Source organism: Pinus tabuliformis, chromosome 3_2 (assembly GCF_031772625.1).
Source record: "Pinus tabuliformis cultivar Carrire ecotype Pingquan chromosome 3_2, CPIR1, whole genome shotgun sequence".
Classification (NCBI taxonomy): Eukaryota; Viridiplantae; Streptophyta; class Pinopsida; order Pinales; family Pinaceae; genus Pinus; species Pinus tabuliformis.
Window position 1 is genome coordinate 277465984 of NC_142302.1, and position 72089 is coordinate 277538072.

Consider the following 72089-nt stretch of genomic DNA (forward strand, 5'->3'; position numbering starts at 1 on the left):
CACCCGAACAACATCATGTTGATTCTATGGTGGACCTCTCCCCTTCTTCGCCTGTTTCTACGTCCTCATCTTCTACTTCGACTGGTGAAAGCCTGGATTCAAGTAACCAGGTGGCTAAGAAGAAGAAGAAGAAGTTTCATCAGCGAGAGGCTAAAAGTGCAGTGACTGCTCCAAATCCAACTCAAGTCGAGCCACCTTCTGCTCCTCGGCGGAAGGTCAAATTTCCTTGTAGATTGTGCAAGGATGACCACCTTCTTCGTGATTGTCCTGGCATTCCCAAGATCCTTGAAGTATGGTCTCGCGATCCGGCTCGTCCCTAATCGTCCTCAGAAGTTCATGGCGATTCCACCCTATCAAGTAACAACATTCAGAAGAAAGGGAAGATTCGAATCCCCTGTAGACTATGTGAGGGCAATCATCCCCTTCACCTTTGTCCGCTCATGGATAAAGCTTCTGCTGTTTTGGAAAGCCTTACAACTTCTTCACCCCAACTTCCTGTTGGCTATCAACGTCTCTCTACAGCCGCAGATCGTTCCCCTACTGACAAAGAGATCGACCAAGATTCCTCTCTTGTCCAGGCTCCTCTTCCCGAACCAGGCTGTGCCAAGCCTGTTCCAGACCAACCATTGGTCGAAAAGAGTGTCGATTCGAGCTCACCACCCGCCGATCACTCTGTTTCGGAAGAGCATCATGCCCATGTTCTTCTCGTCTCCTCAGATTCCCCTGAGTCCATAAATGACTCTCCTATCCCAGCTGCTCCCGAATGTCTTTCTTCGGTTCCTATAGAGCATGGGGGCAATCATACAATTCCCCCACCAAGTAGTTTGGCCATCTCCTTCGATTGGAGTCACCTGACTGCTTTCCGCCTTCCATCCCATATGCCTTTCCAGATTACAGTACTTGCCTATGATAAGGCAATACCTGGCACTGTTTTGGATGAAGGTGCATCTGCCAGTCTTATGTCGTCCACTACTTGGCAAGCTTTAGGTTCCCCGCAGCTTGGGCCAGTCGCACAGAATCTGTTAGCATTTTACGGGGGGACCAGTCAACCTCTAGGGGTCCTCCCAAAATTTCCTATTACTTTGGGAGGCAAAACCGTCTATATGGACGTGCTGGTTGTCCAAGGTGCCTTAGATTTCAGTCTTCTCCTTGGTCGTGACTATGTTTATGTCATGGGGGCCCTTGTCTCTTCACTTTTCCGCGTGGTTTGCTTTCCACACGACGGAAGAATCGTGACTACAGATCAATTATCCTTCTTTAGTCCCCCGGTGCCTCCTGCACAGCTGCCACCCCCTCTTGGTTTTTACCCACCGGTTGTATCTGCCCCACCGCAGGTCAACTACGTGGCTACTTATCCCGTGCCTATATCCAGTGATGATGCCATCGTGCATAATGTCCTGGGGGCATTGGGTCCTGACTTCCAAGATGTTGTCCTTCCACCGGGAGTGCCATTCTTGGAAGTGACGACTTCCTGCTCATTATGATGAAGTTCGTTCAGTGCATAGTTCCTGTTCCTATGTCAAGCTCCTTAAACAATGAAATTGGGTCTGGTCCGAGGATAGTTTGTTCCTGTGTCAACCTCGTTAAAAAATGAAACACGGATCTCGAGCATAGTTCCTGATCTTGTGTCAAGCTCGTTAAAAAATGAAACAAGGGTTATGAGGATAGTTCTTTCACTGTGTCAACCTCATTAAAAAATGAAACAACTCCCTTTCCCGATCGAGTCTTTTGATTAAGATCTTGTAAAATCCAAGTCGAGTCTTCCCAAGATCTCGAAAGTGAACCTTCACTCCATCCACTTTTCTGAATGCAATGAAGCTTGGGGGGCATGTACCTCACTTTGCGTCATTATGTTGGGGGCATGCAAACTTATAACAAGCATAGTTTTTCATTTCAAGCTTGTGTAAACATGAAACTGAATCCAAGCAAAGTTCTCCATGGTTCAAGCTTGTGTAAAAATGAACCCATACCCGATTTACATCTCGTGATTGCCATTTTTATCTGTTGAATTCTGCTAGATGAGCCTTGGTTGTTTTCATTCCATCGCCACCATCTCTTTGGCCGATCATATGCTTTCACTTGGTTGTTTTACCTTTCCTGAGGGACCGCAGTTATGAGTGGTTTTGTTAGCCAGCCTCTTGACCATTACATGTTTTGAGCAGTTCCACCATTGCCGGAACCAATTGCTACCCTTTATACCACTCGTTCCTCTAGGATGAGTCACCTTTAAGCTCTTTTCTGACTCGTAAAATATGAAAAGATTACCGAGTATTTTCCCATTTTGACTCATTAAAGAGAATAAAAATGGAGGTCTGCTTTTATCTCTTTTCTGGCCGTCTAAATATGAAAAGCTTGCTGAGTTATTCCTCTTGACTCGTTAAACGTAAATAAGAGGCGGTCATCTTTAAACCCTTTTCCGACCGTGTAAAAATGAAAAGATCGTCGAACCCTTGTCGTTTCTGGTTCGTTAACGGTTACGAAGCGACGTGGCTTCGATCACTTTTTTTACTTTTTCAGATCGAAATCACTACTCATGAAAAGTACTCCTCGATCGTAATGATCGGGCGGTTCTTTTGGGCATTGCTTTATACTTTTTCGGGTCCGAGAGACACAACTTTACGAAAAAGGACCCCCCCTGGAGTTCACTTTTCTGCTGTCTTTTCAGACTCTCTAAACAGGAAAAGACACCGAGTTCTTCCTTTTCAGACTCGTTAAAACTTAATGACATCGGATTCTGTCAAAATGACACCTTCCAAGCATATGCTATCTCCGTCAAGCTTGTCATCAAAAAATAATCGGGGTACTCGCCAAAAATGGTGAGGAAAATGGAATAATAATCATTGTCGTGTCGGCAGTATGTCGCTCTTGAACATGGCACTTGTCTACATTCGGTTCTAGGTGGGAACATCTCATCTTGTTTTACACTAGCCTCCGTGGGTTTGGGTTATCCTGTTTGACTTTTCATCTGCTCATTGACTTGTCACCATGACCCTTGATCATTTGAATATCAATACTACCAAGTCCACTGTCGTGCCGCCGATATGTTCAAGAGAAGTTGACCTCTGCAAGAATTACAACCTCCCTCTGATACCTCACATAATTCTGATTCACCAGAACATTCTTCCTCTGTCTCGTGTCAATGATGTGGGAAACATTATGGCCCACCTTTGATGAAGGTCGCTTCCTGTCGACTTCAGCTCATTATCCAGGAAGCTGATCTAGAGACTCCCTTCAGGTGCCTTGGAGCCTGCATGCCTCAATGGCAGGTTCTTCATGTTCGACGAGAGGTTTTCATCATTGGCCTCCGATCGAATGATTCTACGGGTGTTCGACGCCAGCTCACTGATTCGCACGCCGCAGTTTGTACCTATAGTACCTTGAGGACCATTGTCATTATTGGTGGTACCTCTCGCGTCTGTTAATAGTTTTCATCATTGACTGGTAATCAGACGATGTTCTTGCATGTTCGACTTCAACTCCTATATTCACATGCTTGAACTTGTACTTTGTTCAGGTCGAGATGGAGCGCAAGACCCTGGGTTTTGTCTATTGAAATCCAGGTTACGATTTTGTGGATTATTATGATAATTACATGACTCATTGATGGATGGTTGTGCCCATACCTGAGTCTTCATGGATGGCTGCGACCATACCTTTACTATCATCACGGTCTCATTAGCTGGGTGTCTGCATCCATACCACAAACTGCTTTCATATGTATTTTGGATGGCTGCGCCCATGCCTAGACTACATGTAATTGATTATCAGAGATATCAGTGGTACATACGTGCAGGTTCTTCCTGGTGGTGTTCCAGTTCAGCCAGTTTCGTAAAGCATTTCACCTCTCCCACTCTCTCGGGCTTCATGCTTTAGGGGGCATCTGTTACACAGTAATTTTTCACTGTCCTCCTATCAGTCTTCCTACTGTGTCATGAGACCAAATTATTCATGTTCATGCTCTCTAATGTTGCCAAATGACCCACTTTGCCAAAGTTTTACTATCATCGCAACTGTTGTCAAAATAAACGCGCTGATGGGCGCTCCATAACAGACGAATGCGCTGTCAGCGCGGAAGTACACGTGATTCCCGCGTTGGTCGAATTTCATGAGACAGCGCATCTGTTATCCATATCTTATCGCGCTGACATGACCTTCTCTGTTATTCAGCAGCGATGTCAGCGCCCCAGTGCAGTTCTGAACCCGCGCTGATCCAGTTTGGGCGAGTTTGTTCTAACAATCGGCCTTCTAGATGACTCCAGACCTAGTTGTTGGCCTTGTGAATGTCGCCCTCCCTTCTCTGGCATGTCTGTTTCATCATTTGAGCCACCTTCCTTGGAGATAAGCTCATCCTCCCACCATTCATGGAGACTCCTTCTCCTATTTAAGCCTCTACTATTGCCATGAGCAGCTATTTTGGAGTTGATAGTGCTTGGAGTGTTGTTGCTAGTGTGTGAGCTTGATAGGTAGTTGGTGTGACAAGTGTGGGATTGCTAGAGAGCTTGAGGAAGGTTGTGAAGTGTTTCTTTCTTGTGTAAACTTGTGTGAGAGAGAGCTTTTGTCTTGGGAGATCTACCTTCAAGGGTGAATGCTTGAGAGACTTGCTGGCTGGACCCTCTTGAGAAGAATTTGACGTCAGAAATATGGTTGTATTCTTCTTTGTTTATTAATAATAGACGACTATCATTATGGTTCCACTCTTATTGTCTTTATGATGGTATTTGAGTTATATCCTTTCTTACTGATATATAGTTACATCTACTGGATTTTATGCTTGTGTTTGTATCATTCTTTGCATGTGCAGGTGTCCGTGCATGAGGATCATGAGGATTGTGACCAGCCAGGGCAAAGGAACGGGAGCATCAACTCTTCTACAAGTATTAGCGTTGGAATCTAGGTAGGCCTTCATCATTGGTCTTTTATTTGTAATTAGGAACCTGTGTGTTAGCGTTGTTTGATTGTTGCTAGACCTTGTTTGGACTAGTAGGGATCGCCTCTGTCCGCAGAGGGGATTTACCTCCACAACAAGCACAATGAACCAAGATACATTTTAGAAGAAGAAGATGAGGTAAATTTTGTCAAGAAGCTTCAACGAGGTTCCAGAAGATTCGGAGGTAAGCTACCATTCAAATGCTTTGCTTGTGGTAGAGTCAGCCATTATGCTACCAAATGTCCTCATAAAGATAAATATGCAAAAGGAAATAGAAAACAGGTTGTCAATAGAAGGAGTTACTATACGCATGAAGCTAGTGATGGTTTATCGAATATCCATGAAGATGAAACTAAACAAGATTATAGACTTCTCGTGGCCTATGAAAATGATGATTTTTTGGACGCCTTAGAAGAGGAATACTTTCTTGAAGAAATCACAAAACTCAAAATCTATTTAGAAGAAAATAATATGATCATAGATACGTTGACACATCAACTCATTGAAAGAGAAAAACACAATGAAAATCTAGAATGTGAAATTGTGGGTCTAAGAAAAGAACTTGAGAAGAGAAAATCTCTTAATCTTAGATTTGCTAAAGGATCAAAAACTTTAAATGAAATCATAAAAGTTCAACGTTCTCCTCTTATAAAGACTGGTCTTGGATATACTGAAGAATCATCTCAATCACAGAAGTCGTTAGCCTCCACTAAAAGCTATCTTGATGCAGAAAAGACCAGTGAACAGTATGTCAATCGTCAGCAAAGGCCTAAAAGTACTCATTAGGTAAATCATACTCAATTTACTCCAAGGATGAATATCAGTAGAAGATTCAACCAACAGGTAAACAATGCCAAAAGATTCTATGATCGCAGAAACTTCTTTAATGGGCAATGTTTTTCATGCCATAACTTTGGGCATAAGGTTGCTTAATGTGTTGCTTACAAAACCATCATGACTAGAGAAGCATGAAATCAAAGGAGTGTAACTGGAATCAAGAAAATTTCCTATAATAACTTTTCTCCTCTTGAAGATGAAATAGAATGTTCGATTTGTAACAACTTTGGTCATGAAGAATCTGAATGTAGGAGAAAATTTTGGCAAACACTTCAAAAAGAGAAATCATCATTAAATTCCAAGATATGGAGAAAGAAGGAATCTCAATCAGAAAGATGTGGCATAGCTATGTATGTAGAAGGACAAGAGAATTAGTGGTACATCGACAGCGGATGCTCCAAACACATGATAGGTGATAAAGAGAAACTTCATTCTTATAATTCTTTAGAAAAGGAAAAGAATGTCTCATTTGGAAATGACACACCAGCTATCATTAAAGGTAAAGGTTTTGTTTTCTTGAAAGAAAAGGTTAAAGCCGGAAATGTCATGTATGTAGATGGTTTAAAACATAACCTGTTGAGTGTCAATCAAATGTGTGATCAAGTAAATGGAGTTTTTTTTCGATCAAACGGATGTGTGGTTCATAAGCTTGATATAAGAAAGACCTTGATCAAAGTTACAAGAACTCCAAATAACTTATACATACTCAAAGGACGACAACAACAATGTTATCTAAGCAAAAGAGATGAAAACTAGCTATGGAACAGAAGATTGCGACATCTAAGCTTTTCTCAAATAAGAAAAGCATGCAGGCTCAAGGCAGTTCGTAATCTTCCAGATATCAACATCTGTGGTGAAGTAAAATTATGAGTGCGGATACAAACAATTCCTCTAGCCCGAAAATGGGTCTAGCCACAACCGATACATTCTATGGAAGATTTCCTTAGGTTAGAACCAATTAAGAGGGCCTACCTCTTAGCACGCGTATCCTGTTTGATGATGACCTTGCTTGCTCACTCCAGCTATCTCTCATTTCCTTCTTCAAACACCTGAAACAAGTAAACAATAGAAAACAACAACCATTATAATAGACAAATTGTAATTCAACCTACTTAACAAGTCAAGAAACATTAAGCCATAAACATGTAAGATGACACATTATGTAGGAAATCAATCAATAGTTGCATATAAATTGAATCAAGAAGAGATTACAACCATTGTCTTGACGTTGCAGTTCTCCTTTGACAAAACCAGGTTCCCACACACTTCTTCTAACCTTCCATGATGGCCTCAACAATAGTAGTTTTAAGGATCTTCCCTTTAGGCTTCACACTAAACCAAATTCACACATCTCCTTCACACAACTAGAGAGCTACAACTATGAATAGATTGTTGTTTACTCCAAACTTAATTAGCACTAGCACACCAACATTAACACTAGCTTATGCTTGGGAAAAGGGGAGGTTTATATAGGATGAATGGATGGGAGATGGATCCTCTTCTCATGGGAGAAAGTCTTATCTCTTGAGGTAGTTCCATCATTATAGGGGAAAGGAGTCCAAACTGACATCCTTGACCCCATTTGGCCAAACCATTTACCAGACTTCCGTTACAAAGCTTCTAGAGCTGGAAGCTTCAACTCTTTATTTAAAAAACTTTCCATTAGAGGACTGGCGCAACTGGAACAAAGATTAGTCGCTCTGGTCGACGCTAGGGATAGTGTTAATCTTGCATATTGGCATGAGGAGGAAAAAGGCCATTAGTGTCGGTCTTGTAAACTGGGAAAAACAGAAGATTTTGGGGAAATGGTGCAAAAGGGAATTGCTCTGCTCATGAAGAGGGACACAATGGGAGTTTCTTCATGAAGGGTAAGCATGTAGGGTTCACTGTAGAGGTCCTCCAAGATCAAGGAATGGGGAGTACAGGGATAGTGACAAAATACTGTGCAACAGATGCCCCCCTAAAGCATGAAGACCGAACTAGAGTGAGGGATGAAATGCTTTATGAGTCAGTGCGGGGAACCATAGTCTGTTGTCGGAAAACCTGTAAGCAAGTACAGATACATATACATAACTGATAACTCTGTCAAATGAGACATGAATCGTGGCATGGATGTAGCCATCCAGAGAAAGATCATGTAAATGGATCCAGGTATGGGCACAGCCATCCATCAAAGAGGATCATAATGAAACCAAGGTATGGTCGCAACCATCCAATAATGAGAAGGATCACAGATGATAACTCATGATATGGTTGCAACCATCTATCTGAAAGAGACATGTATATCAACATAATCATGTCACATCACTTCGCAACCTAGAATTTTTGTGATTTGAACCCAGGGTCTTGTGCTCCAACACGACCCGATCAAAGTACAAATTCTAACATGCGAATAGATGTTTTGACGTTGAACATGCTAGAAATTCGCTTGATTACCAGTCAATGATGTAAATTGTTAACAAGCGCGAGAGAAACCACCAATAATGACAATGGTCCTCAAGGTACTATCAGCACAATCCACGGAATTTGAATAAAGGAACTAAATTCAAACACCCGTGAAATCACTCAATCGAAAACCAATGATGTGAACTTGTCGTTGAGTGTGAAGAACTTGCCATTAGGGCATGCAAGCTCTAAGGTACTTGAAGGGAGTATCTCGGTCAACTTCCCAAATGATGAGTTGAAGTCGACAGGAAGCGACTGTGTCGAAGGAGGGCCATAATGTATCCCACATCATCAACACGAGACAAAGGGATGCAAAATGATTTTGGATGATACAGAGAATCAGAGGTAAGTGTAACTACAGAAGGACAACTCTTGAACATATCGGCGATGTGACTGGAATTTTGGCAGCTTTTGGATCCATAGGACCGGAGGTCATGATGATGTGGCAGAGATCAAATGGAAGGAAAAAATGAACGGCCCAACCCAGGAAGGTCAATGATACAAAGGAGGATATCCCAACCTGACACGAAGCAAAAAGTGTCATGTTCAAGAGTGAGTTGCCAACACAAATGATTAGATTTCCAAATTTTCCCCCACCATTTCTGGCAGGTACCCCAATTATTTTTTAATCGCAAGCTTGAAGGGGATAGCATATGCTTGCACTGTAAGTTCATCCTTTGGATGAATCCAACCTAGTAAGTTTAACGAACCCTAGGAAGGAGAAGCTCATGTTCGTCATGACGACAAATCCGATGTCGTTTGATATTTTAACGAGTCTAACAAAGGTGTAACTCGATATCTTTTTCATGTTTAGAGAGCTTGAAAAAGACACATAAAAGAAAACTCCACATGGTCCCTTTTCGTATGTTTGTGTCTCTCGAGCCTAAAAAGGCATAAAATGATACTTGAGAGAACTGCTTGACCATTTCAGTCAAGGAGTACCTTTTTCGTAAATAATGCATCCCAGCCCAAAAAAAAAGGGGTAAACTTATACTCGGCACATGACATTTCGTATCCGTTAACGAGTTCGAAACGACAAGGGCTCAACTATCTTTTCACTTTTAAAGGGTCGGAAAAGAGCTTGAAAGTGGAGCCCCCATTTTATTCTCTTTTACGAGTCAAAAGGGAAAAATACTTGGCAATCTCTTTTTATGAGTTTAACGAGTCGAGAAAAGAGCTGAAACGTGACTCATCATCATCGTCGAACATCCATCACCTGTCGCTACACAAAAAGGTAAAGTGCATTATCCAATTCTTGAGGAAAAATAGGTTAAAATATTTACAAAAACCTAATATTTTCATGAAAAACTGAATAAAAAGGAGAAAAGTAAATATATTTTTACCATTTACCATTTTACCTTGCTGTGAAGACTTTTTACTCACTTTTGCCCTAATTGTTCCGAAGCAGATTGCGGGAGATCCGGGAGGTCATTCGCTGAGCCACCAGTTATAGGTAAGAGCCAAGGCCCTGAGCTCCATTTTCATGTCTTTTATTCATGTTTTTAACCATTTTTAGGTTTTTTGAGGGAGGCTTTATAAAAAAAAAATTGCCCTCAGTCGGTGCAACTTCCAAGCATGGAATCGCGTTGGCCGAGGGTAATTAACATGGCCTATCGTGCCGTCGGCGCAACTATTTTTAAACAGGCGCGTCGATGCTGTGAATAGGGAAAAAAACCCTATTTCCTCACAAACCACTGTTAAAACTTGAAATTTATGGGCCAAGCATGATTGTTGACTCAAATATATGGCTTTTTCAGGAAAGAATTGTTGAAAATGGTAGACTGGAAAGAACGAGAACATGAAGATATGGACACCCAGGCATTGAATGATCCAAATTACCTGGAAGCCTTGAGAGCTTGTGGGCTCCTCAAATTCTTTCTCACGCCAGGGATGTGGGCCCAACCTGAGTTGCTTCAGTACCTGATTAGTCTCTGGGACATAAATCAGGAAATATTTGTCATTGGTGGAGCTGGAGTTTGAAACTTCAGATATATATTTTATCACAGAACTGTCCCGAAGAGGAGAACCAGTCAACTTATATGGGCCACGACTGATTGGGGCAAGCATATCCATGTTTCTCACTGAACATTGCCCTGACTCCCTCAAATCCAGGAGTGGGAAGATTGAGATTTCCATTGTTCAAGATCTGACACTGAGAGTGCTTCTGTTGACTATCAATAGAGTGGCAGGGTTCCAGGCAGTGCACGAGACTAACAAGTTGAATTTCATGTATTTTATCAACTTTACAGCTCCGACGATCTTCAACTGGGCAAAGGCCATGAAGATCAACATAAAGCACCAGCTGACCAAAGCTAAGGCGGGGAATCTGAAGCAATTTTGCTTCGGATCTATACTAGTGACCTTTTTCTTGTAACGGGTGCCACTGTTCCAGTACCAGTTGACCAAGATAGATCCTCCCATGCCACGCGACCTGCAGATGACCCGTTTGAGTCGTTTGATGCCCAGGATCACTGGGGGTCATCACATGTCGTACAAACCTACATTCTTTTCATGGCTACGATGATAGAAGATTGTCGTGGAGGACTGGCCATATAGCTGCACCAACTTCCATGGAGATCCGAACATGCCGCTACCAGATGGAGATGATTTTGACGATGAAGGTAAAAAAAAAAAAAAAATTGAGATTTTTTAATTGTTTTTAGTATATATGTGTTTATAATATTTTGCTTTGTTAATGCAAACGTTGGACCAGAGCACCCTGTTGGGATGTCCCCATTGGCCAGGCACATCGCCCGCCCAATTGATGTTGTCACTCCTTATCAGGAGGGGAGTGACAACGAGGAGGAGATCGCGAGGAACCTTGAGGGGTTGACTCATGGTATCCCAGAGTATGCTCGGGTGGGAGACAATCCTCGCTAGTATCAGGGATAGTCGATGGGAGTATCGGATCGAATGCACCGATTGTTGACTCATGTTGCACGAGCTATATCATGCTACCATGATCACCATGCTGATTAGTTCCTAGGTCCAACACTTACATTTTTTGAGGCCTGCGTGCCACGGATATATGAGGCCTGTGAGCCACCAATGTTATTTTTGACACACATATTATTTTTTGGGGTTTTGATGTATCAAACATTATCACCATATATATATATATATATATATATATATATATATATATATATATATATATATATATATATATATATATATATATATATATATATATATATATATATATATATATATATATATATATAGATATAGATATATGTTGTATTTTCTTGCTTACTATGGTACAAATGGTTTGTTTTATCTTTTCACATTTTTCGTAAATGTCTATCTAGCACATAATTAGCTAATGCATCTGCCAATGTATTCATGCGCTTAGGAATATGATGATATGTAATGTAATCAAAATTTCTTTCCAGTAGACGAATACGGAGATACATTCTCAATATTTGAGGGTTTCTGACGAAATATTGCCCGTTGAGTTGAAGGACGACAAGCTGTGAATCTAGGTTGACAACCAACTCTCAAATGTCAAGAGCAATGGATTCTGACAACAGTTCGATGACCGCACTGTATTCAACAATGTTGTTAGTTGTACGACCTAAACATATACCTTTAAGGTCAATCAACTCACCGTTAGGGTCATATATAGCCCATGCCATGGATGATAGGTTTTGGATACTACAGCAAGCACCATCATCGAAACCGATGAGAGTCACAGACATCTGGAAAGCAAAGAAAACATAGTAAACAGGAAAGTTGTTTGAAAACTAACACACCAAACCATACTACACAAAAATGAATGACACACTAATGTACACAAGTAACCATGCAAGATGACCTAAGCATAGTACTTCTTGAGGTAAAGCCCATTCTGGGGCTTATCCAGAGGATTTCCTTCATAATCAATAAGCTCATAGGCCCCTTTTTGCAAAACATGTTTCACAATGTAGGGCCCATGCCACATGGGTTCGAACTTGCCTGCCCCCAACTTATCATTAGCTTGGTCATATAGTAAGACCAAATCACCCTCAGAGAATGCGTGAGGGGAGACTGACTGATCGAAATGGGACTTGACCCGTTTCTTTTGTGCTTCGATAACCAATGCAATGAGACGACGGGTATCGTCCATTCGTTCTAAATATAAGAGGTGTTCTTCCTAAGGTGATGTTTCAGGGAGAAGTTCAATAGCTAACTTGAGTGAAGGAATCTCGCATTCGATTAGAAATGTTGCTTCTAGACCATAGACTAGTTGGAATGGTGTGAAAACAGTTGCGTCTTTGGTTGAGGTTTTGTAAGCCCACAGAGCTAAAAAGAGCATGAGATGCCAATTTGACTTGTGCATCCCAATTGTACGCTGAAGCATTGTAACCAAAACCTTGTTTACAACTTCAACTTGGCCATTTGCCTGAGGGTAATGTGGGGTCGAGCCATCGTGGCGCAAGCCCAATGCGGATGTCAGCTCAACCATCATGTAATCTCTGAAATGGGAGCCATGGTTTGTGACAATGGCTTGAGGTATGCCGAACCTGGAAATAACATGGTTGAAAAGGAATTGAGTTGTCATCTTACTGTCTGCAAAGTATGTAGGCATCGCTTCGGCCCATTTGGTGAAATAATCCATAGCGATGATAATATAGCCATGCCCCACAGCTGAACGAGGGCTGCATGTCATATAATCGATGCCCCATTTGGCAAAAAGACCAATGGTAATGACGGGGTGTAAGTGAGCGGGTGGGGCATGCATCTTGCGTTGGTAAATTTTGAATTCATGGCACTTGGGAACAGCAAGGATGCAGTCCTTGAAAATGGACGGCCAGAAATAACCAACGCGAAGGATTTTTTAAGCTGTAGCATAGCCATACATATGACCACCACATGCCCTGGAGTGGCAGTCATTGAGAACTCTTTCAACTTCCTTGATCGTGAGGGATCAACGAAGAACTGAATCGGCACCGACATGGTAGAAAGTATCACCAATAATATGGTAGGGTTGGGAATGATGATGAATCCTTCGGTGATCATCCTTAGTTAACACAGACTGGAACGTGGATGTTTGGAGATACATGATGATATCACCATACCACGGATCAAGGGTGCTAATCAGGAAGAGAGTCTCGTCCGGAAGTTGTTCATCTACACCAGTAGGGAGAGACTTAGAAGGAAGGGAACAAATCAATTCGGCAAAAACGAGTGACTTCTTAGATTTGGCAGTAGTAAATACCAAATAAAATTCTTGCAAGATGACAATCCATTTAGAATATTTTCCCCCCAGCAACTGACGAGTCAGGATGTAGGTCATGGGGTTGCATTTGGAAATCACCATAGTCGTGCGCAAGAGGATGTAGTGCCGAAAACGTTGAACAGCCTGGACGGCAGCCAAAGCCAACTTCTCGACATGGGCGTAACACGTTTCATTGTCGAGGATATTATGACTAAGGTAGTATATAACATGTTCATTTCCTTTGTCATCGTCTTGGACCAAGACCATAACAATGGTGCTAGGGGCTGCAGCTAGGTAATGGAAGTAATATCGATAATAATCTAGTGGATGCAATAAAGGAGCATTTACGAGGATGGCCTTGAGATCATAAAAAGATTTTTGGGCAGCCTCATCCCATGCGAAGAGTGTTCCTTGTTTCAGTAATCGAGTAAATCCTGTAGCTAGCCCAGCATAATTGGGTATAAAACGACGGAGAAAATTTTCCTTTCCTTGCAGGCTCTGGATTTGGCGCAATGAATATGGAGGGGGTAAATTTACAATGGCCTCGACTTTAAGCGGATCAAGGTGAATACCATCCTTGGAAACGATAAAGTTGAGGAGTCGTCCAAATTCTACGCAGAAAACACATTTATGTGGGTTTAACTGAATTTTGTAGTGTCTACAGCGCAGAAAAATTTGCCGAAGATGGTCAGGGTGATCTTGGCACTTACGAGAATGAGTGGGGAGGTCATCCAAGTAAGGCTGGACAATGTTGCGAATATCATGAAATGCATAGGACATTGCCCGCTGAAACATAGCCCCAGCATTTTTGAGGCCGAAAGGAAGATTTTTTGTACACGAATGTACCCCATGGACAGATAAAAGTTGTCTTTTCTTGATCAACTGATGCAATGTTGATCTAGTTGTAACCAGAAAATCCGTCCATAAAGGAAAAAATCTCACTCCTGGCACATTCATCAATGATTTGATTAATGAAGGGAGTAGGATAGTTATCTTTAGGACAAGCACGATTGAGATCTCAATAATCAATGCAAATTCAAATTGTGCCCTTGTTTTTTCATCACTAGGACAATATTTGACACCCAATCTGTAAGAGGGATGGCATAGATGAACCCATCTTTGAGAAGTTTTTCAACTTCACCCTTGATAGCGGTGGCATTCTTAGGGTGCACCGGGCGGAGCCGTTGGCGAACAGGTTTCGCGTGCAGATAAGTTGGTATTCCGTGCACAACAATGCTAGGATCAATTCCAAGCATTTCTTCGTAGGACCACACAAACACATCACAGAATTCCTAAAACAGACGAGTATAAGTCTTGATCTCATCCGGAGAACAAGATACCCCGATATGGACATGTTCAATGATACCAGGCTTGATAGAAATATCAATCGGCATCGTTTGGGTAATATTACCCAAATTTCCTTCTGACCATACTTCATGAGTCATGATCAGTGGCGGAAGCGGGAGGGAAGGAAACGGAGAAGAGGACTCTTCGAAAGCGGTAGACGTGACCACCAAGCGAGGCAGGAACGAGGAACGATGATGAGTATCGGTCCAAGGTGGTTCCTTGAGAGACATGACTTCCATGATACCTTCATCAACAAGGAAGGTCTCGACTAAGGGATCAAGGGATTCCAAAGCGCCAAGCCATGGGAATTGAGAATACATATTGAGAGAGGTCTTCGAAACAGAAGAATTAGAGGAAGTGGAACTCGAGGCTGAAACAATTTCCACATAATTGATTTCGAAAGGACTAAGCGGCATAACCTCACCATGTATCAACAAGATCTGGTCAAGGTATGACCCAAGGGTCAGATTTGACCGAGACCATGTTAACAAAGACAACATGAGGAGATGGGAGCGGAAAAATCTCCATTACGGTAGAATCTTTGAAAAGACCTACCCCCACACTCTCATAGGGAGCACCAGTGTGCTTGACGTATGGAACATTGCCATCCGAGGAGGAAGAGGCAGAGAAAGACAGCTGGTCGATAGTGACAATCTTCCCTTTATGGGGAAACGAATCACGCGTAATAGGGAGGAGGCTACATCATGCATAGCATGGGTCCAGCTCCAGCCGAGTAGAAGATTGTAATTAAGATTGGCGTCAACAATTTTTACCTCGACTTGCACTGTCTTGCCTTCCAGAGTAATGCCAAGGTCAAGTAAGACATCGAAGGGTCTCGAATCACGCCCATTGAAAGCTTCCAAAGTGTTTGAAGATTGGATCAAAGCAGGAGAACCAATGGCCTTCCAGCATGCGATTAATATGATGCAGGCGGAAGTACCTTCATCGATGACAGTCTTGTGGATGGTCTTCTCATTGATGATTACCTGAATAAGAAAGGAAATCTGATGAGGGAGATGCGGAACATGGTTCTCTATATCAAAACATAACAAATTGGAATCAGTGGGATCGATACCCCCGATACCTAACAGCAAATATTTCCGTTGTGATAGGCAGCTTTGAAGCACCTCGAGAGCCGACATAGCTGATGGTGCCTGAGCCAAATCCTCAACAATATTATAGTTCTAAGTGGCTCGGGCATTAGGATTGTAGGAGGATTTCTATAGCACACCTCGAGAGGGTGGTTGTATAGCAGAATCACAGTTAGGGCACTCGATATGAAGAGGGTCAAAACTTGGGGTAGAAGAAGAAGGGGTGGCTTCTTTCTCTTTCCCAACTGTCGAAGTAGGGGTTTGGTAATATTTCGATCTAGTAGCCACATTAATAGGCGTACTCATCATGAAAACTTCAGATCCTGAGGAAGCAGATGATTGAGGTTGGTCTACCATTTGGGTCTGCTGAGATGGAAATGGCTCTTTAAGGACAGCAGGGGTCCCTTTGAGCAGGCTACTAACTTCGGATCATCAGGGAAAATCCTTAGTATACTGATCCTCCTCACAAATGAGGTAGGGATACTTAGGTTTCCGTTGTGAAGATTCACCAGCAGACAATTTGGGAGGACCCTATTTTGGAGCATCGACTTTACATTTGCCTTTTCCTTTCTTCTTACCTTTCAAGAATTTATCCGCTGCTGTAGACTGGATAGCATGGACCTCTGAGGTTTTACCAGGGCTAGGAGGATTCTAGGAAGAACTATTGGGAGCAACATTCAAGACCGACTTCTATTTGGAAGAAGATTTAGCAGGGGTCTGGGATACTAAACCAATAACTCCATCGACAGGAGGTACAGCTTGTGACTTTGATGTCATGGGATCGGATGATGGCCATGGAGCATCGGGTAATAACTCATACAAAGTGTCAGACTGAGAGTAAACTATATCTAAGTACTGGGCACGAGCAATGGCTTGTTCTTCAGTAATGCATCTGCCCATAGTTATATCGCGAGCAATTGGGGCCATGAATGATTTAGTGAACCATTCAGTGAGCAACTAATCAGCAATCTCAAATTTGATTAGGTGACGTCTACGTCTCCATTCATGGATGTGATCGGAGATGTGTGTCACGGTATCTTGCTTAAGCGATGTGAGCAAATAGGTGTCAGTTTCATAGCAAACTGGAAGCTGAAAATGTTGGCATTATGATTCTGGTATGACTCTATGTTACAGGTGTTGTACTTGATGGCAACTCACTCAAGTAGCAATGCTCAGGCTCTCAAAATCTTGGAAATTAAGAGGTACGTAGGTGAATGGTTCAAAAGGTGTGGACCCGCAGGTACGCCGGCCAGGAAGTGCGTTCATACCCGCAGGTTACCCGTTCATGAGGTGCGTACCCCCAGTTCACTCACTTCAAGGCAGAGAAGCGCGCTCACGTGGGGTTTCTTATTTTTGGCCCGTGGTATTTAGCCCGCCGTTGTTGATTCTATGGTTTTGGCTCGTGGTATAGGATCTAATTTAGCCCTGGTTTGGATCCCTTGTTTTGGTTATTTGATGGTTTTGTCCCATGGTGTGAATGAGGGCTTGACTATAAATAGGGAAGGAGATCACTTGGCCAAGGTATCTTTTGCAAATTGAATATCATAAGATCTGAAATATTGGGTTATCGGTTTAAAAGCTTGATCTATATAAAAGTGAAGTTGAAAGTGAATCTATGAAGTGTGATCTCTCGGGCGCATGATCAGATCTGGGCATCTGACTATCTGTGGCACACTTGTGGACTGCCAATTTGGCCCTAATCAGAGGTTTGCAGGTAATTAACTGTGCAAGTGCGTGGGTACTCACCGCAGAAGAAGGCGCAGTGCGTGGGTACGCACAGCAGAAGAAGGCGCAGTGCGTGGGTACGCACAGCAGAAGAAGGCGCAGTGCGTGGCTACGCACAGCAGAAGAAGGCGCAGTGCGTGGGTACGCAGCGCGATAGAGGTTCAGGTGCGGAAGAACAGTAAAGGTACGCGGCGTGGCAGAGGTTCAGGTGCGGAGGCACAGTGAAAGTACACGGTGTGATTGAAGAAACACTGCGTGGGTATGCGGTGCAGTGGAAGGCTCTCTGCGGGGATATGCAGAGACGCAAAAGGTGAAGTGTGAAGCCCTGCAGTCCAGATAAAGAAAAATTGCGTATATGTCCTAAAACATTTGTTGATCATCTTCTATTTATTGCTGTAGAGTTCTGGGTTTATATTTTTGGTACTATCTTTTTGTTTACAGCATTCTGAGAAGTTGGGTAATTCTTGGTTGATTGTATAAGGAGTTTGGGTAATTTGCATGTACTTGATGTTTATTTGATATTCTTGGATCCAGTTTGAAAATTTATGAAAATTGGTCCTTGAAAGAAAAGAAGTAGGGGGTTGTAGCTCCCTTCCAGGAGAGACTGGAAAACGAGAGAGAGTTGTAGCTCTCTGCAGGTTGCAGCCTGCGTACTGGTAAAGGACTACACCAGTACAAAATCATTGTAAAAGGAGTTTCTAATTGAAAGAAGATAGAAACATATTGCAGCAGGTGGTTTTCACCCACATTGGGTTTCCACCTTATATCTGGTGTTCTTTGGTGTGACTATCTGTTTTTCTTGTCCATGCTCATTGTTTTATGGTACTGACATACAAGAATAATTCAAAGTATAAATAAGGAAGATTTATTAAAAAGAACTTAATAATACTGATTCACCCCCCCCCCTCTCAGTATTATTTCCAACAATTGGTATCAGAGCAGGTCCTTCAGAGAAGCTTGATCGCTTCAAGGAAGATCATTCATCATGAACAACTACGAGAGGGAAGCATCAATCAGGCCACCAATTTTTGATGGGACAAACTTCAATTATTGGAAGGTAAGAGTTACTGCCTATCTTCAATCCCTTGGTACAGAAGTTTGGGATATCATAGATACAGGCTACACTTTTCCTTCAGCTACTCCTACAGATCCGGCCGAGAAGAAGAAATATGAAACAAATGCTAAAGCAGTCAATACTCTGCTGGGATGCTTATCTCAAACAGAATTCGTGAAGGTTATGCAATATAAATCCGCAAAGGAAATATGGGACAAGATTGTCTTGAGCTACGAAGGAGATGAACAGGTAAAGCGTGCTAAACTTCAAACCCTCAGGATTCAGTATGAGAATCTCAGAATGTATAATGATGAAAGTGTGTCTAACTATTTCCTTCGGGTAGACGAGATTGTTATGCATGAAAAACTTGGGTGAAGAAATAAAAGAGGCTATTGTGGTTGAAAAAGTTTTAAGATCATTGTCCCCCAAGTTTGAATCTAAAGTGTCTGCAATAGAAGAAAAGGAAAATATACGAACTCTTACTATGTCTCAGCTACACGGAACTCTAACTGCTTATGAAATGAGAAAAGGAGGTCCATCAGACAGGAGAGAAGTTGCTTTCAAGGCTTCAGGCAAAGGAGACTACTATGAAGCAAGTCACGCGCCAGAAGAAGAAGAAGAATCAAATTTTGTTAGAAATCTTCAACGGGGTACTGGAAGGTTCAGAGGTAAGTTACCTTTTAAATTTTTTGCTTGTGGAAGAGTAGGTCATTATCCTGCGAAATGTCCTCATAAGGATAAGATTGACAAAGGAAAGGAACCTGCTAGATGGAACAAGAAACAGAATGCAAATAATAAAAGCTACTACACTCATGAAGATAGTGATGGTCTATCAAATAGTGATGAAGATGAACGAGGTAATGACTATAAACTTTTAATGGCATTTGAAGATGATGATTACATGGATTCTATAGATGTGGATAGCCTTCATGAAGAAATTTCTAGACTCAAGAGATGTATAGAAGAAAAGAATATGATCATTGATACTCTACAATTTCAAATTGATGAAAAGGAAAAATATCTTGAAAAATTAGAAGGTGAAATTGTTGGTCTTAGAAAAGAGATTGAGAAAACAAAGGCTATTAATCTTAAGTTTGTCAAAGGATCTGAAACTCTGGATGAGATCATCAATGTACAGCGTTCTCCACTAAACAAGACAGGTCTGGGGTATAATGGAGAAACTTCTCAAGCATCCACCTCAAAGAGTTATCTTGATGCAGCAAGAAGGAATGAGCAAAAGCACAATGGAGATCACCAGGTAAAGCAGGGACGAATTACATCAAGAAAAAACAAAGACTATCAGGTAAACCAGGGGCAATCCATCTTAAGGATGAACAAAAGCTACATCCAGCCACAGGTAAAATCCTCTCAATTTGCTTCAAGAATGGATGACAATAGAAATTACAATCATTTGGCCGGAAGATTTGATAACCGCAGAAGTTTCTTTAATGGACAATGCTTCTCTTGCCATAACTTTGGTCACAAAGCAGCTCAATGTGTTGCATATAAAACAATCATGACTAGAGAAGCTCAAAAACAAAGAAGTATGATCGGGATTACAAAAAGGACCTATAACAACTTTTCGGCTCTTGAAAATGAAGTTGAATGTTCTATTTGCAATAACTTTGGTCATGAAGATTCTAAATACAGGAGAAGGTTTCAGCAGACAAAGGAACAAGCCTCAAGCACCAAAACATGGAGAATAAAGGAACCACAAACAGAAAGATGTGGGATAGCATTTTATGCAGAGGGACAGGAAAATCTATGGTACATTGACAGTGGATGTTCGAAGCATATGACAGGTGATAAAGAAAAACTTGAATCATATTCTGCTTTAGAAAAGGGAAAGAAATTTTCTTTTGGAAATGATACTCCTGCAACTATAAAAGGAAAAGGCACTGCTCAGTTAAAAGAAAAGGTCAAAGCTGGAAATGTTTTGTATGTTGATGGATTGAAGCATAATCTTCTAAGTGTCAGCCAGATGTGTGATCATGGAACCGAGGTGATATTTAGATCAAATGGATGTCTTGTTCGTGATCTTGATACAGGTGAAACAGTGATCAAAGCTAAAAGAACTCCAAATAATCTATACATATTTGAAGAAGGACAACAACAATGTTATCTGAGCAAGGATGATGAGCACTGGTTATGGCACCGGAGGTTGGGGCATATAATTTTTTCACAAATAAGGAAAGCATGCAAATATCAGGCAGTTCGTGGTCTTCCAGATATCAAAATTCCAGACAACACCATATGCAAATCATGTCAGTTTGGAAAGCAAACCAGAACTAACTTTCCGGAGAAGGAAGGATCAGCTAGCATGCCTTTTGAGCTAGTACATACAGATGTATGTGGTCCATTCAGGAAAAGGACACCCTGAGGAGAAGAATACTTGATATTATTCATTGACGATTTCTCCAGGTTTGTCTGGTTAGGACTTATGAAGCACAAAGATGAAGCATTCGAAAAATTAAAATCTTTTAAAGCCTTGGTTGAAAATGAATCAGGATACAAAATTAAGTGCCTCAGGTCCGACAGAGGTGAAGAACATGGGATAAGAAGAGAATTCTCTACAACTAGAACTCCTCAGCAAAATGGAGTGGTGGAAAGAATGAACAGAACAGTCCAACAAATGGCTCGTGCTATGCTTGATGAGTCTGGAACTCCCGCAACTTTCTGGGGTGAAGCTGCATATGCTGCGGTTGTTATTCTCAACAAAACAAATGTCCGGGTGAACAGCACTCAGACCCCTCATGAGCTCTGGTATGGTGAGACTCCTTCGGTAAAGCACTTCAAAATCTTTGGGAGCAAATGCTATATTAAGAATACTGATGAGAAACTTGGCAAACTTGAACCTAGAGCAGATGAAGGCATTCTTCTTGGTTATTCTCCACACAGCAAAGCATACAAGTGCTACAATAAAAGACTTGGAAGAATTGTTGACATCATTGATGTAGTGGTTGATGAGAAGGGATACATTCCTAGGCAAGTAAATCATGAAGATATCGAAGAAGATGAAGACTACCCTCAAAGACAGAATGATGAAGAAGAAGAACCTCAAGAAGAACCAGAGGAGCAGATAAGGATAGAAGAGAAGACTCCATCCAGGTATGTTCAGAAGAATCATCCAGAATCTCAGATTTTGGGGCAGAAAGAAGCAGGCGTACAAACAAGAAGAACAATTGCAGAAGCTTCAAGCTATTTGGCATTACTCTCTTCCACTGAACCACAAAATGTGAAAGAGGCATGCAAAGATGAATGTTGGGTCAAAGCAATGGATGAAGAACTTGAGCAGATCGAAAAGAACAACACTTGGGAATTGGTTCCTAGACCAAAGGATAAGAATGTTATAGGGACAAAATGGGTCTTCAAAAATAAATTGAATGAAAATGGAGAAGTAATTAGAAACAAGGCCAGACTTGTTTGTAAAGGGTATGCGCAGCAAGAAGGAATAGATTTTGAAGAAACTTTTGCTCCTGTTGCAAGACTTGAGGCCATCCGAATGTTCCTTTCTCTCTCAAGATTTCAAAACTTCAAAGTATTTCAAATGGACGTGAAATTAGCCTTTCTGAATGGAGACTTGGAAGAAGAAGTATACATTGAGCAACCAGATGGTTTCATTCTTGGAAATGATCCAAATCTTGTATGCAGATTGAAAAAGGCTCTCTATGGTCTCAAACAAGCTCCAAGGGCTTGGTACTATCGTTTGGACAAATATCTTCATCAACGAGGTTTTTCAAAAGGATCAGCAGATAGCAATCTTTATATAAAAGTTGAAAATGACAAATTGCTAATACTTGTTGTGTATGTAGATGACATTATCTTTGGCAGCAATGAAGAAGCTATGAGTCAAAGCTTTTCCTTGGTAATCCAGAAAGAATTTGAAATGTCCTTGCTGGGAGAACTGACATATTTTCTTGGTTTGCAAATCCAACAACAAGAAGGAGGGATCTTTTTGTCTCAAACCAAGTATCTCAAGCAGATTTTGAAGAAATATGGCATGGAAGATGAAAAACCAGTATGTACACCCATGGTCACAGGATGTAGCCTCAGTGCAAATGATGAATCAGAAGCAGTGTATCAACCAACCTACAGATCTATGATTGGAAGTCTACTTTATTTGACAGGTACCCGACCAGACATCATGCATGCAGTGGGAATAGTTGGAAGATTTCAGGCAAATCCAAAGGAAACTCATCTTCAGGCAGTAAAGAGAATCTTCAAATATCTTCAAGGAACTCAAAACTATGGCTTATGGTATCCTAAAGATACAGATCTCACACTTCATGCTTATACAGATGCAGATTGGGCCGGAAGCGTGGATGACAGGAAGAGCACAAGTGGTGGTGCATTCTTTATGGGTTCCAGATTAGTATCTTGGTTCAGCAAGAAACAGAGTTTGATTGCCTTGCCTACAGCTGAAGCGGAATATATTGCTGCTGCATCTTGCTGCACTCAACTCCTTTGGATGATGCAGACCTTGCAGGATTTTCAAATCACTTGTACACCACCTATCTCCATCTTATGTGATAACACAAGTGCAATCAGCATTTCAAAGAACCCAGTCATGCATTCAAAGACCAAGCACATACCGATCAAGTATCATTTTCTCTGGGAACAAGTACTTGAACAAAAGGTCAAGTTGGAGTATGTTCCTTCTAAGGAACAAGTTGCTGATATACTCACCAAACCATTGCCCAGGGAGACCTTTGAATATCTCAGGCAAAAGCTGGGGGTTGTTGATGCATCATCTTATTTTTGAATCTCTTCTGATGGTTGGTTGTACGCAAGGCTTATGCGTACATGTGTTGGGTTGCGGATTGGTCGAAGATCGAATGGCACAGGTTCAGGGGGAGCATATAATGCATTGTTGGCATTATGGAGGAAGTACAGAAGGAGATCATGGATGCTGGTCTAAATATTGCTGCAATATGTCTCTATCTCTTTCATGGTCATTTATGGTGTTTGGTGGATTATGGTTCTTCTTTGCAGATCTGGTTTATAGTCAGGGGGAGCATGTTCTTGGGGGGAGAATAACCCTTTGCCCTTGATGTCAAAGGGGGAGAATGACGTTGAGGATCTTGAGGTTGCCATCAAGTCCAAAGGGGGAGACTGTTGGCATTATGATTCTGGTATGACTCTATGTTACAGGTGTTGTACTTGATGGCAACTCACTCAAGTAGCAATGCTCAGGCTCTCAAAATGTTGGAAATTAAGAGGTACGTAGGTGAATGGTTCAAAAGGTGCGGACCCGTAGGTACGCCGGCCAGGAAGTGCGTTCATACCCACAGGTTACCCGTTCATGAGGTGCGTACCCCCAGTTCACTCACTTCAAGGCAGAGAAGCGCACTCACGTGGGGTTTCTTATTTTTGGCCCGTGGTATTTAGCCCGCCGTTCTTGATTCTATGGTTTTGGCCCGTGGTATAGGATCTAATTTAGCCCCGGTTTGGATCCCTTGTTTTGGTTATTTGATGGTTTTGTCACATGGTGTGAATGAGGGCTTGAATATAAATAGGGAAGGAGATCACTTGGCCAAGGTATCTTTTGCAAATTGAATATCTTAAGATCTGAAATATTGGGTTATCGGTTTAAAAGCTTGATCTATATAAAAGTGAAGTTGAAAGTGAATCTATGAAGTGTGATCTCTCGGGCGCATGATCAGATCTGGGCATCTGACTATCTGTGGCACACTGGTGGACTGCCAATTTGGCCCTAATCAGAGGTTCGCAGGTAATTAACTGTGCAAGTGCGTGGGTACGCACAGCAGAAGAAGGCGCAGTGCGTGGGTACGCACAGCAGAAGAAGGCGCAGTGCGTGGGTACGCAGCGCGATAGAGGTTCAGGTGCGGAAGAACAGTAAAGGTATGCAGCGTGGCAGAGGTTCAGGTGCGGAGGCACAGTGAAAGTACGCGGCGCTACAGAAGCCGCAGGTGCGTAGATACGCGGCGCGATAGCATCTGAGGGTGCGTGGCCACAGTAGTAGTACGCGGCGTGATTGAAGAAACAGTGCGTGGGTACGCGGTGCAGTGGAAGGATCTCTGCGGGGATACGCAGAGACGCAGAAGGTGAAGTGCGAAGCCACGCAGTCCAGATAAAGAAAAATTGTGTATCTGTCCTAAAACATTTGTTGATCATCTTCTATTTATTGCTGCAGAGTTCTGGGTTTATATTTCTGGTACTATCTTTCTGTTTACAGCATTCTAAGAAGTTGGGTAATTCTTGGTTGATTGTATAAGGAGTTTGGGTAATTTGCATGTACTTGATGTTTATTTGATATTCTTGGATCCAGTTTGAAAATTTATGAAAAGTGGTCCTTGAAAGAAAAGAAGTAGGGGGTTGTAGCTCCCTTCCAGGAGAGACTGGAAAACGAGAGAGAGTTGTAGCTCTCTGCAGGTTGCAGCCTGCGTACTGGTAAAGGACTGCACCAGTACAAAATCATTGTAAAAGGAGTTTCTAATTGAAAGAAGATAGAAACATATTGCAGCAGGTGGTTTTCACCCACATTGGGTTTCCACCTTATATCTGGTGTTCTTTGGTGTGACTATCTGTTTTTCTTGTCCATGCTCATTGTTTTATGGTACTGACATACAAGAATAATTCAAAGTATAAATAAGGAAGATTTATTAAAAAGAACTTAATAATACTGATTCACCCCCCCTCTCAATATTATTTCCAACAGAAAATGCGTGAAGAAAGCCATGGCTACAGAGTTAAAGTCATGGTAAGTACTTCGAGGAAGCTCGATGTACCACTTGGTTGCAGCGCTTGTGAGGGTTTGTTGTAAAAGAAAAAGACAATTGGAATCGTCAATGTAAGAGTTCGAAGAGAACCAGAGGATATATGTCATCACGTGGGCTTGAGGATCTTCTTTTGCTTTCCCATCAAAATTTGGATAATCACTTGGTATCTTGGATGGAACCGGAGGCCAGTATGGCAAATGAAGGATTGGATCATTCATAAGGCCAGACACATCTGGCAACTCTAGTGTGGCCAAGAATGGAAATTGAGTATTAAAAGGCATAGGAGGTCGGTACATGGGTCTGAGCGGAGGAGCCCATCCCTGCTGGTAAGGATTTTGGCCGCACAGTGGGTGATTTTAGTTGTATGGCATTTGATGTTGCTCCCATTGTGTGTTACCTTGGCCATAGGGAGGATTTTGACCTTGAATACCTTGGAATTGTCCAGCCATAGGTTGTTGATAAGCAACATACGGGTTGAAGGGCTGTTGAGCCTATTGACCTTGGACACATGGATATTGTACCTGTTGTCCTTGAACATACGGGTGGTGAACCTGTTGTCCTTGAACAAGAGGATTTTGGACCTGGTGTCCTTGGGAATAAGGTTGATACACTTGTTTCCCTTGGACATAGGGGTTTTATACCTGTTGCCCTTGACCAAAAGGATTATGTACCTGTTGACCTAGGACATTAGGGTTTTGTACCTGCTGCCCTTGACCAAAAGGATTTTGTACCTGTTGACCTAGGACGTTAGGGTTTTGTACCTACTACCCTTGGCCAAAAGGATTCTGGAACTATTGACCTAGGAAATTAGGATTTTGGGCCTGCTGCTGCAGGACTTGCCCCTGGCCTTTCCCTTGCAAGGGTTGACCCTGCTGATATGTATACAAGGGTTGTTGTTTCCCAGGTTGGTTTTGTTGCTGCAAGGGTTGACCCTGCGGTTGCAAAATTTTTCCATGGGCCTGCAGAGGTTGGCCTTGCGAGGACATGGGTTGGGAGGTTTGCAAATCATAGTGCATCTGCTGCTGCACGGTTTGCTGCAACTATTGCAAGGGTTGCCCTTGCGGTTGTTGCAGTTGACCTTACTGTGGGATCATTTTCCCTTGCTGTTGCGTGGATATCCCTTGCTGCAACAAAGGTTTCCCTTGCGGTAACAAAGGTTTCCGTTGTTGTTGTAGAGACTTTCCTTACTGTTGCAAGGGTACTTGAACAGTTCCTAGAAAATTTCTGAACTGAATCTGGCTATAGCCACCCTGGAAAGTGGACGAGCCAGGCTGAATGTACTGCCCAGACAGAAGGGTCTAAGGTTGATTAACCATTCCTTGAGAACCATATGGAACGTAAGGAGTTTGGTATTGGACCTGAGCCTCACAGGGTTGTTGATACTGGACATTGCTTGACCTGGACAGACCAACGGGATTTTGAACCTGTTGGTACTGGACATTGCTTGATCCAGTAGGATCAGCAGGGTTGTGAATAACACTAGAAGGTTGGTTCATACCATGCATGTGAACTTGTCAGCCACTCACATTGGTGCGCTTGACACCATAGAAACATTCAGGTTTTTCCCCCCAGGCGGTGACATAGCTTGGCCACTGACCAGAGGGATGGAGGAACTGACAAAGACATTCCTCAAGACTGCTAGGTGAACCAGACGGGCGACTGGGACTAACAATACAAGAGGGTTCGGAACAGTGGGTTGCATCGGGACTGAGGTGACAGCCTGTTAGGAGGTCATGTTCACAATGAACAGACCTGGAGTAGGCATGGCACCTGGCGCCCAAACAGGTTTATGGTAAAGTGATGAGGCGCTAGGTGTACCTTAAACCAACTGTGCCAAAGACACATAGTTAGGTGGCACACTGGCGGGGATACCCCTTGTATAGGGGTAACCTTCAGGAGGAAAAGGATGTTCTCCCTCTTCAACAGTGTGTGGAGTATAAACTTTTGACTCTTCCGGAGAGGTGAATGGATCATCGCCTTCGGATTCCATATCTGGGAACAAACGACAATGAACGTCCAAAGAAGTACGAAGGGATAATTCCAAAGGAACACCCAACTGATCATATGGACTGTAAGGACGCTGTGGTGATATCACAATAGGGCTGAACAAAGGATTTGGAGGATAGATAACCAGTCCAAGCTGACTGTCAGTGGTCGACAAACTCTCAGGAGTTTGAACAGGGTTGTCCGGAGATTCCGGGCGAAGATCAATAGATGACCCAATATCTAAAATAGCGGGAGGACTAGATGACAAAGGTTGAATGCTCAGAACAATTTCGAGTTCAACACCTTGGTCCTCGAGTGACTTTGGTAGCTCAGGAAATGGCTCCTCAGGAAATCTTTCAGATGAAGGAGAGGAAGAGGAACTAAGTGAACCATATGGTTCAGCCATGATGACCTTGTCTTAGTTGACAAAAAAAATAAACTTCAAGGCTTTAAAATTTTCTTTAAGGGAAACTCACGATTTGGTCTAGAAAAGACTAATAGGATGTTATCGGATCGTGGGAAATCAATTATTAATACCAAATAAAAAGACTGGTGCTCTTTCATTTTTTAAGATTCAAGAAAGAAACAAAGATGACTCTATCACTTTCGATTGGAAATGAGCTCGAAAGGACAAGTGCTCGAATGATCTTTTAAGTTTAATGAGTCAAAAAGATCAAATGACTACTCTGGATGATCTAGGTAAACAGGATTACCAGGCAACCGTGAACTGCAGAATACCTCCTGGCGAATCGAGAATTACGAGCAGGCAATCTCCCCAAATGTTGTGTTCGGTGTATCACGTTTGCAAGGTGGCTGACTTGGCTTCCTAAGAATAAAGGATTGTAGCCTATAGGGGTCTCCTGTTACATACTCAATGGTACGGGGAGCACAAATCCGTTCTAGCATTGTCTAATGCCGAAGCTAATGACCGCTACTAGGTTTAAAGACGCCAGAACATGTCTCTAGCCTAGACCTTCTAATATGATCGTTAGATGCCAAATGCGCCTTAGGTTAATTAAGTTCATTTTATAGTTTATCTCGAGTTGTGTTTCAGTTTTTAGGCCTTAGCGATGCGAATCGAAAAACCATAAATGCAACTAAATGAGAGAAGACCCTTTCAATTTGATGAATTGCCTACAGTAGAGAGGGTAGAAACTACAATCAAATGCAAACAACTAAGCAACTGAAAGCAAAATGATCTTTCACTACTTCACTTTCGAAAAAATAAACTAATGAAAAATGCATTCCAATTCCTACTTTCCTAACAAGTACATTTCTAACAGACCTTTCAAAAGCAAAAGAGTTATTTTCTTTTTAAAATGTTAATGCAATCCTAGTCTTTAATGATGCTGACTATCATAGCACAATGATGCAACAAAGCAGAATTTCATACTTTTTCATGAAATGACGAAATGAAATTTTCGCATATAACACTTCAATGAAAGAAATTTCAAGACAATTAGCTCTTCAAGCAAATGAAAACACGAAAAGAGAGAGTCATTCAAACTAATGAAGCACCGAATTTACCAAAAACAAGACAAGCATTGTAATCCATGTTGGAGAGGTAAATCCCCTCTGCGGACAGAGGCGATCCCACTAGCCCAAAAGGGGTCTAGCAACAATCAATTAACGCTACCATGCAAGTTCCTAGTTGCAAATTGAAAGTGGATTATGAGAACCAAGCTGGAGTCCAACGCTAGTGTCGTAGAAGAGTTGATACTCCCGTTCCCTTGCTCCGGCAGGTCACGATCCTCACGATCTCCGCGAATGGATACCTGCACATGCAAAGAACGAAGCGAATACAAGCATAAAATCCACTAAATACAACTATATATCAGCCAGAAAGGATATAGATCAAACATTATCATAGCGAACAATAAGATCGGAACCATAATGATAGTCGTTCATTAATGAATAATCAACAGAGAAAGATACAACCAAAGTTCTGACGTTGAATCTCTCCTCTGGCTGGGCGAGCAGCTATATATGTCTTGCAATAGACCTTTCTCTCTCAGACTTCCGGCAGCATAACCTCCCTATGCTCCAAGACTCTTACTATCACTCAAGACAAGCATTATCACTACTACTCAAAAACTAGCTTGTCAAATGCATGAGGACAGACTTTTATAGATGGAGAAGGGGAAGAAAATACAATGAATCAAGACACCCATTATGGATTGGCATTATCTCCAAAAAGCCGCTGTGGATAGATGTAAGGGATAGATGATGACTCTCGACATCTAGAAGATGAGCTTTATCCTCAAAAGACTTCATGACTTGAAGGGAAAAAACATCTGGGCGCGCGTTTGTTAAAAATCTTTTCCAAACTTGGTTGGCGCGGGTGTTACTCTAAGACAGAGCGCCAATGGTCGCACCTTCTTTTGAGGATCTCATTCATTGGCGCGGGTAGTACATTGTGGACCCATGCTAATGGAAAAAGGGCACTTTTCAGGGATATTTTGCAGGAGGTGTCTTCAGGGCACATGAAGTCCATACTCAGGGAAACATAATGCAAGTGTTTTTAAGTTATGTCACTGCTCACAGGTCCCGGAATGAGTCCTCAAAAGTACGGGAAAGGGGTAACAGGGACGGTGACTAATGGTGACAAATTACTGTGTAACAGATGCCCCCTAAAGCATGAGGCCCGAGAGAGAGAGAGGGGTGAAATGCTTTACAAAAACACATGTAGCTGCCGCCGAGATTCTGCATCGAGAGATACAACTGATAGCTCAAGTACATGATATATGTGGTATGGTCGCAGCCATCCATAAGAGAGTACATAATAATCTAGATCCATAGTATGGGTGCAGCCATCTGGTTAGGATCAATGAATTGACTCAGGTATGGTCGCAGCCATCCAATGAATGAGTCATGTAACAAGAATCACGCCTGGATTACAACAAACAAAATCCAGGGTCTTGCACTCCATCTCGACCCGAACAAAAGTACAAGTTCAAGCATGCGAATATATGAGCTGAAGTCGAACATGCATGAACATCGTCTGATTACCATTCAATAATGAAAATTGTTAACAGACGCGAGAGGTACCACCAATAATGACAATGGCCCTCAAGGTACTATAGGTACAATCTACGGTGTGCGAATTAGTGATCTGGCGTCGAACACCCGTAGAATCATTCGATCGGAGGCCAATGATGAAAACCTCATGTCGAATGCGAAGAACCTGCCATTGAGGCATGCAGGCTCCAAGGCACCAGAAGGGAGTCTCTAGATCAGCTTCCTGGATAATGAGCTGAAGTCGACAGGAAGTGACCTTGATCGAAGGTGGGCCATAATGTTTCCCACATCATCGACACGAGACAGAGAGATAATGTTGTGAATCAGGATTATATGAGCTATCAGGGGGAGGTTGTTTTTCTGCAGAGGTCAACTTCTCTTGAACATATCGGCGGCACGACAGTGGAATTGGCAGTATTTGACATCAATGGATCAGAGGTCATGGTGACGAGGCAATGAGCAGATGAGAGGTCAAACAGGATTACCCAAATCCACGGAGGCAAGTGAAAAATGAGATGAGATATCCCCACCTAGACATGAACGCAGACAAGTGCCATGTTCAAGAGCGACATACTGCCGACACGACAATAATTATGGTTCCTTTTTTCCCCCCGCCATTTCTGGCGAGTACCCCAATTATTTTTAACAAGCTTGATGGGGATAACATATGCTTGTGGTGCGTTATTTCGACAAAATCCGATGTCATCAGGTTTTAACGAGTCTGACAAAGGAAGAACTCGGCGTCTTTTCATGTTTAGAGAGTTTTAAAAGACAGCAGAAAAAGGAAACTCCAGGGGTGTCCTTTTTCGTAAAGTTGTGTCTCTCGAGCCCGAAAAAGTATAAAACAATGCTCGAAAGAACCGCCCGACCATTACGATCGAGGAGTACTTTTCATAAATAGTGATTTCGACCTGAAAAAGTAAAAAAGCGATCAAAACCACGTCGTTTCATAACCATTAACGAGTCTGAAACGACAAAAACCCGGTAATCTTTTTATGTTTTAACGGTCGACAAAAAGAACTTATAACGACCGCCCCTTATTGACGTTTAACGAGTCAAGAGGAGTAACTCGGCAATCTTTTCGTCTTTAATCGGTCAGAAAAGAGCTGAAAGCGGACCTCAAAGTAACCTTTTCACATGTTTTACCGATCTTGAAAAAGTAGAAAAAGGAGCTCGTTTCGTCGCTTGAGTTGCACCAACACCTGTTGTCATACCAAAAAACAGCGTAAAACCCATTTTGATATAAATATATTCAAAAATACACTTAAAAGACATTATTTTAACCCAAAAAATAAAATTTTTAATGCAATTTAGGTCAAAAAATGCTATAAAATAGTGAAATGGTAAAAAACAAATTTACTTTTTACTTTTCACCTTGTGGGTTTAGCATTGGAGGGTTTTGGGTGAAAACTTCAACCGCTGATTATGATCAATCCAGGAAAGCAATCGAGCCGCTGTCTGGAGCAGGTAAGAGGTCTTGTCCTTAGCTTCATTTTTGTTCCATTTTTTCAGTTTTTCATCCACAGACGGATCCCCTGCAGAGGGATTTGCAAAATTTAGGGTTGTGCCATTGGCGCGGGTTTCCCGCTCAGGATCGCGCCAATGGGATTATTTTCCCAAAGGGGGCGCGACATTGGCGCGACTGTTTTGAAAACAGTCGCGCCAACCGCGCGACCTAATTTTCCCATGGATTTAACCGTTGATTTTGCAATTTTCCTTTAATTTTGGTTTCACCAGTGATCTAATGATGATATTTTCGACTTTATGGTTGCAGGGATTCGTCAAAATGGTTGTAGAATGGAGAGAAAGAGAGCATGATGCTATAGATGCTATGGCACTAGAGGATGAAGCCTGCATGGAAGCTTTGAGGGACTGCGGCTTAAAGAAGTTTTTCCTCACCTCCTATTTGCGTGCACAACCGGAGCTACTACGATTTATCGTGGATGCTTGGGACATAGAGGATCAGGTATTCCGCTTGAAAGATCAGACATTGGAGCTGGATGTTTCCGATGTCTATTTTATCACTGGGTTATCGCGGAGAGGTGCACGACCCATTTTGACTGGAAGTAGGCCTTCCGGAGAAAAGATGGGGGAGGTGATGGAACGGGTTTGTCCAGGGGCACAGTTTGGATCGAACAGTGCCAAGGTAGATATCGGCACAGTTCCAGACCTAGTGCTACGGGTGATACTATTCACTATCACACGGACGGCTGGGGTACAGGCGCCCCATGAGGCCAGCAAGAATCATTTACTGCTGGCAACCGAGTGTCTCCATCCTACTCTGTTTGATTGGGCCACAGCTGTGACCCTTAACATCAAGAGACAGCTTACGAAGTGTAAGCGTGGAGGCAACAAACAGTTCGGGTATGGATCGATTGTGGTATCCTTCTTCTTGGAGCGACTGCCGATTTTCCGGATTCAGGGAGGTATAGTGGCAGATCCAGTGCCACGGGAACCGAGGTTGGCTCGATGGGCAGCACTCATGCCCAGAGGAGGAGGGGGCCAGCAGATGGCCTGGAGGCCCGAGTTCTTCATATGGCTTCGTCACCAGATGATCATTATAGAGGACTGGCCCTATGCGAGCACCAATTTTACTGGAGACCCAGATCTCCCATTGCCTGTGGGAGAAGACTGGGATGAGGAGCTTGGTAAGAACTCTTTGTGTTTTTGATGTTTTTTATGTATTTAAGTTTTTTTTGTAATACATGCCTGTCTCTGACAACAGCTATATATATGTATGCAGATGTTGGTGCAGAGCGACCAGCTGATCTGTCTCACATAGCACGGAGGGTACAACCCGCAGCCGACCCTCAGGTAGAGGGTGGTGTGGGTGATGAGCTAGTACAGAACCTTGAGGCACTCACTCGAGGGATTCCAGACTATGCCAGATTGGCGGATGTGCCCTTCGCGTACCAGAGGCACACAGTGGGAGTACCAACTCGCGTCCATCGTCTGCTGAGACGTTTGGTGCGAGCGGTGACATGCTATCATGAGCATCACCGTGATTAGACGCCTAGGTTTCATTTTTGCATATTTTTGAGAGACATGTTGTCTGCGGCCATATGAGATTCGGACATGTATTATTTTTTTGGATTATGTAATGCGCGCGGCGCAAACATTATGATACACACGTATATATATACATATGCCTATGGTTTATTATTGTGTTTTCATGTGCTTGCTTGTATAATGTTTTGATTACAAATTACGTAAATGTCTATCTAATACATGATTAGCCAATGCATCAGATAATGTGTTTAATTGTCGTGTAATATACTGATATGTGATAAAATCAAAGTTCCTTTCTAACAATCTCACACGTAAATACAACCTTAGAATGCGATGGTCTCTGACGGAATATTGCCCGTTGAGCTGGTGGACGACAAGTTGAGAGTCCAGGTTCACTACCAAAGCACGAATGCCGAGATTAATTGCTTCAGCAAGTAGCTCGATTACAGCACAATATTCGGCGACATTGTTAGTGGTACGACCCAAACACACACCTTGAAAATCTATCAGCTCGCCATGAGGATCATAGATCACCCACGCCGCAGAGGACAAGTTGCGAGTACTGCGGCAGGCACCATCATCGAAACCAACATAAGGTGCATCAGACATCTGCACAAGAAGCGAAAGACACAATAAGTGGCAGTTACGCCTTTAAAACTGACACACATACATACAACACACTTGCTAGAGTACATGTATGTACAAAATGTACAAGCATCATGCATAGTACTTTTTCAAATACAGCCCGTTTCGGGGCTTCCCAAGAGGGTTCCCTTCATAATCAATTAGCTCATAGGCCCCTTTTTGCAAAACTTTCTTGACAATGTAAGGGCCTAGCCACATAGACTCGAGCTTTCCTGCTCCTAACTTATCCTTTGCCTGATCGTACAGCAGGACTAAATCTCCCTCAACAAAAGAACGTGGATGTACAGTCTGATCGAAGTGAGTCTTGACTCGCTTCTTTTGTGTTTCGATGGCCAAAGAGGCCAGGCGACGGGTCTCATCTAGCCGTTCCAGGTAAAGAAGGCGTTCTTCTAATGGAGTAGTGTTGGGAAGTAGCTCAACAGCCAATTTTAATGAAGGGATTTCACATTCGATTGGAAGGGTAGCCTCTAGTCCATAAACCAGTTGAAATGGAGTGAAACCAGTGGCGTCCTTTATGGAGGTTCGGTAGGCCCACAAGGCAGGGAACAACATCAAATGCCAGTTAGACTTATGCATGCCAATGGTACGCTGAAGCATGGTAACCAAAATCTTATTGACAGCTTCAACTTGGCCATTGGACTGAGGGTAGTATGGAGTTGAACTATCGTGCTGCAAGCCTAGCTGGGTTGTTAATTCCGACATCATATGATTACGGAAATGCTTCCCGTGATCAGTGACGATGGCTTGAGGGACGCCGAATCGCGAGATAACATGGTTGAATAAAAATTGCGCCGCTGTGTGACCGTCTTCAGTTAATGTAGGCATTGCCTCGGCCCATTTAGTAAAGTAATCGACGGCAACGATAATAAACCCATGCCCCCTGGCCGAGCGAGGGTTACAGGTCATATAATCAATGCCCCATTTGGAAAAAGGGCCGACGGTGACAACAGGGTGCAATGGAGCAGGAGGCGCTCGCATCTTCCGCTGGTATATCTGGCACTCATGACAAGAGCGGACGGCAAGAATGCAATCCTTAAAGATAGAGGGCCAAAAGTAGCCAGCACGGAGGATTTTTTGGGCAGTGGCATATCCAGACATGTGACCACCACAGGCACCAGAGTGGCAATCATTCAAGACACGCTCAGCTTCCTCGAGAGTTAAACATCGGCGGAGAACAGAGTCGGCGCCGAGGCGATAGAGTGTGTCACCAATGATATGGTATGGTTGAGACTGATGACGAATCCTTCGCCGAGTGTCTTTGGACACGCCAGGGCGAAAGGAGGACATTTGCAGATATATAATGATATCCCCGTACCAGGGGTCGAGGGTGCTAATGAGAAACAAAGTTTCATCCGGAATTTGATCCTCTGTGTGAGAGGGCGGGGAAGAAGATGGCAAAGAGCAAAGTAACTCAGCAAAGACAAGGGATTTCTTGGACTTGGCAGTGGTAAATTCCAAGTCGAACTCTTGGAGGATGACAATCCACTTTGAGTACTTGCCCCCCAGCAACTGGCGTGACAAAATATACGTCATGGGGTTGCAATCAGAAATCACGGTAGTGGTGCGCAGCAGAATATAATGACGGAAACGTTGGACAGCACAAACGACGGCCAAAGCCAACTTCTCGACATAGGCATATCGAGTTTCCATATCTAAAAGATTACGGCTGAGATAATATATAATATGTTCAGTGCCATCATCGTCAGCTTGAACGAGAACCATGCCGATAGTGGTGTCGGCGGCGGCCAAATACAGAGTGTAGTCACGATGATAGTTCTGAGGACGAAGCAATGGAGCAGAAACAAGGAGACCCTTGAGACGCTCAAAAGATTCCTGAGCCATGGTATCCCAATGAAAATGGACATCTCGCTTTAGTAATCATGTGAAACCTTTGGCCACCGCGGCATAGTTTGGAACGAAACGTCGTAGAAAATTTGCTTTACCCTGCAAGCTTTGCAATTGATGTAAAGAAGCAGGGGGAGGAAGATTCACTATAGCTTCGACTTTAAGGGGATCCAAACGGATGCGCTCTTGGGAGACGACAAACCCGAGAAGTCGGTCGGATTCAACATAGAAGACACATTTGTGAGGATTAAGTCTGATTCGGTAGTATCGACAGCGAAGAAAGATCTCGCGAAGGTGAGTAGGGTGGTCCTGACGTTTGGCTGAATGAGCTGGAAGATCATCCAGGTATGGCTGTACAATGTGTCGAATGTCATGAAAAGCATAGGACATTGCACGTTGGAAGGTAGCACCGGCATTTTTGAGACCGAAAGGGAGCTTCTTATAGGCAAAAGTGCCCCATGGACAGATAAAGGCGGTTTTGTGTTGATCAGCGGGAGCGATATTGATCTGGTTATATCCAGAAAAACCGTCCATAAAAGAGTACATTTCACTTCCGGCACACTCGTCAATAATTTGATCAATGAATGGTGTGGGAAAATTATCTTTAGGACAGGCTCGATTTATATCACGATAATCGACACAAACACGGATTGTACCCTGTTTTTTAGTCACAGGTACGATATTGGAAACCCAATCTGTGAGCGGGATAGGATAAATAAAACCAGCTTTAAGAAGCTTCTCTACTTCGGCCTTAATAGTTGCAGCCTTTCTGGGGTGTACAGGGCGTAAACATTGACGAACAAGCTTAGCACTTGGGTACGTGATTATCTCATGCACCACTGTGCTAGGATCAATGCCGGGCATTTCTTCATAGGACCATGCAAAGACGTCACGAAATTCGCAAAAAAGATGGGAATAAAGTTGAATCTCCTCCGGAGTACAAGTGACTCCAATGTGAAGATGCTCGACAATCCCTGGTTTCACAGAGATGTCGATGGGTTGGGTTTGCGTAACGTTCGCCATATTTCCTTCAGAGGACACTTGATAAACTTGGATAGGTGTTTGAAGGATTTGAGATGGGAGACAAGGAGCAAACCACTCGAAACAAGTAAGCATATCCTGTTGGGCAGGTAGAAATGAGGAACGATGGTGAAATTCATGCCAAGGAGGTTCCTCGAGAGACATAGTCTCAATAATGGCTTCGTTGGAAGGGAATGTTTCATTTAAAGGGTCTGAAGAAGTCTCATCTAGAAGCCCTGAGGATGGAGCGAACGAGTGGAGAACCTTGCTCGAAGGAGCAAGTTCAAAAGAGGGAGCCGATGCAGCAATGATTTCGACATAGTTGAGCTCGGCAGGACTCAACGGCATCTGGTCGCCCCACGAATCTACTTGGTCGGTGGGAGGGATGATCCACGGATCAGAACAAGTAGTAATCATATTGACAGAAGCGACGTTAGGAGGAGGGAGCGGAAAAACACCCATAAGGGCGGGATCTTTGAAAAGTTTGGCTCCCAAACTCTCAGATAATTTCGAGGTATGCTCCACAAAAGGGATGTTGCCTTCCGAAGAGGAAGCGAAGAATGATAGCTGGTCTACGGTAATAATCTTCCCCTGATGAGGGAAACGAATGATACGAAACAAAGATGAAGCTACAGCTTTCATCGCGTATATCCAGCTACGTCCGAGAAGGAGGTTGTAGGTAAGAGTAGCATCAACAACTTCAACTTCCATTTCGACCATCTTCCCTTCCAAAGAGATGGGCAAACGTTGGAGTATACCATAAGGACGAGATGCTCTTCCATCAAAAGCTTCCAAGGTTGTGGGAGACTGGCTCAACGTTGGAGATCCAATAGCTTTCCAACAGGCCACAGACATGATGCAAGTAGAAGCACCTTCATCAATGACTGTACGATGAATCGTTTTGGAATCAATAATAACCTGTATAAGGAATGCGATTTGGGGAGGCAGTCTCTGCGTATGGCGTTCTAAGTCAAAAGTAATTAAATCCGAGTCGGTCGGGTCTATGCCACCGATAGCGGATAGCAAGGACTTCCTCTGAGAAGGGCAGCTCTGGAGAACTTCTAAAGCGGACATAGCCGACGGAGTCTGAGCTAAGTCCTCAACGATATTGTAGTGCTGTGCAGCACGAGCATTTGGGTTGTAAGAAGATTTCCGGAGTACTCCTTTTGGAGGGGGTCGAAGAGGCGTCTCAGTACTAGGTCTCTCAATGTGGAGTGGGCCTGAACTGAACGGAGGAGCACTGGAGGGGACCTCGGGCTCTTTCCCGACAGATGACGGATAATCTTTCGTTCGAGTACTGATATTGATAGGTATCGTTCCAGCCATAAACACTTGAGAACCGAAGGAAGAGGGAGGTTGAGAGGGGTCAGCGACCATTTGAGTTTTTTGAGTTTGTTGTGAGGGAAAGGGTTCTTTGAGCACCGCAGGGGTCCCGGGAGCGCCCTTCAACAAACGACTAACTTCGGACCGCCTAGGGCAGTCTTTGGTATAGTGATCCTCATCACAGATAAGACAAGGATACTTGGGTTTGCGCTTGGCACCTTCCTCGGGCGGAGGTTTAGGGGAGTCCTGTTTAGGTTGATCTGGTTTATTCTTCGCTTTCCCTTTCTTCTTTCCTTTCGAGGCTTTGTCTGCCGTGGTGGACTGGACGGCATTGACCTCGGAAGTAATATTTGAAGTAGGTGTTACCTGAGAAGTGGGTTCATTCGAAGCATTTGATTTTTGCTTCCCAGGGTTTGCGGAATTTTTCTTTGAGGACGAATTAACAGAACCAATAATACCGTCAACAGTTGGCGTTGGCAGGGCTTTGGATGTTCCTGGTCTCAAGGCGTCAGGCAAATAATCATACAATGTACCTGACTGTGAATAAACCAAGTCGAGATACTGATCGCATGCGATAGCTTGCTCTTCAGTGACACACGCCCCCATGGCAATGTCCCGAGCAATTGGAGGAACGAACGAAGTCGTAAACCAATCGGTAAGAAGTTGGTCGGGAATCCAAAATTTGATCATACGTCTACGCCGTCTCCATTCATGGATATGATCAGAGATATGCGTAGCCGTTGTCTGTATTAAGGATGTCAGGAGGTGTGTACCCGTTTCATATCGAATGGGCAACTGAAAATGAGTGAGAAATGCCATAGCCAACGAGTTGAAATCCTGAAAGGATCCGCGATTGAGCTCAATATACCACTTAGCTACAGAGCCAGTGAGAGTCCTTTGAAAAAGGCGAAGCCGAATTGAATCATCAAGCCATGAATTGGATGAACACCATAGGTGATAAGTCATAACATGAGCTTGTGGATCTTCATTAGCTTTACCATCGAATTTTGGACAGTCACCGGGAATTTTTGTTGGAACCGGAGGCCAATATGGATTATGGAGAATAGGATCATTGGTCAATTTGGACACATCCGGTAATTCTAAAGTCGCTAAGAAAGGTAATTGAGGATTGAAGGACATCTGGGGCTGCTGGTGGGATGGAACACTAGGGTTCCAACCAACTGGCGGTTGCCCCCAAGGGCTTGGTCCGAACGGATTTGGCCCCATAGGGTTTTGTCCGTAGGGATTTGGGTTCTGTCCCCCAGCGTTCCATGGATTACCAAACGGTCCTGCAGGAGCACCATATGGTTGCGGATAATTTTGATAAGGATTCGCCTGCGGTTGTTGGTAATTTTGATATGGGGCAAACAAAGGTTGCCCTTGAGGTTGTTGGTAACCATACGGTGGCTGGACTCCAAACTGAGTTTGAGAAATAGGTGGAGTTTGATAGACTGGTTGGGATTGAACTCCAACTTTCATTTGAAGACCGGATGGGGTCTGGGGTCCAGCCTGGGCAAAAAACCGGATTGAGCAGTGCTAGAAGGATGTCCTGAAGGTTGGGCTATCTGGCCAGAAGGATGACCTTGTTGATATTGAGGTTGGCCTCCTTGCCCAGAAAGTTGTACCTGCTGGGAGTGGAGTTGTTGTTGCACAGGTGAAGGTTGTCCTAAAGGACCAGATGGCTGAGTGGGCTGGGCAGTTGGTTGGCCTGATTGGATTTGAGGTTAACCGACTTGCCCAGAAGGTTGACTATACTGGACGGTAAGCTGACCATGTGGTTGAGCAGTTTGTCCAGATATTGGACCATACTGGACATTGGATTGGTTTGGGTTAACATATGATTGACCAATTTGTCCAGTAGGATAACCTTGCTGGATACCAAGTTGGGCTTGTTGAATAGAAGATTGACCTGGGTTACCAGAAGGTTGAACAAAAGAGGAGAAAAACGGACCACCAGCGGCAAAAGGGTTTCCCTGGAAGGATTGCCCTTGTTGGTCTTGATGAGGTGGTCTTAGGGATTGCGCAGACGATACTTGGCCACCATGAAAAGAGGTGGAACCCCAATCAATTGACAACGGAACTGAAATCTCAACAATCGGTTAAGACGGCAAATATCGATCGTATGGCCCCTCTGGTGGGACGTTTGATGTAGGATCGAAGACTCCGAATAAAGAAGTCGAAGGACGATTAAAAATAGGAGTCGAAGAAGCCACACATACCGTTGGAGCGGTTGTGGTTGAGGTGACAGACGTACTGTGACTTTGTGGAGTAAAAGACTCCGTGGTGGGAAAAGCAAGTTGTGAGCAAATAGAACCCGTGAAAGGAGTTCCAGAGGTCATAGTATCCCTTAATGCTTTATAGCCTGGTGGTAGGTTCCCAGTAGTAGGAGTGCTACTGACAAGTGTAGGCTCTGTTGCGGTGGGAATTTCACCGCTCGTCGCAACGGATTCGTCAGTCGAAGTAGGGGATATGTCCTCCATGTCGGAAGAAACTAGTGGGGCTGGAACACGAGGAGAAGTGTATTCCAAAAAAGGGATACCGTCCTCAGAAGGTTCCCAAACAGGGTTCCAATGAAACTCGTAAGTCTCGTTGCCTGGAGCACGAGAACTAATCGGTTGTATACTCGGAACAACAGAAAGAGTTGCACTCACAACCGGTATCTCGGAAGACGAAATTGGTAATTCCGCCAGGATGAAACTTCACAAAATCCTAGGGAATCTAACGAGACTAAACCCTACTCAAACTAACGCAAACAAAATCTAACCGGGTAAATGTGTATCGTGGCCGAATAAATGTTAAGACGCAAAGATACAACTTGATCTTTTCATGTTTTAAGAGTCGAGAAAAGGACAAAAAGGTGACTCTAGTCTCCTTCGAATATTTAATGAGCACGAAGTGACAAGATGCTCACTGGCACCTTTTCTTTTAAGGAGTCCGAAAAGGATCAAAAGTGACTACTCTGGAGACTCTAGGCAAAGGGTTTACCAAACAATCCGTAAAACTGCTTATACACCTTGGCAATCAAATGAAAACCAAGGACTTCCCGTACGGCAGTCAATCTTCCCGAATGCTGTGTTCAGTGCATTACGGCTTGTAAGGCGGCAGACACGGCTTCCTGTGGATAAAGGATGATAACCTAGTGGGGTCTCCCTTATATACGCGACGGTACGTGGGAGCTCAGTCTGTGCTAGACCACTATCGAGTCACAAGAGGAGGAATCACCCAACCGTAATGTGAAACAACAGTGACTAGGTTTAACGACGCCAGAACACGTCTCTAGCCTAGACCTCTAGAATGTATGCGTTAGGTTCCAATGCGTTGTTAGATTCATTCGGTTTATTTTACAGTTGATCTTCAATTAGGTTTCAGTTTTTAGGTCCTACCGTATGTGATCTCTCAGAACTTCCTAAATGCAAACTATATGCCAAAATATATCATTCCGTTCAATGAATGCTAACTACAGAAGAGTTGAGATTTTTCAAAGAAACAAAATGATCACCAAACAATCAACAAAGATCCTAATGCAGCTAATAGCAATAAATGAAACTTTTTTTTTTCTTTTTTTTTTTAAAGTGACTAATTGCCAATAACAATAAATTTTAACTAATATAATGCAAAAAGATCATTTGTTTTTTTTCTTTTAAAATGGCATAATGCACTTAAACAAATCTCGAGAAATATTAACAAGCGTAAACATGCAAATAGAACCAAGTCTGAAACACCAAGACAAACTGTCAAAACAAGGAGAATCACAAAGACCTCAATGAACCATGTGATCTAAGCTCAAATGAAGTCAAGCAAAATCCAAACGAGCTAGAGGTGAATTGCTCGAAGCACAGAATAATAAGTTTTGACAACCACTAGACAAGTGTAGAAAACAACCAAAAAGTTGACTGGACAATCAAAGAACCAAAAACTCCCACGGAAGGCTCGATATACAAAGCCACTAGATGCTCTAGGGCTGGGATATAAAATCGATGGAAATAGGCAAACACCCGAAGGATAAAGGTAAAAAAACCAGTCAAACAGAGTTCTGACACACTCCAGTAGCTGAAAAGGATGTAAAAAGACAGAAATCTGAGTTTAAAAAGCTTCCAACAAACAAACTGGCAAAGTTCACAGGACTGGCGCGACTGTCAGCCTGTAACTAGCGCTATTAAGGAATTAGCGCGAGTTTCTTTTGTGCAACATGCGCCAACTGGCGCGACTGTCAGGCAGAAAAACGCGCTAATAAAGTTTGCTGGCCTAAAAAATAAAACAAGCAGTCCAAGGTCTGGTCGACAGTATTCAGACAGATCAAACAGGAAGAAACAACTTGAAAACCAACCCAGAAAGCTTATTTACGCAAGCAAGCAAGAGAAAACCAAAATACAAGACAAACTCCAAGTTGTTCGGTTCATAAACCAAACCGGAGATTGACTGAAGTGGCGTTGATCTACTTCGCTAATGCAAAGCAATAGCGTTTCGAAGGCTGCCTGGCCGTTCTTCAGCCTCCGTCCAAGGTTTATGAATCAAACAACAAATAGCTTCTCCCCAGTGGAGTCGCCAAATTGTTGGAGAGGTAAATCCCCTCTGCCGACAGAGGCGATCCCACTAGCCCAAAAGGGGTCTAGCAACAATCAATTAACGCTACCATGCAAGTTCCTAGTTGCAAATTGAAAGTGGATTATGAGAACCAAGCTAGAGTCCAACGCTAGTGTCGTAGAAGAGTTGATACTCCCGTTCCCTTGCTCCGGCAGGTCACGATCCTCACGATCTCCGCGAATGGATACCTGCACATGCAAAGAACGAAGCGAATACAAGCATAAAATCCACTAAATACAACTATATATCAGTCAGAAAGGATATAGATCAAACATTATCATAGCGAACAATAAGATCGGAACCATAATGATAGTCGTTCATTAATGAATAATCAACAGAGAAAGATACAACCAAAGTTCTGACGTTGAATCTCTCCTCTGGCTGGGCGAGCAGCTATATATGTCTTGCAATAGACCTTTCTCTCTCAGACTTCCGGCAGCATAACCTCCCTATGCTCCAAGACTCTTACTATCACTCAAGACAAGCATTATCACTACTACTCAAAAACTAGCTTGTCAAATGCATGAGGACAGACTTTTATAGATGGAGAAGGGGAAGAAAATACAATGAATCAAGACACCCATTATGGATTGGCATTATCTCCAAAAAGCCGCTGTGGATAGATGTAAGGGATAGATGATGACTCTCGACATCTAGAAGATGAGCTTTATCCTCAAAAGACTTCATGACTTGAAGGGAAAAAACATCTGGGCACGGGTGTTACTCTAAGACAGAGCGCCAATGGTCGCACCTTCTTTTGAGGATCTCATTCATTGCCGCGGGTAGTGCATTGTGGACCCGCGCTAATGGAAAAAGGGCACTTTTCAGGGATATTTTGCAGGAGGTGTCTTCAGGGCACATGAAGTCCATACTCAGGGGAACATAATGCAAGTGTTTTTAAGTTATGTCACTGCTCACAGGTCCCGGAATGAGTCCTCCAAAGTACGGGAAAGGGGTAACAGGGACGGTGACTAATGGTGACAAATTACTGTGTAACAATCCATGTCGGAAAAGAAAAGTTTAGACAAGTAAACGAAAACTTTTCAAACTTGTGTAATGGAGGTCAAAGTCGTAAAAGGACCGCAAACAAAATGCGAGTAAGCACACCTACAACTCGACTCACAAAGTTCATAATCAGCTAAATGGATGACGATCTAGATGCCCTAGTGTCACTAACCATCCAATGACTCAAGAAATCAAGCAGGAAGATGATAAGCCAACAAGAAAACAAAACGAAATGAAAAGCAACTTTCTAGTCAGGGAGAAAATGGTCTAAAAGGCTTACGAGGTCGAAATCATGAGAGAAAAACACACTGGCCAAGATTGGGGACAAACCCTAATCTTCACATACAGGCATCGGCATGACTGCCTAATTGACAACAAGTGCCAAAGGTTGGTCGGTGACTGTTTCTCAGCATATCGTGCTGATCGATGCGACTATCAGCGAATTAAATGTGCTGAGCGAGGGAGCCAAGAAAAAAAAACATGGAACAGATCTGCTACTATGAATTTCAAACTTAGACCATTAAGCATAAGAAAAGAAATAGAACCAGAGGGAAAAAGTGGAACTAGAAAATTTCACACGAAAACATGAAATCTCAAACAAGACAAACAGAAGGATTGGGTCCCCAGTACGGTCGCCAATTTGTGTTGAAGTAAAATTATAAGTGCGGATACAAATAATTCCTCTAGCCCGATAATGGGTCTAGCTACAACCGATACATTCTATGGAAGATTTCCTTAGGTTAGAACCAATTAAGATGGCTTACCTCTTAGTACGCTTATCCCGTCTAATGATGACCTTGCTTTCTCGCTCCAGTTATCTCTTGTTTCCTTCTTCAAACACCTAAAACAAATAAACAATAGCAAACAACAACAGTGATAATAGACAAATTTCAATTCAACATACTTAACAAGTCAAGAAACATTAAGCCATAAACATGTAGGATGACGCATTATGTAGGAAATCAATCGATAGTTGCATATATATCGAATCAAGAAGAGATTACAACCATTGTCTTGACGTTGCCATTCTCCTCCGACAAAACCAGGTTCCCACAAACTTCTGCTAGCATTCCATGATGGCCTCAACAATAGTAGTTTTAAGGCTCTTCCCTTTAGGCTTCGAACTAAACCAAATTCACTCTTCTCCCTCACACAACTAGAGAGCTACAACTATGAATAGCTTGTTGTTTACTCCAAACTTAATTAGCACTAGCACACCAACATTAACACTAGCTTGTGCTTGGTAAAAAGGGAGGTTTATATAGGATGAATGGATGGGAGATGGATCCTCTTCTCATGGGAGAAAGTCTTATCTCTTGTGGTAGTTCCATCATTATAGGGGAAAGGAGCCCAAACTGACATCCTTGACCCCATCCGTCCAAACCATTTACCAGACTTCCGTTACGAAGCTTCTAGAGCTGCGGCTCTTTATTTAAAAAACTTTCCATAAGAGGATCGGCGCCGCTAGAACAAAGCTCAGTCGCTCTGGTCGGTGCTATGGATAGTGTTAATCCCTGCATATCGGCACGAGGAGGACAAAGGCCATTAGCGCCAGTCTTGTAAATTGGGAAAAACAGAAGATTTTGGGGAAATGGTGCAAAAGGGAATTGCTCTGCTCATGAAGAGGGATAGAATGGGAGTTTCTTCATGAAGGGTAAGCATGTAGGGTTCACTGTAGAGTTCCTCCAGGATCAAGGAATGAGGAGTACAAGGACAATGACAAAATGTTGTGTAACAGCATCCCAGAAAATACCATATGCAAACCATGCCAAGTCGGTCAGCAAACTAGAGCTCACTTCAGTGAAAAAGAAGGATCAACAAGTAAGCCTCTTGAACTCATCCATACTGATTTATGTGGACCAACAAGGAAAAAGTCACCTCGTGGAGAAGAATACTTTATTTTATTTATTGATGATTTTTCCAGGATGTGTTGGATAGGTCTACTAAAGCATAAAGATGAAGCATTTGAAAAGTTTAAAGCCTTCAAAGCTTTAGTTGAAAATGAATTAGATCGAAAAATCAAATGTCTCAGATCTGATCGAGGGGGAGAATTCATATCAGATGAATTCTTTGACTTTTGTGAACAACATGGAATAAAAAGGCAATTCTCCGTCGCAAGAACTCCTCAACAAAATGGCGTAGTGGAAAGAATGAATAGAATAGTTCAACAAATGGCTCGAGCTATGCTTGATGAATCTGGAACTCCTGCAACCTTCTGGGGTGAAGCTGCATTTGCTGCCATGACTATTCTCAACAAAGCGAATGTTCGGGTAAATAGCAATCAAACTCCATATGAACTTTGGTATGGTAAGCCTCCTACTGTAAAACACTTTAGAGTTTTTGGAAGCAAATGTTTCATCAAAAGGACTGATGAAAAACTTGGTAAGTTTGAACCCAGAGCAGACGAAGGAATTCTTCTTGGTTATTCATCCAGAAGTAAAGGATACAAATGTTATAACAAAATACTTCAGAAAATTGTTGAAAGCATTGATGTTGTAATTGATGAGACATGCAAAAATCCAGAACAAATGAAATCAATAGAGGAATATGACAATGAGGAAGATGGGGAATGCTTTCACGCATCAAATCAAAATAATCTAGAAGAATAAACCACTGAAGCACCAAAAGAAGATAAAACAGATAGGGAAAAGAATCCATCCAGGTATGTTCAGAAGAATCATCCAGAATCTTAAATTCTAGGAGAAAAAGGGTCTCGAGTCCAAACAAGAAGAACTCTTACAGGGACCTCAAGTTATCTAGCATTACTATCCTCCAAAAAACTTCGGAATGTAAATGAAGCATGCAAAGATGAATGTTGGGTCAAGGCCATGGATGAAGAACTTGACTAAATTGAAAAGAATGATACTTGGGAATTAGTTCCTAGACCTCATGATAAAAATGTTATAGGAACAAAATGGATATTTAAGAATAAGTTGAATTAAAATGCAGAAGTTATTAGAAATAAGGCAAGACTTGTTTGTAAAGGGTATGCTCAACAAGAAGGGATATAGATTTTGAAGAAACTTTTGCACCTATTGCCAGACTTGAAGCCATAAGGGTGTTTCTTGCTCTTTTTAGTTTTCGAAAATTCAAAGTAATATAAAATGGATGTAAAATCAACTTTTCCTAATGGAGATCTAGAAGAAGAATTTTATATTGAACAACTAGAAGGATTCATTCTTGGAAATGATGCAAAACTCGTATGCAAGCTCAAAAAGGATCTCTATGGTCTGAAACAGGGTCCAGGGACTTGGTATTACCACCTTGACAAATATCTATAACAACAAGGTTTCACAAAAGGTTCTGCAAATAGAAATTTATACACAAAGATTGAAAATGATAAACTGCTAATTATTGTTGTTTATGTTGATGATATCATCTTTGGTAGCAATGAAGAATCCATGATTCAGAATTTTTCTTCAGTAATGCAACAAGAATTTGAAATGTCCTTGGTGAACTTACTTATTTTCTTGGTCTACAAGTACAACAAACAAAAGATGGTATTTTCCTTTCACAAACAAAATATCTCAAGAAGATCTTGAAGAAGTATGGAATGGAAGATTCTAAACCAATATGTACTCCAATGGTAACAGGATGCAGTCTCAGTTCTAACGATGAATCACCAGCAGTAAACCAACCAACATACAAATCTATGATTGGAAGTTTGCTCTATCTAACAGGTACCAGACCTGATATCATGCATGCAGTAGGAATTGTTGGAAGGTTCCAAGCAAATCCAAAGGAATCACATCTTCAAGCAGTTAAAAGAATTTTCAAATATCTTCAAGGAACTCAGGACTTTGGACTATGGTATCCTAAAGATACAGATCTTACTCTTCATGCATATACAGATGCAGATTGGGCAAGAAATGTCGATGATTGAAAGAGCACTAGTGGAGGTGCATTCTATATGGGTTCACGACTAGTGTCTTGGTTCAGCAAGAAACAAAGTTCGATTGCCTTATCTACCGTTGAAGCAAAATATGTGGTTGTTGCATCTTGCTGCACACAACTACTTTGGATGATGCAAACATTGCAAGACATTCAAATCACATGTACTCCACCCATTTCCATTCTATGTGATAATACAAGTGCCATCAGTATTTCAAAAAATCCTGTCATGCACTCCAAGACCAAGCACATACCCATTAAGTACCATTTTCTACGAGAACAAGTGCTTGAACAAAAGGTTAAGTTGGAGCATGTTCCCTCCAAAGAACAGGTTGCTGATATATTCACCAAACCGCTTCCCAGAGAAAATTTTGAATATCTCAGACAAAAGCTGGGAGTAGTTGCTGCATCATCCTGTTGTTAAATCCAATTTTCAGAGGAAGGTTATTATACGCAGGTTTCATGAAGTATAGTCAAGTATTCCTAAGTGGTTTTGGTCTGAGGTATTGAGAAAGGCCTAAAACTATATAAGGAGGAGAAGGTCATAAGGCTAGGGCGTGCAAGTAAAAGGGTTTTCTCAGGAATACTTCTATTTAAAGTATATCTTATGTTGCAGGGGCTATGTTTGTGATTTGATCTGAAATATTATGTGCACCTTGAATTCAATGTTGGATCAAGATCATGAGACCTGAAATGACTTATCATTGAATGATCTGATATTGTTTGGGCTAGATCTGATTGTGTACACCTGTTTTATTCTCTAAATGTCATGATCTGGGTTTGTTTGAAGTCTGGAATAGCAGCGAAGTTATGATTTATATTTGCAGATCTATACACTAGTTCATCTCGGTAAAAGAACGTATACACATAGGTTCTACTCTTCCAAGTAGCGTATACAAAAGAAAAGGCTATTCTTCAGATCTGACTAATCTATCTGATTAGTTTTGTTGTTTTATTGTTGTCTATCAATGAAGTCTTATTAGATCTGAATGTAAAACTAAATGCATAAGAAGTTTGGTGTCTAATTGATTGATTATCTAATTAAGAAGGGTTATCTCTGCTACTGCCTGTGTAAAGCTCTGTAAATTGACAGTAGATGTTCAGTATATTGTTGGTTGGTACAAACTTGATTCAAAAGTTTTATGTTTCAGTAGTTTTGAGGGTATACGCAGGTTTGGTTAAAGGAAGTAGCCTATACACATAGGTTGGGTTCAGTAAAGTAGCGTATACATTCTTATGCATGGTTTTTGAGGTTACAGCTGGTTCTGAATGATGATGCAGGTTTCTGGGTTCAACACGGTGTTCCAGTGACAGTGATCTGATTGTTCATATTAACTGATTGTTGGTTAATGCAGTTTGAGTTTCAAAGTTTTTGATGTGTCCAGTATGAAAATTTGATGAAACAAGGCCTTCATTTGTATTGTTGTGTACCAAGAGAATCCAGTATGGAAATTTATGAAATGTGGTCTCTGGAGGAAGAGAGAAGGTCGTAGCCTTCTCTAGGCCGGCGCCTACGTGCTAGTAAACACATTGGCTAGTACAAGAGCTAGGGCATCGTAGCTCCCTTCCAGTAGAAGTTGGAAAATGAGAGAAGGTTGTATCCTTCTGCAGGTGGGTGCCTGCGTACGGGTATGAGTCTACACCAATACAAGATTGTAAACAGATTTTCTTAATATTAAAAGAAGACAAAGACGACAGTAGCAGGTGGTTTTTCTCCCGCGTTGGGTTTCTACCTTAAATCTTGGTCTTCATGTGTGTTGCTTATGTGTGATGGTTTATTATGTTTTTATTGCATGGATTAACAAGTTATTGATGCACTGATTAAGGTTCAACACATGATAAATTGACCAAATCATAAGTTCTCTGTGTATACGTTGGTTTCTCTAATCACAGTAGCGTGTACACGCAAGTTCACTTCACATAAGTAGCGTATATAAATTTTTTTGGGAAATGAAAAATTATTGAATGATAAATACTGATTCACACCCCCTCTCAGTATTATTTCCAACATATGTGACGAAGGAAAGCCTTTCCTTTGCTAAATATCACATTGTAGCCACTGTCCTCCAATATAGAAATTGGAACCAAATTCTTCTTCAGACCCAAAACATACATGACATCTTTTAATGTGAGAGGAGAACCAGACTCCCTCTAAAAAGTAACAATACCGATGTCGGTCATGCTATACCTTCCATCATCTCCCATTTCGATGTGCATCTTGAGGTACTTCTCCCCCAAGTCACTAAATAATTATTTTTTACCGATCATATGGAATGAGGCTCCACTATCCAGATCTGAGATAACACACATGACCCATCACTGATGTCACCATGCAAGCGTTGAGGGTGAAATCCAACTCAAATTGTGAAGTAAGAGCTTCACCTTCTGCTCCTCCTAAGGGATTCTTGCTAGCCTTCTTGTGCGAACACTTCGTGGCATAGTATCCCAGCTCATGACAGTGAAAACATTTAATCTTCAACAAGTCCTTATTCTTGTCGCCCTGATTAGAATATGATTTGGAATGGGATGACTTCCCTTTCACTTTCTTTTCCTTTCTAGCTAAGGTGGAGTTCTCCTCATCATCATGCTTGGATTATGATCCATCTCTAGTGTTCCTCCGAATCTCTTCTTGCACCAAGTCGGACCACAAATTTTCCCACTCTAACAACTTCTCCCTCCCATTTACCGAATACTGGTAGTTGTGCCGGCTCTTGGAAGGCCTACAAGTGCTAGGTTGACCATATCATATTCAGTAACTATAACACCACCCTTCCAAGCTCATCTCGACATTGGGTGAACTTGGTCAAGTACTTTGGTATTGTGTAGTCCTTCTCCATCATGATTTTTCTGAGCTTGTCCTTCAGTGCCAACCTCCTATGGTCACTGTTGTTTTGAAATAGGTTTGTCAAGGCCTTCCACATATCATATGGAGTCTCCTTACCATGGAGGTTTGAGACAATATGATCTCGAACTCCTTCTAGGATAATCCTTCGCGCCTTTGCAACACATTTTCTCCACTCTGCCATATCTTGAGAATCATTTGTTGGAGGCTTAGGAATATTTTTGTCTATGAATTCCTTAAGCCCATTTTCTTTCAACACTTCCTCCATCATGTCCTTCCAAGAAATATAGTTTGAACTACCCTCAAGGGCATATTCAAGTCTCAATCCATAGAACGACATCCTGCTGACTCTGAAGTATGGTACCGTAAATTTGATTTCGCCTACAAAAGAAAAACTCGTATTCTCATATTCTAGAGTAATTTTTGCTCCGATACCATGTAGAAATTCCTTGTAGATTCAAACTGCTAATTGTAATTTTCTAAAACAATATTTGAATCTACTCTACTCATCAAAGGAAACAATTAAACGATCGTGAAATGACGATGCATACAAGAGAGATAATTCAATCAATACATTACACAATGATTTCCTGGGGAAAGCCACAACTAAAAACCCCTGCTATCTATATATTGCATTAGTCAGAAAATATGAGAAGATTACAATGTTTTTCTCAAGCACGAGCAACCTCTACACTATCTCTATCTGTCTTACAGCTTCCTAGACAAACCTAGGCCAATTTCTCACTTTCCCAAGTCCCTATTTCCTTACATTGTTTACTTGGGAATTAGTCCCTATTAAATAGGGAAATTCCTCAATTGGAGTTGTGCAATCCTCATAGGCCTTCCTCTGACTACATGCACCACCTGTACAATTCAAATGATTATACAAATGATAATACATTGTCCCTGAACTCCAATCTCAACTGGGAAACTCTCATATATGACATGCATGAGTTATTTATGAGTGAATCATTAGTTAACTGGTTGATCACTGCGGACATCACCACACTACTAGACCTCCACTAGTTCCTCCAACATTTGGAACTAACTTTAACTCAATTCAACTGAATTAATTAATTACAACTCAAAATAAACTCAACCAAGGCTCCTATAAAGTAGGAGACACTCTCCATGACTCAAGTTAGACCCTGAACTCAAATTAACCAAGCCAACTAAGTCAAATTAACTTAGTTAACTAATACAAGTTGTCATGTTATGTGGAATCACAATTTTATTCCTAATTTAATTCAAGGACAAAATTAAATTAGGATTTTCTTGTTTCATTTTCAACAAACCTTGCACCATGTGGTTATGACCCCAAAGCTCTAGTTCATATCATGCGGTTCCAGGATTTGAGCCAATTTTCTAGGCTATTCTCGAGACCACTACCTAGAACTTCTTGTAACTTTCTATAATAACATTTAACATTACAACATTGCCAAACATTCAAACTTGAAGCCATAACTTGACATAGAATGGCTAGAACATACTAGACATTTCGTCAAACATATGGTAAGCATGTAAGCCACTGGTCATGAATGCATATCTGAGTGAAAATCTTCATACTTTAGCTGAAAATAACCAAGAAGGTATAATGACATCTCAAGTAGTTGCAACAACACTTGTTACCCCATGCATTCATCGATCATTCATAAACTTATCAAAGCATAATAACAGCCATAGATAGAACATGTTCTAGAACCATGCTTATAACCAACATATAACCAGAATATTAACCATTATAGAATAACCATAAAATCAACATAATAACAAGTAAAAGTGCTCATAATTCACAATAGGAAAATAGATCTTATTAACATATGCAAAAGCCAACCAAGTCAGGTACTCCCACGTACCACCCGACCATAGATTGATTTGAATCAAATATTTCTTTTAGCCAATCGCCCCCTATCCATATTCCAAGCATGAATCTAGGATCTCATGGGATAAAACCAAGACATTAAAAACCAAGGGAATCTAGAGGTTAAACCACCTCCACACTAAAATTACCATGATCTCGCCAAAGCTGGTCAAGAGATCACAAAACCAAAATAAGCTTGGATGCCTTAGAATTCCTTCACCATCTGTTGGGGAATTTCCCTGTCTCCACCCACCTATGAAGGGCTTCCCAGAAAAACCATCTCCACCCCAAACCCTTGGGAATTTTCTTGAGACCACCTAACCCGAATCAGAAAACCTTCCGACAATCCAAATCTCAACCAAAAATGAATCCCATCACACCATGGATATCTAGGAAATGGCAATGCAAGGCTAAAACCACTATCAAACCAATCAAAACCCATGCCAATGGCAACAAATGAACCAAATACACAATGCATGAAACATGCATTCACACCTCAACTAAGAAATCACACATGCAACATGTTACCTACAAAATCTTCTTGTTGAAGTCATTGATCTTGTTAGGGTCCTATAAATTTTACAGGATGAGTTATTGTTTCACCTGATTGTTTGGGTTCGAGAGATGGAAATAATGATTCATTTCTGAAATTATTTCCATGAAAAAATTAGCAGTAATCACATTATTTAATCGTGATTTACTGACTAAGGAAAGAGATAAAAAGGCATGCTAGTCTATGTTGGTCTTAAGGCAATTGATCATGCTTATGATTAATTGAATTGTAAATATTGTAATAACTGGTGTGCAAGAAGCAACAACCATGATTCAACCTGTCGGGATCAACGACAAGCGATCAAATTTGGACACCCCTAGCCCCTCCGACAGTTAACCATAGAGGTGGGGGGGCGTTCTGAAAATTTGTTTCCCCTTTTCTCTCTTATGCGACGTGGGCAGCCCTCATGTGTTTCGCACCCCCCACCCCCCACCTAAAACCATTTACCACTCCTACCCCCCTCCGAAAACCACTCATCTCCTACCAAAGCTTGTTTACCCTCATCATGTCGTTTCCCTGCAACGTCTCTACTCCCGTGCATTCCTTCCACACTCACACGTCAACTATTTCCACCAACCATGTGCCTCCACATTATCTCCCACCTCCATATCACCTCTCGCATCCACGTCATATATTCATTTCATGGTCAATTAAAACTATGTTTTTTTTCCTATACTAAACTGTAATTTAAAACATGGCTTACAAAAAATTGAGAACGAATTTTTAAAAACTAAAAGAGACTTTTGTTTATAAAATCTGAATGTACAAAAACCTCTCTCGGTTTTCTAACATCTGCTATGGTTTGGGAGATGCGGATGAACGTTTGCAGGCACATTTTCTCGAATTTTCCTGTTTTAGCCATTGTTTTCAAATGCGGTTTCCGAGCAGGTGGAAATGAATTTTTAAAAACTGAAAGATTTTTTTGTTGCTAACATCATAATTTACAAAACCCTATCTCATTTTTCTTGCAGATATTATGGTTGGAGATATAAAAATGGATCACTGGACCCTATTTTTTAGAATTTCGGGAGGAAAAAGCTCATGGAAAGTTAGTGACATGGATGCCACCTCATCAAATAAGAGTTTCTATCAAATTCAAATTATTGTTCCTTATCACCAAAAATACTCAAAGATAGTGCTAATTAGATTCATTAATTTTGAATGTCCTATAGTTTAGTCTTATTTTTGTAATACATTTTTCAGATATTTGTAATGAATCTTGATATTTTCTATCAAGATATTTTGTAATAATTTTTATAAATACTTCATAATTTGAAGTAATAGAGGTTGGGACTTGGATTGAGAAAGACTACCATTAGTGTAAATTTGATCACTGAGATTTAGTGGCCATTTGCATTAATACAAGCAAGTTGTTTTAGGATTCCTGTGTCATATCTATGTGGTGAAGTGCTTCTTATTGTAATTCAACTTTTCTCTCTGTTTTTTCATATGTATTCAGATCTGTTTTGTCTTTAAGAAAATTTGGTTCAGAATTTGTTTCAAAACACTTTGTTCTGGCTTAAAGAAAAATCAATGTTTTCTTCTGAAGTTTAAATATAGAATTCTTAATTGCTCTATATTTAAAGTGAATCCTAATATGTTCTTCCTTCTCCATCTCATAAACTACAAGGATCTAGTAGTATGCCTACCTTGCCCTGTTGCACTTAAGCTTGATTATTTCTGCATTTGATCATCTTAAACCCTTATGACTCCATTTCCCAATGGCCTTCCCTTTCTGTTTCAACCAAACCAATTTGAAAACCAAACTCTAAACTTTCATAACTAGCCTAATATCTCAGTATAAAAAAATCTAAATTTGAAAAAGAGATCCCTCTCTGAAGCTGACAGGGTTAGATCCCATATTCCAAGCGGTTTTGTCGTTACCTTTGTAATTATTTCCTAGCCTTATTAAATTACAGAATGATAACATTTTGGTGACCATACTGGGGACGAACTATTTAATCGTCCTCAAGAAAGAGTAGCAAGTACCAAATCTGATCACTGATGGTGGACAGTGATCAGACACAAGAAGGATGAATTTTTTTCACCTGACAACTCCATGTTTCAAGTATCTAGAGCTTCAAAGTTTTCAACGTGACTCCACTATTAAAGAATCCATATTTGCAGAAAACTCATGGTGACTCCACTCCATATTGATCAGAGTTCCTGCTAAGAAACATGACAGGGTATGTGGTAAACCTTATATATGGTGAAGTTTTAAAAGAACTCAAGGATACGTTAGCAGATTTTCAAATTGATGAAGTTTTTTCAACGGTCGTGTTTCATTGTTTGAAAACGAGAAAATTTTCTCCTGAAGGTAAAATTTGTTTTCTTGAGTTAATTGTTGAAATATTTGAGAAGGGTATTGAACTTTTGGATTTTCAGATTCAGACATATAGTTTCCAAGATCCTAAACAGTTACTAGAAAATATTTGTTCTCCAAAACAAGAGGAGATTATATTGCATTTTGATTTGCATATTGATGAGAGCCTTGTTTTTTAGCACAAGACTAGAACTACTAAGTTGGAATCAGGGTTTAACCTTGACGATAGAACTAGAAAAGTCATCCATGCTCAACTGGTCATTGAAGGCCTGAAAGGTAAACTAATTAATCATGCCTTTATTGATCCTATGGAAAACTACATGGAGGTTCTTTTCAGCTTAAGTGTTCAACCATTTTTTCACTATAAGGACCAGATCCATCAGCAGTTTCCATTACACATTACAGCTTTGATTTTGTGGACCAATAGTCAAGTTGTCCTTTTGATTTTGCTAACAAGCAGTCAAGAAGTCCACTTATTTCAGCAGCTACTTGACTGGCTTCATTGGCATTTTTGTATTATTTGATTCAACATGATTTTCAATAATGTAGGATAGGTAGTTGTGTGCAAATAAGCTTAGTACTCTGAGCATTTTTTTCAAGCATTACTGTCAGTTTCAGTTTCAGATAGTAGTATAGATTTCAATTCATTGTGTATTTTAGATTTCGTTGCAGAGTGGTTTTGATTTCAATTTGAAAGTTTTTTTAGTCGCTGAGATTTTATGGCAGAACAAGTTGCAGATTTGGGATCAGCCCAATGGTTCAAGCTGTTATTCTACGGTGTTCTTGGCACCTCATAGGGAGGATGCCATCCCCATTATGGCCACTGTTAGGGTCCTATAAATTTTACAGGATGAGTTATTGTTTTACCTGATTATTTGGGTTTGTGAAATGTAAATAATGATTCATTTCTGAAATTATTTCCATGAAAAAATTAGCAGTAATCACATTCTTTAATCATGATTTACTGACTTAGGAAGTAGATAAAAAGGCATGCTATTCTAAGTGTGTCTTAAGGCAATTTATCATGCTTATGATTAATTGAATCGTAAATATTGTAATAACTGGTGTGCAAGAATCAATAGCCATGATTCAACCCATCGAGATCAACAACAAGTGATCAAATTTGGACCCCCCCAACCACTTCGACAGTTAAACACAAGGGGGCTCCGAAAATTTGTTTCCCCTTTTCTCTCTTATGTGACATGGTCACCCCTCATGTGTTTTGCACCCCCCCCCCACCTAAAACCATTTACCACTCCTACCCCCCTCTGAAAACCGCCCATCTCCCACCAATGTCTATTTACCCTCGTCACGTCATTTCCCCGCCACGTCTCTACTCCCGCGCCTTCCTTCCGCAGTCAAACGTCAACTATTTCTACCAAACATGTGCCTCCATATTATCTCCCACCTCCATATCACCTCTCGCCTCCACGTCATATGTTTGTTTCATGGTTACTTAAAACTATGTTTTATTTTTCCTATACATAACAGTAATTTAAAACAAGGTTTACAAAAAAATGAGAATGAATTTTCAAAAACTAAAAGACTGTTTTTTTGATAACATCCTCATGTACAAAAAACTCTCTCAACTTTCTAAAATTCATTATGGTTTGGGAGATGCAGATGAACCATTGCAAGTATATTTTCCTGAAATTTCTTGTTTTTAGCCATTATTTTCAAATGCGGTTTCCAAGCAGGTGGAAATGAATTTTGAAAACCGTAAAGAGGTTTTTGTTTCTAACATCATAATTTACAAAACCCTCTCTCAGTTTTCTAGCAAATATTATGGTTGGAGATATAAAAATGGATCACTGGACCCTATTTTTCAGAATTTCAGGAGGAAAAATCTCATGGACAGTTAGTGACTTGGACGCCACCTCACCAAATAATAGTTTCTATCAAATTCAAATTATTGTTCCTTATCACCAAAAATACTCAAAGATAGTGCCAATTAGATTCATTAGTTTTGAATGTCCTATAGTTTAGTCTTATTTTTTTAATACATTTTTCAGATATTTGTAATGAATCTCGATATTTTCTATCAAGATATTTTGTAATAATTTTTATAAATACTTCATAATTTGAAGTAATAGAGGTTGGGACTTGGATTGACAAAGACTACCATTAGTGTAAAGTTGATCACTAAGATTTAGTGGCCATTTCCATTAATACAAGCAAGTTGTTTCAGGATTCCTATGTCATATCTATGTAGTGAAGTGCTTCTTACTGTAATTTGGTTTTTCTCTCTGTTTTTTCATATGTATTCAGATATGTTTTGTCTTTAAGAAAATTTGTTTCAAAACACTATGTTCTGGCTTAAAGATAAATCAATGTTTTCTTCTGAAGTTTAAATATAGAATTCTTAATTTCTCTATATTTAAAGTGAATACTAATCTGTTCTTCCTTCTCCATCTCATAAACTACAAGGATCCAGTAGTATGCCTACCTTGCCCTGTTTCACTTAAGCTTGATTATTTATGCATTTGCTCATTTTAACCCTTCTGAATCCATTTCCCACTTGCCTTCCCTTTTTTTCCAACTAAACCAATTCGAAAACCAAACTCTAAACTTTCATAACTAGCTTAATATCTCAATATAAACAAAACTAAATCTAAAAGAGAGATCTCTCTCTGAAGCTGGCAAGCCTAGATCCCAACTTCCAAGCAGTTTTGTGGTTACCTTTGTAATTATTTCCCAGCCTTATTAAATTACAAAGTGATAACATTTTGGTGATCATATTGGGGATGAACTTTTTAATCTTCCTCGGGAAAGAGTATCAAGTACCAGATCTGATTATTGATGGTGGACAGTGCTCAGACACAAGAAGGCTGAATTTTTTTCACCTGGTGACTCCATGTTTCAAGTATCTAGAGCTTCAAAGTTTTCAGGGTGACTCCATTGTTAAAGAATCTAGATTTTCAGAAAACGCATGGTGACTCCATTGCATATTGATCAAATTTCTTGCTAAGAAACATTATCAAAATGTTGGAACTGACAAAAGCTGTGAATTGATCCTTAGAAGCCTTTTTATTGTTGAGACCTCTATTTTCTTCATTTTCCTTAATTCTCCTTCTAATTTCCTTAGCATGAAAATTTGTGTCTCTTCACCTTCCTTTTCTCCTATTTTCCTTTATTTTCGTAAATAAATGCCAATTAATTTCTCTTTTCCTTTGCCAATTTCCTTAACCATTAATAAACCAAAAATTATGCCCACTATAGTGATTTTCCCAACATTCATCTTGGAATATGTGTCCTGTGACCTTGGTCTTATTTTTCCTTTATTAACCTTTATTATATGAACTTTTAATCCAAGGCTGCTACATTCTTGTGGGAACTCCCTCTTAACTTCACTATCCCTTGTGTTCCACCTTTTGTAAGGAATTAAATTTTGATAGAGATACTCCATCTAATGTGTTGGATTTTGAATTGACATAGGGTAGTGAGATCATTCATGATCAAGAAGAAGGTAATGAAATCATTGAGTATCCTTTCCATCCCTTGTCATTTCCAAATTTGCATGAAGAAAATTCTTCCATTCAAGTTACTCATGAAATTCTTTCAATCTATCCATCCTTCGATGTGTAATTAGAAGAACCTTATGACTTGGGTAATTTGTTTGTTGAAGATGTAAATTTTGACCAAATCAGTAGTATAGATGGTTACCATTTGGATAGTAGTGATCTAGTTAAAATTACCGATGGTAGTTGTCCACGCACCATACATGATCTGAGTCAATTTTAAAAATGTGATTCTATAGTCTTTGAAAGTTCTAGGACTTGTCAAGAAGTCAACACAGTGCAATATCCGTTGATGGTTATGTCAAGTTCTCGCAACTTTGGTAAGATCCCTGAACTAAGCCAGATCTCGATTTTCTTGCAAAATTATTTTCTTTGCATGGTTTCACTAAATGAAAAATCCTTCTTTAAAGATGTTTATTATTTTGAATATAGCCCTTTCAACTTTCAAGATTTGGTTTCTAATCGGATTGAAATTTTTGTTTAAGATAGTTCATCTTCATGCAAATCTCTTGTATCAAACTTAGGTTTGGAGTGTATACCTTCAATAAATGAACAGAGCTATGAAGTTGATCATTTTGAAGATTATTATTGGTCGAAGGATTCATACCTATCAGATACTTTCGAAAGTAATCAACTCCTAGTCTTTCTTGTGAATATTCGAATACTAGTTATTTTCTTCATGGAACCATATATCCTCTTCAATGTCAATGATTGCTTGTGTTATTTGTTGAATCAAGTCCATCTTTTCCATCCACTACATCTCGATTGGTGTCATGTATTTCCTATACTAGCATTCCATTTCAATTCTTTCAATGATTATGATGCTAGTATAGTTTGTAACCAGTCCCAAGTAGATGGTTTGTCACATTCAACATATGAGGAAGTTGATTTTATGATTCAAATCATTTGCAAAGTTGTCCAAACTAATTTATCTTTTTTATTTACTGATCAAGAGTCTTGTGTCTTAATTATTCTATTTGATCATGATAATTGTCATTCAATTTGTCATTTTCCCATCAATATATTTCATGACATTTGTTTTGCATCATTTGATCTTTGTAGTTTATCATCTCAGTATTCACATACTTTCCAATCAGTTCAGGCACTTCAGCCTTTCTTGATGGTTATGTTAAGCCCTCACTATCTTGACAAGCCTTCTGAACATGGTTAGACTCATTTTCCCTTACAAGACTCTCATCAAGATTCTATGCCTTTAATTGAAAATTTATCTTTACAAAATTTTCAAGGTTTTCAAGAGGATTCTTTTCAATATCATGATCCAATCTATCATCAATTAGAAGCATCTTACTTAGCAACTCCATTTGCTAAAAGCAAGTTTTGATCTCTCTTAATGTTTGTTAAGGAAGACAATATAAGTGAAAGTACATTCACAAGGAGCCTTCAAGGTTTTTTTGTTTATGATTTTGATCAAAAAGATAAGGTAGCAGGTTGGTTAAAGATTGTACATCTTCCTACATCTAGGCAAGACCTTCAATGTTTTGTGCAAAAATTTCAAGCTTCTATCTTTTCGGTTGCACATTATCATATATCGGTTTTAATCGATCATATCATTGTGATTGCAGGTCAGGAACAACAGTGGCTTCATTGGAAATATCAATACACTTAGCCCTGACCTTATAGCTAGTTAGGTTAGGAGTACACTTAGTTACATTTAGTTTCAATTGCATTGCATCCACCTTCTTTCCTGCTCTCCATCTAGTCTTTGCATCTGTTTTGTTTTTGTATGATGCTTTTGGGTTCAGAATCCATTTTATTTGTCTCTTGTTTCTGCTTTTGGTTTTGTTATGTCTTTTATTTCGTGTTTGCTTAACAAGACTTTGCATGAAAAATGTTCCTTTTGGCTCCAAATACAATGTTGCAAAACTTGAAAAGGGAAATTGTGATGGCTAACAATACTTGGCTAATTTGTTATTTCTTCTCTATATTAGGCTTATATATCTTTCAAGTCAATGATGTATGAATGAAGAATACTATCCACTCAAACGGAAATCATTTGGTCGAGTTATAAAACCTATATTTATTCTAGGATCCTCATTCCTCAACTTGACATTGTAAGTTAATAGTTTTTTTTCTTGCTAATCCAATTGAATAGAGAAATGTAATGGGGAAAATCAATTAATGAGCAAATGAATATCATAGTTCTATTACCTTCTCTAAAGGAACAACCTCTCCTTCTCTCAATAAGTCAAGATCCATCTTCTTCCCATGAAATAAATAAGTGCCTAAGCACAATTCTATAAATAAAATTAATAAATGGCGAAAGAAGAGAAAGAATTCCTGCACAGAGAGGTGAAACAAGTAACTTCGCTAGGGTATTGTTTAGGCTCGTTGGAAGTGAAGTGATGCTTGTGCTCCTATAGTGACTCTGATGGGGTACTATCCAAGCCTGCTGGCAGTGGAGCAACACCAGAGATGAAAACTTATACTTTGATTATCTTAAACTCATATTTATATATTAACCTTTCCTAGATCGAAACAATTATGTTGTGATAAGCCTTGATATGTGTTCAATCGAGCAAGAGAATGGAGGTGACTATATATATAACTGGTTTAAGTATGGAATACATGGTAATACACAATATGAATCAATAATAATTAAAATAATGAGACCTTTCACTTAGATAATTAAACCTAAATAGAGAAGTTGGATTTCTACTAGTGTGTCACCAAGTGTTGACCCTCCCTCTCTAAGTGTCAATGTCAAGTCACTTGCTCACACATGCTCAGTACTTGATGAATCTATAAGTGCTCATCCTTTATGTAAGCTTTAATAAGCATAGGACTATACACCAAGGCAATGCCTATGGAGTGTTAAAATCATATCGATAGTCAGTGTGCACTTTCATTGACGATCTCCCTCACTTTGGTTGTGTTTGTACTTCTATTGCAGTGAGTTTTCTCAACTATCACTTTTGTGCACCGTCACTTTCACAAGTGTCTCTTTTACGTTCTCTATTGTCTATTTTGCTTTATTTCACTTTAATAAGTGCTTTTTTCATGTTATCTTCACTCTCGCATGTGTCACTTTCAAGGTCGTTCACATTTTACAAGTGGAGTCTTCATGTTTTCCTCCCGTTGCAGGTGTCGCTTTTGTTGTTTTCACTCCTACATTTGTCGCACCTTTGTGTATCACCAAATATAGTTTTGGTGAACTCTTCCACATTACATGGTCCTACATATCATTATAATATGATAGAGACACATTCCTATAACTTAGCGCACCTTTAGGTCATAGTGATCACTTTTGTTGTAACTTGTGTTCTAGGTGTTGTAATGTATCATTTCAATTGTCACACTTAAAAATGAGTGTTTTTTTGTTTTCATTTCGAGGTTTGATCTTTATCCATGATTCCTATGTATACTTATGGCTCTTATTGATGGTTTTATGTGTGTGATCCATGTTTGAGTCACGTTCGGATGCATTTCTATCTTTTACTCTGTTGGTCTCACACTTAGCCATTTTGGAGCCCTTCTTGGTCCTTTAGCCTAGTGCAAGTTGTGAAGGCATTAGCCATTTTACCAATTGATGATATTGGCATGTTCATGGATCCTAATGATATAATCCTAATCCCCAATATTGGTGCACTAAGTCCTCCTCAAGATCACCTTAAAACGGATGCACATTCTAAACCTCCCAAGGGCAGTCACCTAATCCTTCTTGCTTATATTCACTGAATACAATGAGTTTTGATCACCTCTTCCTTGAATGACACATAAATCACTCATAGCTAACAACATGGACCTCTTCCACCCTCTTACAAAGGAAAAAAAATTAAATGCAAAGACCCTCATATCCTCCTAATGCATTGAAAACCCTCATAGGCAAAGTGGCTTCCTTCCTATGGCCTCCCTCAATAAACATCACATTCCAAATGGAAAATCACCCACTATTGGGTCAAATTATGCTAGCCTAGAAGGAAAAGAACATTCTAAATAAACATATACCCCTTCTTGAGTCAAATTGCACTTTCCTTAAGGCCTTCTCTCCCTTTGAGTGCATAACGCAGTCTTAAATCCTGAAGCCTTTACCCTTCCCTCTTCCCAATGTGTTATGCGCTCAAGATTCTCCCTTGACAATTTTCCCTCACCACATGGCGTAGTCTAAAGAAATAATGAGCCTTTGACCAGTCAAATTATTCTTTCGTAAAGGCCTTCTCTTCCTTCTAGCACATAGCGCAGTCTTGAAGCCTTAAGCCTTCATCCTTCCCTCTTCCCTTTCCCCTCTACGCCAACACTTACGTAGACCCTTCCTCTGTTGGAAACATTTGAACACTACTGGGGGGGTGAATCAATAGTGTTATATTCTTAATTTTTTTTCCTTTTATTTACTTTACTAAATCACACACACTAAATAACAGCAACTAATTAAACATTTGCAGATCTATGCATAAATCATAAGCAACAAATAAACCATATGAGCAACATAACCATGAACAAGAACATAAGAAATCATCAACACATGAGACATAGGATATCTAGTGGAAAACCCTTCACCAGGAAAAAAAACCGCCCTTGTTGTTGTTGCGCTTCTCTCAATATTCTATTTAGAAAATATAATCTTTTTACATAGATTGTTGAGTCCAATCAGCTAGGAGACTCGACCTCATATACAATCAACTGACCCCAATCAGCTTGGAAACTTGACTATACTGATTAGCTTAGAAGACTATGTTCTCCATGGATCTATGGACAACTGTCCACTGAAAGCCACCATAATCAATCGATACTCGCCCAACTCCGATTAGACTATCTGACTACCATTAGATTGAGAAATTGTTCCTTCACTAAAAATTTGCAATCACTACTCCACATCCATGAATTCACTACTCCTCTACTGATCCAGGTGGATATTGGTGGCCACCCACCAGTTCCACTTGGAACCCCACCATTGTTTCTTTCAATTTCCTTATTTGTAGCACAATTTAATATTTTTGGCAGTTTTTCGGGTCCTGAACTTCCGAAGTCGTTTTGAGGCCCTAAACGATGTTTTTTGGGAAAATTTGGAGCAACATGGGTCCATGGCATGATTTTTCTCATCTCAAAGTTGTAGTTCTCGGATAGATCTTTCTAACGAGGTGTTGTGCGTGTCAAACGAAGATCGTATGCCAAAGTTACGACCCCGGGAAGTTGATGTACCAATTTACCCAAAACGGGGCCCATAGTTTGGCGCTTCATCTCCTAGGGTTAGGGTTTTTGATGTTTAGGGTTTTCCATTGTTTCTCAACAATAAATAGGCCTTTGAGCCTCATTTTAAGACAAGTTCAGAGGCATGTAGCTGCCACATCTCTCCCTAGAGATAAGCTACCATCGCCTGAGCTAGTTTATTTCCATTTCTGTTTGTAAGCATATTTCAGTATTTTACATTAATGAAATGAAGTATTATTTCTATTGTATCTATGTATTTATGATTATCTTTGTAATTTGTTGTGTTCCTGTTTAAATCTGGATCAGTGGTATCAAAGTTTTCTACTCTTTCTCTGTTTTTCTTTGCATGTCCCCAACGAGGTCAAGATATAAAGAGTTAGGGCTTGAACTGGTTGAACCTTTGCAAGACCAGCCTCACAAATCCCGACAGCCTCCCATGGCTGATGAAAAGAAAGATGAGGGGGCAGGATATCCTATCAAAATCTTGCTCGAAGAGGCCCTAAAGTGACAAAGGAACGCGATGATGGACAACTTTGCCCAGATCCTTCAACAACTACCCAAGGGAGACACATCTACTTCCAGAAGCTACTCTGGAAGCACCACACCCTTTAAGGTAAAATTTAACTTTTACATTCACATATTTGAGGGTCAGATAGATGCAGACGTTGTGGATAAATCGTTAAATCTGCTAGAAGGGTATTTTTCTATTCATGATTTTTCCGGCCGGAAAAGATTACTTTCGCTCTTCTCAAAGCTGCCCCCCACACCAAGGACTGGTGGGAAACCTACTAAGAGCATAAGGATGAAAGTACGGCCTCACTTTTTTCAGCCACACCCACTTGGAATTCATTCCGGAATGCCATCAAGGAGAAGTACTACCCTATCAAAAGCTATGAGGATAAATACATAAAGTGGACCATGCTGCGCCAGGGAAGGGACCAAGATGTGCCAGAGTTTACCAATATCTTTCATACCCTTCACACAAAGTTGGGTATCAAGGATTCTAAACTGCATTTGGTATTCAACTACCGCGGCTGCCTACACAGGTACATCCAGGATGAGATGGAGTTCTAGCACATCTCCTCGCTCGGCCCGGCGTACCGATAAGTTGTCAAGATCGAGCAAAGTTTAAACAGAAGAAGCGAGACTTTGGATCTGCAAATCCGAAGCAAGGGAAAGATGCCCCCAAACCGCTGAACAAAGGACAAAGCCAAGGCGGGGTCGCTCAGGACAACCCGCCAAAGCTGCAAGCAAAGAACAACACCGTGAAGCCGAAGGAGGACACGTGAAAGTGGTGTGAGTTCCATAAGAGCTCCACTCACAACACAAGTGAGTGTCGGGCGAGGCAGTCACTAGTGGCCGAGCTAAATTCTTCGGAATCAGATGCATGTTCAGACTCTGAGTCACAACCCAATAAGGGAATGACAAAGGGAAGCGGATTATTGATGCAAATCCTAACGCCACCGTTGCCACCATGAAGATCTAAAAGGAGGAACCTAAAGATCCAAAAGAGGAAGATTGCCTCTTCTGCTCCTAGATGTGGGTAAAGGCCTCCCCGCTATAGTTCATTGTCAACAGCAGGAGCCAAAAGAACCTCATTTCGGCAGAGGTCGTGAAGCAGCTGGGCTTAACAACCACAACACATCCACAACTGTACACTATCAGGTGGCTTCACCAAGGACGGGATCTTCGCGTGAGCCAGCAGTGTTTCCTTCCATATAACATCAAGCCCTTCACTGATGAGGTATTGTGTGACGTTGCTCCCCTTGATGTTTGTGATGTATTATTAGGCCAACCATACTTGTGGAAGCGACATGTTGTATATGAGTCAAGGCCTCATGTTTTTATTGTTACTTTGGGAAATAAGTTGTACAGGATACCGGAGGTAACACCGCCTACCACCATCTCTTTGGTTACTGCAAAACAATGTAGTAAGCTCATTTCCAAAACCGGGAAATTTGTTTTCCTGATGATACACCCTCAAGGAAATAAGAATACGGTGGCCATGACCTCCAAACAAGGCCCCTCCGCACAACAACTACAGATGGACAAGGTCGTGGAGGAGTATGAGGACATCTGAACCTCCCTCGCAGGGGTTCCTCTGCACTGTTCGGTCAAGCACTCCATCAATCTGACCCCAGGTGCATCGTTGCCCAATGGACCAATCTATCAGTGCTCCGTTCTGGAGAATGATGAAATCAAGAGGCAGATTCAGGAGCTGTTGTAGAAAGGTCAAATTGACCGAGTTCATCACCCTGTGGGAACCCGATCGTGTTGGTACAGAAGAAGTATGGGACTTGGAGACTCTGTATTGACTATCAGGCGCTGAACAAGATCATTTTCTGGAATAGGTACCCAATCACATGGATTGATGACCTTCTGGACCAACTGAAGGGGGCAAAATATTTCAGCAAGATTGATTTGAAGTCAGGATATCACCAAGTACCAATCAAACCCTTCGATGTGTGGAAGACTTCCTTCAAAGCCAGGGAGGGCCTTTTCAAATGGTTGGTTATGCCTTTTGGGTTGGCGAATGCTCCTGCAACCTTCATGAGGCTAATGGATGACATCTTGTGGCCATTCACCAACTCATTTGTAGTGGTATACTTGGATGACATCCTGATCTTCAGTGAGAGTTGGGAAGAACACCTCCACCACATCCGACGGGTTCTCCAAACACTGCGGCAACACAAGTTATGTGCCAATTTGGAGAAATGAACTTTTGGCATGACACAATTTCAGTATCTCGGATGAACAGGGGGTGCATGTGGATCCATCCAAGATCCAAGTCATTCGGGATTGGTCATCCCCAACCACTTTGACAGAGCTCCACAGCTTTCTGGGTCTTGCCAACTTCTACCGCAGGTTCGTGTTGGTATTTTCTCATATCACTTGGCCCTTGAGTCAAGTCACCAAGGGAGGAGCGAAATCAAAATTCTTTTGGTCCGAATCTCCACAGAAGGCATTCACAGATTTGAAACATCACCTCTTCTCAACACCAGTGCTCGCATTACCAAACTTGCAACAACCATTTGAGATCGAGACAGATGCCTCTGACTATGCTATTGGGGCATTCCTTACTCAAAACGGGCATCTAGTGGCATATCACAGTGAAACACTTTCAGACACAGTCCCAAAGTATCCCACTTATGACAAAGAGATGTATTCCATTGTGCAGGACTGCCGACAATGGAAGCATTACATTTTGGGGAAGGAAACAGTCATCCACACAGACCACCATCCCCTGTAGTTCATAAAGACGCAAGGGAAGTTGCAGAATGATCGCCATCAGAAGTGGTCCACATACCTGCAACAGTTCCATTTGAATATCAAGTATAAGAAGGGCAGCACCAATAATGTTGCAGATTTCCTCAGTCAACCACCGATCATGGCGTTAACCACCGTGCTCAACTCTTGTGAGCACGAGACTTCTAATTGGCCACTTCTCTACAAAAGCGACCCAGAATTCGACCACACATACCAAACACTCTTAGAGGGTCAGCATGTTCTAGATTTTCACCTTCAGGATGCCTTGTTATGCCACCTGGGTCACCTTTGTGTTCCTTCAAGAGAACGTGCCAAGGTGATTTAGGAAGCACACTACAGTCGGGCTGCTGGGCATATCGGGGTTGAGAAAACGATGGCAGTAATGAAGAAGTATTTCTATTGGTGGAATCTTCAACATGTTTTGGGAAGCACATCAGATCCTGCATTGCCTGCGCCATTTCCAAACCAACCATCAAGAATCAAGGCCACTATACTCCCCTACCTACCCCTAGTCAACCTTGGGAATCCATCTCCATGGATTACATGTTGAGCCTTCCTTCTACTGAGCATGGAAATGATTGTGTTTTTGTGGTCGTCGACAGGTTCTCAAAGATGGCCATTATGGCGGCCTACAAGAAGAATATCACAACAGAAGCCACTGCTAATGTTCTTTGAATGAGTGTGGGTACACTTTGGTATCCCACATTCTATCATCTCATATCAGGACAGTAGGTTCCTCAGTACATTTTGTTCCAATCTTTAGTCGATCCTGGACACCAAACTCACCAAGTCCATAATCTTCCATCCCCAAACTGATGGCCAGACAGAGGTTGTCAACAGGATGATCGTACACATTCTACGAATGTACAACTCAAAGAATCCACGCACATGGGATGAGATCCTCCCCTATGTTCAACACAATTATAATCGGGCTCTCCATAGCTCAATTGGCCACAGTCCTTTTCAGGTGGGCTTGGGATTCCAACCACTATGTCCCATTGATGTGGCCATGCCATTTGCAGCTACTCAAGCAGATTCGGCTCATGTCCAGTCTGAAACAGATAAGGAAAACATCTTCATTAAGCACATCCAACATATTCGCCAGTAGGTCCACGAAATTCTGGAGAAATAAAATGCCAAGTACAAGCAGCGACATAATCAACATCTGGTGCCACACAAGTTTCAGGTGGGCGACAAAGTCTGGTTGCATTCACAAAAGGTACGCTTTATCGGAGCCTATCAGAAACTCATACCACTCCGATATGGTCCTTACACCATTACCAAGGCCATGGGAGACAATGCATTTGAGCTTAGCATTCCCCCATTCCTTCGCCTGCACCCAGTGTTCAATGTGGACCGCCTTCGGCCATACTTTCCACCATTACTAAACACATCCGACATTGCAGAACAACTCACACCAAAAAAGTTAAATCCAGATTGCATGGAACAAGATACAACTGATTGGATCATGGACATGCAAATCAAGCACACTCACCAGCAGAAGATCCAATTGTATCGAGTTGTCAAAGCAGGCCAACTCCTTCATCAGGGCAAGTGGCTCATCAGGGACCAAGTTCAACAGAAGTTTCCTCATCTCATGGAGGAACTCAACGCAATGGGGACCATTGCTTCCTAAGGGGGGAGAAATTATCCAGGTGGATACTGGTGGCCACCCACCAATTCCACTTGGACCCCCACCATTGTTTCTTTCAGGTTTTTCAGTTTCCTTATTTGTAGAACAATTTACTATTTTTAGCAGTTTTTCGGGTCCTGAACTTCCGGAGCTGTTTTGAGGCCCTAAACGACGTTTTTTTTGGGGAAAATTGGTAGCAACATGGGTCCATTGACCGATGTGGCTCATTCCAAATTTGTATTCCTCAGATAGATCTTTCTAACGAGGTATTGTGCGCGTCAAACGGAGATCGTATGCCAAAGTTATGACCCCGGGAAGTTGATGTACCAATTTACCCAAAACGGGGCCCATAGTTTGGCACTTCATCTCCTAGGGTTAGGGTTTTGGATGTTTAGGGTTTTCCATTGTTTCTAAACAATAAATAGGCCTTTGAGGCTCATTGTAATACAGGTTCTGAGGCATGTAGCCACCACATCTCTCCTCAGAGATAAGCTACCATCGCCTGAGCTAGTTTATTTCCATTTCTGTTTGTAAGCATATTTCAGTATTTTACATCAATGAAATGAAGTATTATTTATATTGTATCTCTGTATTTATGGTTATCTTTGTAATTTGTTGTGTTCCTGTTTAGATCTGGATCATCTACTCTATAAGGACCTCCTTTCATCTATTTTTAAACTGGAACCCTAGACTTTCTGCTCAACTTGATTCAACTTTGCAATATGACCTCTAGTAGCAAGACAGTCTCACCAAATCAATCAACACCACCATAAATATATGCTCTCCACTCTAGCAAAAGAGTGGCCTCATCAAATCTAAAATACCATCATAATATCAACCCCTCGCATCATAATATAATGTTGCATAATACAATCAGCAACAAAAGACATTATGGATATGTGTCAAATACATCAGGAGCTCCTGCAAAAACAAGTGTGAGAGTTACCAACAACAATGATCTAGTAGCATACAAAACTTTCTAAAACAACCTCCACTACAACATCTTCAAATATAATCTATTTTGCAACGTGCATTAGTTATGCTCACTATGCAACTATTAACACTCATACATTGACGCAATTCTTCTGACAACTAGGTCTGAAGCCTATTTCCTCAATGTATCCTTCAATCATTCACTCACACATTTAACCAACCAACAACTAGCTCCAAAGTGATGAATTTAAAACATATAGGGCGAAATTGAGCTTGGGGTTGGAATCAAAGGTGCACAAACTGTACCAAGTCAATCCACTAATACCACTACTTGTGCACTAAATTAGTTCACACCATTGGAGGACCTTTTCAAAGCATTCCATACCTTTACAACTAACTATATAAGCCTCTAGGAATTTCTATGCTAATTTCCATCTAGTTTGTGTCAGGAATGTGGAGAAATTCTCGTGAAAATCCTCAGTCGCATTCATAACACTAGAATAACTCAACTGGAACCTTCAGTTTCTCCCATAGGACTATTTTCCAGTGACTCGAACCTTTCAGTCGCACTCACAAGCTTGCCTTCATGCAACTAGGGATAAGGATGAAGAAAAACACCAAGCCTTCATTCAGAACCCCTGCCACTTGTTGAATGCTCTTCTTCAGCTCCTATACATGCCTCCAAAACCTTTTACATAGTCTCTGACATATATCCAAGTGTATCAAACATGTCTCCCAAGTTTCACTTCCAAGTTGACCTAGAATACCAACAAACAAGGTTGGTAAGAGTGCCAACAAGTCCTCCACTCTCCAAAAAACATTTGCACAAGTTGCAACACCTTTGACCATGCTTGTAACACCTCTACAACATCAACGTCATCATCATGAGGCCAACAGACTGCAACAAGTCATATCCATGAGTATAAGCATGAAGACCTAGTTCCTAACTCAGCAAGTGTGGCAACTCAACAACATGGACACCACTAGCACATGAGAAACCATCATCCAAACCAATGCCATCATGGACCATCATCAAAAAGGCTGACATCAAGAGTTAAAATCAATGCCAACATAACCATCTCAATACCAACTCAACTAGCTGCAACCATGCTACAATGGAGGCATCCAAACATCATCTAGTCTACAAGGGTTGACATCAATGCCAACATGACCTAGCCACCATTATGAACCAATGCCAACATCAACTACCTAGACCCATGCATACCATAATTCCAACATCCTTTTCGGTGCATGGAATAGTAGGAAGGCTCAAGGAGACCTCCTCTCATCCCTTAACCAGTCAAACTACACTTCCCAAGTCTTCCTCTCTTTCTTTCTTAGCACACGTTGTAGTCATAAGCAACAAGCTCACCACCTTGTCCCTTCAACTTCCCCACTACACTAGACCAAGGAGATATCCTCTTCATAGTGCACGACGCAGTAACAATGAATAGTGAAACCTTCCTAAGACATTTTTTATTTTGATTGTGCCCTCCTAATCAAGCCTCCTCCTTTCAACCCTTCCATAGGCATATCATGAGTTGTTCATTCCATGAGCTAGGTAGTGATAGAATAGATGATTTTAAGATTTATTTTTCTTTGTCATGGATGATTTTCATTGGAAAGAATACCTTCTTAGTATGACAAGGTGATTCTCAAAGAAAATAGCAAGGATAAATCATAAAGAAACACCTGCGGAGAAGAAGAACAAAAAGAGCCATCAGGGAGACATGAAGTGAATCATGGACCAAAAAAGAAAGAAGACATTGGATGATGACTCAGAGGATCCCAAAGCTCATCCAAGACCCTTTGGAGGGTGAAGATAAGCAACAAAATTGATATTTCATGAAGCTGAAGCATATATTAATAATTAGATCCACCATCAAGAATGTGACATGAAGCAACAAGGAAGAAAGCTTGGCATTGCCACCTCATCATGAAGTTCATGTCATCATTTTCAAGTTGTAACTTATACAAGTGTCATAATAATATTCAATGTATGTCCATGTGTCATGCCACATCATGCAGAATGTGATGATGTAATTATTAAAGGGAAAGGACAAAATGTAAGGTGTGGAAGTCCAAGAGTCATATGTGGAATATGAAAAGTCACTTAGTCATATATGGATAAAAGGTCATTTAGAGAAATCCAAAAGTCATTTAGAAGTTCAAGAGTTGTTTAGAAGTCAAAAGAACACATTAGAAGTTCAAGAGTCATGAGGATATGAAAGGTCATTCCTCTTGTTATAAAATCAACCTCATAACTCAAGCAAAAGGATTTTGGAGGCTTAAGCTTTGGAG